Below are 72,089 nucleotides of genomic sequence, written 5' to 3' on the forward strand. Positions count from 1 at the left end.
GACTCTTCAATCATTATCTTCACAAACTAGCCTTCTAGTTCACACATAGATGCAATGTACCCAGAATCCAGATTGGCACAACCTTGGGAATCGCATTTAGTCACCAAATTATAAGGACTGCCTGTAATGTCGCTTCAGGCACTGGATCCTGGCACAGACGCTCACCTTGGCACTTGATGCAACACACTGTAGTCAGCTGCTGTGTATGATTCAGGTCCAGGGCTGTAATCCACCACTATAAAAATCCAGATACTGAAGAGCACTTTAATGGCAAGACCACCATGATGGGCAAAGCCTGGAATTTATAAATAGTCCAGCATCATAAACAGGTAAGACATGATCAGTCTATACCTTGGTGTGGAATGTTTTCCCTCGACGATGAGGAACTCATTGAAACTGTGTCCTAAACCAGTGGTTCTCACCCTTGTCCTCAAGGACCCCCCAAAAAGGCAATGTTTTGGGAATTTCCCGTCAATAAAAAAAGATGTTCAAAATATCAAGCCATTGACTCTGATTTAAAGCTCCTGGGCAAGATAAAGGAAAACCTGCAAACATGGCCTGTTGGGGGGTACTTGGAAGACAGGGTTGAGAACCACTGTCCTAGACTATTCTCAGAGTTTCTCAGGAGGGGTCACAAGCAGTATTTAACCTTAAGGGCCAGTTCACACCACATGCAGTTCAGTGCAGTTTTTTTTCTGCATCAAAAACACATGGAAAGTAGGTTATATGGTTTTCAATGGCATAGTTCACACCAGTGCTTGCAGTTCCAGGAAAAAAAAAGTAGCCCATGCTGCATTTTGACTGTACTGGAACGCTTTAAAATGCATCAAAAATGCACTGGAATGCACCAAAAATGCACTGGAACATACTTGTCCTGATCCAAGGTTAATAATAATAAAAAAAAAAAACACACAAGGCCGAGAGGGGGGGGGGGGGGTTGGGGGAAGAGAAGAGAGGGGGGGGGGGGGAAGCGTTTCTATGGTATGAACTGGCCCTAAAAGAAACAAACCACCCTTTTCTGAGTCTACATTTTTAAAAGTCATGTGCAATAATAGTCCCCTAAGATTAATTCTTAGTAGGGCAAACCTAGATCTATTCAACATGCATGCCCAACAAGGAGTAGAAAAACAAACTCTTTGAATCCCCCCCCGAAATGTAAACATACCCATATATTGCCGGTTTTAAATTAGAGCATTGGATCTCTTTGTTGACTGTGAAAGTGAACCCATTGGGCTTGAAGTCTCAGATTTTCACCCCTTCATATATTGTTATGGAGACCATTAAAAGCTAGCAAAGATCTTGTTTAACCGCTTTAGTCCCAGCGCACTGGGAACACATTATTTTACCAAAACTCCAACTGTTTCACCAGAATAAAAAGAAAAAAATAGTTCCAAGCAGTCAACGTTGGTCACATAGGGCCATAAAGTCCTTGTATGGAGACCAGTCATTCATGGTGTTCACAAAGATGAGATACTGAATTAAGAAGCTTTCAAACCACATAGACAGCCTCTTACCATATAGATTTGACCAGCCTCTTACCATATAGATTTAACCAAACTATCAAAAAGCAAAATTGTATGTCAGCTCCAGGAATGGACTAACGTCTCCTGCCGTTTGTATCGTACTTCTCAGACTCCATGGTTAGTCTGACACTGTGGGTAACAGTACTTCCCAATAAACAATAAATCAGAGCGAACAAAACCATCCCCTTGGAAACCAACAAAATGGCTGCTGTGCCCCAGTGTGCAATGACGTCACATGCCATAACTCCACCCTAGGCGTTTTATCAATGACACTAGGTGCTTGGGCCCACATCAAACTTTTCCTACTTTAATTGTGCTACAGGGACCGTAAACAATGATCCAGAATAAGGAAGTGATGTGGAGCAGGAGGACGACTTAACCACTGTGTTGGCTGTGCTCCAAACACCTATATCAGGTGCAGCAAATAGAAAAAAGGAACAAGGGGCCGTTTGGTCAAATCTATATGGTAAAAGACTGTCTTATGTGGTTTGAAGGTGAAGGTTTCTCCATTCAGTAATGGTGCTCACAAAGATGTGATACTGGTCTCCATACAAGGACTTTATGGACCTATCTGACCAACTGCTTAGCACCATTTTTCTTTTTATTCTTTATTGTGGTTTGCACCTTTTTGAATAAGTTTATCTATGTATATTTACAATTATTAGTGCTCCACCGTTTACATTTTTGCTCATTGTTCTAGATGCTTTAGGATTGCTTGAGTTGAGCCTTAGTGCCTTATCCGTGTTTTCAACATTTGGAAAGTTGACCGTCAGCTTTCATGTAGGCCTGATATGCGAAATCTACGGCCCCATGTCCAAATCTTGCCGCCTCAACCTCTCTAAAATACGCCCACTTCTAACCAATGACCCCACAAAGCCGATTCACTCCCTGGTCATCTTCCGTCTCAATTACTGCAACTCCCTCCTCACAGGATTACCTTTACATAGGCCATCACCATTCAGGCCATCATGAATGCTGTTGCCAGGCTCATCCACCTTACCAAGCTTTTAGTGGCCGCCACCCCTCTCTGCCAATTCCTTCATTAGCTTCCACTCACCAAATGCATCAAATACAAAATTCGAACAACTTGCAAAGCCTTCCACAACTCAACCCCCAGCTACATCACTAACCTAGTCTCAAAAGACCAACCTACTCATTCCCTTTGTTCCTCTCAAGACCACCTGCTCTCTAGCTTCCTCGCATGCTTTCCTCTAGGACAGGGATGGTGAACCTTGGCACCCCAGATGTTTTGGAACTACATTTCCCATGATGCTACACTGCAGAGTGCATCAGCATCATGGGAAATGTAGTTCCAAAACATCTAGGGCAGTGTTTCTCAACTCCAGTCCTCGGGGCGCACCAACAGGTCATGTTTTCAGGATTTCCCTCAGATCAAACTGCTGTGGTAATTACTAAGGCAGTGAAACTGATAAAATCACCTGTGCACAATAATGGAAAGCCTGAAAACATGACCTGTTGGTGCGCCCCGAGGACTGGAGTTGAGAAACACTGATCTGGGGTGCCAAGGTTCGCCATCACTGCTCTAGGACTTTTCCCCAAGCCTCTCCTATTCTATGGCACTCCCTACCCCAATCTGTGAGACTCTCTCTTACTCTGCTTGCGTTTAGACGTTTCTCTTGAAAAGCCTATCTGGCCCCCACCTAACAACCATTTTCTTTATCAGCTCCTCCCCCACAGTTATTACCTTTTGTATCACTTGACTCTCCCTTCTAGACTAAGCGCCAACGAGAAGGGCCCTCCAATTCCTCCTGTAAGGAATTGTATGGTAACTGTACCGTCTGCCCTCGTGTTGTAAAGCGCTGCGCAAACTGTTGGCGCTATATAAATCCTGTGTAATACCTGCGGCTCTGAAGCTGACAGCTTCCACAACCATCAGCTGCAGTGGAGTACAGCGACGACAGACCGCAGATGTCTCAAAGAGAACCTACCACTTATATGCTATCACATAAGGCCCTACTGGTCCCCTAGGTCAGTGGTTCTCAACCCTGTCCTCAAGTACCCCCAACAGGCCAGGTTTTCCTTCATCTTGCACAGGTGCTATAAATCTGAGTCAATGGATTGGCATTTTGGACAGCTTTTTTTATCCAAGAGAAATTCCCAAAACATGGCCTGTTGTGGGTACTTCAGGACAGGGTTGAGAACCACTGTCTTGTGATGGCAATAAATGTTATGTAAAAAAAAAAAAAAAACGACTCTGGGACTAAACTGGTTAAAGTGGTTGTAAACCCTTACAAACACACTTTTCTCTTATCGTCCATGGACGGACACAGCTCCTTAAATCTTGACAAGTGGGTTATGTTCCCTGTTTACAGGAGAGGACTAGGCAGAAACATGTTAAATAGTTAAATACATGTTACATTAACAGAGTTGAACAGCCCCGCCCAGGGGGCGGTCCCTCCAGACATAACCCTCCTCACTGCAGCTTGCAGCCTCAGTTTCGTTCTGCCTAGCAAAGAAGGACGTATGGCTCCCTTTGGGCCCAGCGCCCTGAGGAGAAGTTTTATTTTATTTTACTTTACTTTTTCTTTTTTGTATTGGGCTTTCCTGTGAGGTAAAAAGCCCTGTGATGAGCACAGATGTTTATGATTATACTTCAGCAGACGCTGACTGATTGGTGACACCTGTAACGGTTTTGCTTTTTATGCTGTATCTGTGTCTTATCCTTAAATAAAACAGCCCTATGAGGCTTTTTCTGTTTAAACACAGGTCCCTGCAAAAGTTACCTCACGGTTCTTTTCCTTCCTTCCCCACATGCTGGTGGTGGCAGCAGGTGTTAGCACCTGGGATTCCCACAGAGTTTTTATTGTTAGTCCTGGACACAGTTTGTGCCAGGGTGGGGGTGGACTGCGGGCTGGCGGTAAAAGAGTGCCCCCTTCCCCCGTTATCCCCTGGGGAATGCTCTGTTATGGAGCCATGGACTAGGTACCTAGTAAAAAAAAAAAAAAAGGCAGAATAAGGCATTTATGGGTGCGCTTTTTACTGCTGCAAGGGACTCTCCTAAGCTGCATAGTGCAGCTGGGTTTCCGCTGAGGGCTCGGTCTTTTTTGGATCACACAAATCAGACCGCTGTGTAGGTTTTTTCCTTCTGTGCCCTTCTTTGATAATTTCTGAGATGCGGAATGAGAAAAGCCACTGAGGGCTTTTGTAGTCCCTCACCGCCTGGCGGGAACCCCCGCTTGTATGGATCTGACTGATAGAAGATCCGAAGTACTGACCCGTTCCATGTTTACCATGCTGGGGTCTGGCTTGCGGCCTATTGTGGCCACTACACTGGGGTCTCAGTGGTCGCTGGCGCTATTTTTTGGGAGATTTTTCAATTACATTGAAAACTCCCATTGGCGCCCATTTTGTCGTAGCCACGCTATGGCGCAGCTTACATTGTGCTGGCCTTTTTCCTGTGGCCGCGTTCTGAACGCTCGGCGGCCATCTTGGAGTAGTCCTGACCCCTAGTGCTGTATACAACTCACAGAGTGAGCATTTTGCACCAGACAGTGGAGGAGCACCGACTCTCTCCTGAGGTTATTAGCCTAGCGGACCAGCTGGTCCAGGGCCTCATATAGGTCTGTGATGCTTCATTGAATGCTGCGCCCTTGTTATCCAGGGCGTCTGTTTCAGAATGGTTTTATGCACACGGTGGTGTAGTGCTTAACTCCATTACTTGGCAGCAAAAGAGTCATTGGTTCGAATCTGCACACTGACGCCAATCTGCCTGGAGCTTGCATTGTCGCTCCCTGTGTCTGTTTCCTCCGGGTACTCCGGTTTCCTCCAAAGACATGTGTGCATACACCTACATAATATACATACACACTATGTGTGTGTATTATTTAGGGGCAACCCTCCCAGGCCGTCAAAGGCCCAGCTGGGGGACTAATCTGTCCCTGGGTGCATAAGCCGATCACGCCGGCACCCAAATCCTGCCAATGTATATAGCCTTCCCTCCCTGTCTCTAGGTGGGAGGGGCGGCTTGCAGGTTCACAATTCAGTGAAACCTCCCTGCTCTCCGACTAGTGGGTCTGCGAGGTGGTCTCTTCGGAGTACTAGATAGGGTTTCCTCCTATCCACAGAACAAAGTTCTGTCCTTGTGTCTTCCCCTCCCGGCACGTCGGTCTGCCTTGGGCAGTGTGGGATTTGCTAAGCTGCAAGGTAATTTTACCTTTCCTGCAGGACGAGAGTTTTGGGGTTTTCTATGGGCCTCAGGCCCTAAATACCTTTGTGAACGTCGGGTAGTTCCGCATGGAATCCATTTGTTCGGTGGTAGCTGCGCTTCATCCGGGGGATGTCCTGACGTCCTCGGACATCAGGGACGCATACATGCATGTCCCGTTTTGCACATGTCACAGTGTTTTTTTCTGTGCTTCGTGATGAGAGAAGGGTCTCTGTCAGCCTGTGGCCCTCCCTTTTGATCTGGCGTCAGCACCATGGGTTTTCAGCTAGGAGCTCGCACTTATTTGAATTTTGTTGGGACAGCGAGGCTTTGCCTCATTGGCTACTTTGACGACTTTCTTCTGAGAGCAGCTTCTGTCTCCGACCTAGTGGATGGGTTATTCCCATTCAGACCCTCCGAAGATTCGGGTGGATGTTAAACGTTTAGGCCAGAAAGTGTAGCTCAGTGGCAGCAAGCCTGCCCTACATGTGTGCGACCCAGGGTTCAAATTATGGGCATGCTAGGTTCCGACTCAGCGTTGGAGTATCTAGTGTTGATCCAGACTCCTCAGTGGCAAGGTCCTTCTTCCCCTGGAGAAATTGCAGACTCTTCAGTCTGCGGAGAAGGTATTGGCATCACGCAATCGGTCTTCTCTCCGGGCGCCTGCTGGTTCAGGGTCTGTGGGTAGCCTCCTTCAAGGTGGTACTGTATGCCCAGTTCCACACCCTGGTTTTCCAGTGGAACTACTGTCCAGGTGGTAAAAATCTCTTGTCTCTGAAATCATTAGATTCCTGTGCGCCACCTAGTCAGAGTCTCTCTGAGTTGGTGACAGAGATTCCCGACTCTTCGGTCCGGGAAGTTGTTCCTTCCTTCCAGTGGTCGGTGTTTACGACGAATGCCAGCTCACGGGTTGTGAACCTGGAGGTTCACAAAACTGGGGGGTCCAGTCGGCCCTGAGTCGCTGGACTTGCGTGGACCTATGACCACACCTCCTTGAATGTGTCTGGTCTCGGTAGCTACCCAGGGTCGGGCCTGGCTAGTGCCTGGTGGAAGACCGCCTGGGAATACCAGGTGCTGTCTACTGTTCATTGTCCTACTATTTTAGGCGATCAGGCTATGCTTCTCCTTGTGGTCGACCAATCTGGTTTCAGCCGGACAACGCCACGGCCGTGGCTTCAGTCTACCATCAGGTATGCCGGCAGGCAGACTACTGGAGTCGCCAGATGCTGGACCAGGGCGACTGGTCTTTGTGCTTGGGGTGTTTCGGCTCCCTTGCAGGAGGTGAGCCTCACATGGCATGGATCTCCTGGCAGCTTGTCTCCGCCGCAAGGGTGTCAGTTAGTGGCCAGGTCTAGTGATCTTGTACAGACGCGTCAGTCGCGCTGGTGGCCCTGTGTTGTCTGTATCGGTGATTTTTTGCCATTCCTCCATGGTAGTTGCTTCCTCGGCCGCTCCACAGAGTGGATGCTGAGGAGATCCCGATGATTCTAATCGCTCCAGATTAATCTCGGCGTCCTTGGTACGCTGATATCGGGTGCCTGGTAGCGGAGGCACCCTGGCGATTGCCAGGGCAGGAGGTTCCTGTCTCAAGGTCCCATACTTCCTCCTGTTGTACAGTCACTGACTTGCTTAACATGGTTATTGGAAGCCAGACTTTAGGTGACCAGGGTCTGTCTGACTCGGTCATCTCAACAGGGCACCGTAGTCTTCTTCCGGAGGATCTACCGTCGCACCTCTCTTGGTGCGAAGGGATGGAGTGACGTCCACGGGCGTACTTTCAATGTCCAGGGTCCTGCTGTTTTTAAAGCTTGGATTGGATCTAAAAATTGCTTAAAGCACCGTTTGGGGGCAGATTTCAGCCTTGGCTGTGTTCTTTTAGTGGCCTTTTTGCGGCCTGTTCCCTGGTGGGTCCCCTTTTTTTGTGTGCAAGGGGTTTGTCATATACTTTCCCCTCTTGGCCCATCTCTTCCCCCATGAGTTTTGACTCTGGTGCTCTCGGTTCTTCAGGAACCTTCCTTTTGGAAACATCAGAGAGATTTTCTCTTGACACTATCTCAGAAGGTGGCCCCTTTAGTGGCCTTTACCTCTGTTAGAGGGGTTTCTGAGTTGGCGGTCTTGTCTTGCAAGCCGCCATGCTTGATCCCCCATAAGGATTAGGTGATGGTGCGCCCGCGACCTTCCCTTCTTCCGAAGGAGGTTTCGGCCTTTCATACTTTAGGCGTGGTACGCGCTTTGCGGGTATACCAGCCTACTACGGCTCCATTTCGGAGCTTCTGACTCTCTTTTGTGTCGGTGTCTGGTCCACAAAAGGGCCTGGCGGTCTCGTCGACCACCATTTCTCGGTGGATCGGGCAGGCCGTCATACAGGCCTATGCTCCTAAGGGCGGGCCCCCCTTTCCGGTCACGGCACTTTCGACCAGGGCAATTGGTGCTTCCTGGGTTTTTTTTTTCCCGACATCATGCGTCGGTCTCACAGGTGTGCGAGGCGGCGATTTGCTCGTCCGTTCACGCTTTTTCCAGAATTTACATGGTTGCTGTGAGTGCATCTTATGATGTTTTTTTCAGCCGCTAGTTTTTGCCGGCGGCTGTTTAAAGTTGCACCTCCTCCGTTGAGGAGCTCTGCTTGTTTTGGGGTGAAGTTAAAATTGTTTTTACTGATATATTTCCCACCCCTCGTTTTTTGACACTGCTTGGGGACGTCCCACTTGTCAAGATTTAAGGAGCTGTGTCCGTCCATGGACGATAAGAGAAAATAGGATTTTTTGTACTCACCGTAAAATCCTTTTCTCTGAAGTCCATGGACGGACACAGCTCCCACCCCTCCTTTTTAGGTTTGTACTGCTTGTTACGAACTGAGGCTGCAAGCTGCAGTGAGGAGGGTTATGTCTGGAGGGACCGCCCCCTGGGCGGGGCTGTTCAACTCTGTTAATGTAACATGTATTTAACTATTTAACATGTTTCTGCCTAGTCCTCTCCTGTAAACAGGGAACATAACCCACTTGTCAAGATTTAAGGAGCTGTGTCCGTCCATGGACTTCAGAGAAAAGGATTTTACGGTGAGTACAAAAAATCCTATTTTTGCTACAGGTAAGCCTATAATAAGACTTACTTGTAGCTACCCAGGACCTGCACGGTTTAAGAGATATCCCCTGTATTTGCATCCTTCCAATTGGCGCATGCGCAGTGAAGCAATGGCACGCACGTGCCATTGTTTTCAGTGACTGCGCTGTTACCGGCGGCTCCCGCGCGCATGTGCAGGAGTGACATCATGGCTCCAGCCAATAACAGAGAGAGAGAGAGAGAGACTTGTAAAGCGCAACACATGCGAACTGAATCACCTCTGGGCGCTGTATCCATTTCATGGGTAAGGAACCCCTTGACCTCAGAAGAGATGGGTTTTAATCTTTCTCCTGAAGGCCAAGTGGTCCGACTCCAGCACTGGAGCCACAATACCCAGAAGTAACTCCAGGACGACAGGTCACTTGGCCAGTGCGGTGTCGGGCACCACAGCGGGGGCTTCAAACCCAGGTGAGTATTACATAATGAGCTAGTATGCTATGCATACTAGCTCATTATACCTTAGTCTCCCCCCCAAAAGTGGGTTGACAACCACTTTAATACTACAACCAACATTTCCATTAAGATTTATATTCAACATCCAAACAATGGAGGTGAAAGCCATTTCAACAAAGCAACTTGAAGCTTATTATTTAGTAAATGCCGAGTAAAACCAAGCTGGTATCCCAAGGTGCCCCAGAGTACGACGAGAGGAAAGAAACATTACACATGAACCCAATAAAGGTGCTGAGCCATAAGACAGAATCTAACCTTGATAAATAAAACCATGTTTATTTACACCAAATAGTTCCAACATTAGATCTGTCACATGTGAAGGAAAAAAGCATCATCTGTCACTGGGACCGCTCTTTGCTGGACAACAGGGAGAAAAAAATGGGTGTAGGGAGAATTTTGTCGACTGGAACAAAAAAAAAAAAAATCTTTCTGGGGGTACAAGAGAAATAAAAACGGTTGTGGTGGATGTGGGGTGTCTTTAAACGGGACAGGAAAAAAAAAAAAAAACCCATGCTAAATGGGAAGGTGGAACATGGGCATCATTCTTACAGCTCCATGTAGGTAAAAGTTTGGGGGAGGAGGCATGGCAAGTGACGGAACAAGGTGCCACTCAGACAAAAAAAAAAAGTGGCGGGTGGGGGCAGTTTGGCTTAATGGGGCAAAACACTTAAGGTGGTTTCTAGGAAGCCTGTGATAGGCCCATTGGGGACTTGATATCGGGGGAAAAAAAAAAAAGATTAAGGAAAGAAATTTAATTATGAAATAAAATAGAGATATCTATCTCCAGAAATGTATTCTAAGCCTCCCCAGGCAGCATTCTTTTTCCAATCGGACAACTTTCTCTTTGGAAAGAGCACAGGAAGAGCCAACAAGCGTCTCGCGGCACGCCGCCAGCTATTAATATAATCTTAAAACAGGAAATCGCCTTATTTTGCCCGTTACTTTATTCCGCTGGCTGGTGGATTATTATGCCACCCAAAAATAAAAACAAACACACAAGACGTGGCTCCTGTTGCTCTATTGTACAGCTGTCTACAGAAAAGAAATAGAATCTAGAGCCTCTTTTTTTATTAAAGAAATTGTACCCGTCACGCCACATATCGTGGAGACTGCCATGCCGTGGCTTTGCCCGTTCTGCCTATGAATTCATTATGGACAGGTAGTCCAGTGGATGGCAGTCTCAACCATTTACACATGGTGGTGGTATACTAATATTTGTGGGTATATATATCAAAAACAAAAAGGCGCAATACCAAAACAGGAGGACATTGCAGCCCTGTATGGGGGAGGGGGGGGGGGGGGGTTGAATGGAAACCATGCAGATGCCAAATGACTGCCGAGTCACAGCAAAGTCCAGCCAGGAGGATTAAGGTACATGGCAAAACTGTCCCTCATCCCTCCCTCTGCAGCAGAAGACAGAGACAAGGTAATGAGGAGGAAAAGAATAGAAATTAAACAATGAAGTAAAAAGATAAACCATGAAACATCCAGGGAGATATTGGAGAGGGCCAAGTCCAGGATCCACGGCCCAGAGACATGAGTACCACCTGTGAACAGGTGCCATAACAAAAGTAAAAAACAAAACAAAAAAAAATAAAAAATTATTCAGCCTATAATAATTTTTTTTGTTTTTATATATAAATGACAGAACTACTATAGATCCACAAGCAACTGCTCAGACATGGCGCGTCCAGGGGGCATGGTTGTTCTTTGGGCAGCCCCCTCCCTCCACGGAAAGGTGGGAGATGTAGTCAGGTAGAGGGGCTGAGGTGTGTGGGGGGGTAGGGGGATTTTTTTATTTTTAATTTTCTTCTTCCCGGATCTGCTTGCCCTCTTCCTGACAGCGCCAGGACAGAAAAAACCCTACTGGGGGGCTCCAGCAGTGGCTGCGACGGGCGTCCCGAGGGTGTTGGTTGCAGAGATGACTGGTGATCCAGCTAGAGAACCTAGAGCTGAGGGAGTTGGCACCGTGGAAATCCCTGGTAAGAAGAAAAAAAAAAAAAAAAAAAGTCAGAAATGGCATGGGTGATTACACAAATACAAGTTTTTGTAGAGAAGAGCAGCAGCGGGTTCTGCAATGGCACCGAGCGACGCAAGGAGGCCCTGGATTTCTTTTGCAAAGAGGCCAAATCTAAAACTTTACCATTATGCAGAAGTGTACATTCTTTAAATGTGCAGTTAATGTGTATTTGATTATCCACTTCCCACCGACTTGGCACATATATGTGGCGGGTGGGCATAAAAGCCAAGTGGCACATATATGCAGCCTTAAGTAAACACTTAACTGTGCTGAGAGCGCACTCCCATCACAGTAAAGGGTACTGGAAAGCTCCTGATGCAAAACTTGCGATTGGGAGATTTCTTATCATGTGACTGCCACTCACAGGGGGGGTCACATGATCAGAAAATCCGCCACCCACATTTACACCTACTTAAAGCGGGAGTTCACCCGAAAAACAATTTTTAACATTAGATTGAGGCTCATTTCGTCAAGGGGAATCGGGTGTTTTTTTTTTTTAAATCGAAGTACTTACCGTTTTAGAGAGCGATCTTCTCCGCCGCTTCCGGGTATGGTCTTCGGGACTGGGCGTTCCTATTTGATTGACAGGCTTCCGACGGTCGCATACATCGCATCACGAGTAGCCGAAAGAAGCCGAACGTCGGTGCGGCTCTATACGGCGCCTGCGCACCGACGTTCGGCTACTCTTGGAAAATCGTGACGCAATGTATGCGACCGTCGGAAGCCCGTCAAATAGGAACGCCCAGTCCCGCAGCCCATACCCGGAAGCGGCGGCGAAGATCGCTCTCTAAAACGGTAAGTACGGCTTCGCTTTTAAAAAAAACCACCCGATTCCCCTAGACAAAATGAGCATCAATCTAATGTTAAAAATTTAGTTTTTGGGTGAACCTCCACTTTAAAGCAAGGGTAGGCAACGTCGCACCTCCAGCTGTGGTGAAACTACAAATCCCATCATGCCTGTGATTGTCAGGGTCTTGCAGTTGCAAAACAGCAGGAGGGCTGAGGTTGCCTACCTTTGACTTTAAGCAGGGGTCTCAAACTGGCGTCCCTCCAGCTGCTGCGAAACTACAAGTCCCATCATGCCTCCGCCTGGGGGAGAGTCATGCTTGTAACCGTCATCCTTGCAACGCCTTATGGGACCCGTAGCAACCCATAAGAATGAAAGTATTAAAATCCAGATACATTAAAATTGTACTTCGACTTCTCATGAATGTTTCTGTGCAGCCTTCTTTTTCAGGCATAAACTATATAGAATACAACCCTCCCCCACTTCCTTTTCTACAGTGATGCCTTGCAGGGTCTGCTTGCATACACAGCGTTGTCACCCTAAGCTGCATGCTCATGTCTGACAAGGCTGCCAACACATACAGCCAGCGCTGCTATACAGAGCACCAAAAACCCATGTGCCTGATGCATCGTGGGACTTGTAGACCTGCACCAGTAGCAATATGTGCACAGCCATAGGAACTTCAAACTGTATGTAAACAATACATTTCTCATATTTACTCCCCAGTGGTCTGCTAAAACCTTCTAGCACCCCCCCCCCCCCCAATCTCCATAACCTTTTCTTGTGCACAGAAAGCCATTGGCAAACAAGAAAATGTTATGTAGGGGGAGGTGTAATCAGAAGTAAGCTATGTATAAACCCCTCTGCTTTGCAATTCAGTGTAAAAATGCCAGGACGGTAGGAGCGCACCATTTCCAGCATATCTATTTATAAAAAATCTGATTGGTGTTTATCAAAAAAAAAAAAAAAAGTGTATCAAGTAGAGTGGAGAGGGATTAGAAACCCTGTTAGGTAGATAGCCTCTCTATTTGTCCCGTTTACCATTATTATTGAAAGTAAAAAAGAAAATCCCACATTTTGGGTTGTCCCCAGAAATGTAATAGAGGGGAAAATCTTCCAATGGAGACACGAGATCTGGAAGGTCCCCAAGGAATTCCCTTACTTAGCAGGGATTTCCTTTCACTTCCTGTTTGGCCATGGGACAGGAAGTGAAGGAAAATCTCCCCAAAGTAGGGAAATTTGTTGCGGATCCCCGGGTCAAGAGAACCATAGGAAGATATTTCCCTTGGATTACTTATCTGGGGGCAACCCAAAATATTGCATTCTTTTTTTTTTTACTTTCAACAATGGTGAACAGATTGGGGGGGGGGGGAGAAAAAAAAATTGGGGGCGGCAATAACCCTTCTTTGTGCTATCCAAAATACTTCAACCTATACTTCCTTCCATATAAGAGGTACATGGATTCAGATTTTTCTGGTTATTGCACTTTAGAGATTCTCTATAGATATGTTCAACTTGTTTCTTTAGAGAATTTCTAAGGCAAGCCACACATTAAAGGGGTGGTTCACCCTAAAAACTACATTTTTTTTATTACACTGGCCCCCCACATTACAATACGATTAAGGCTCTTACCTTTGTACAGCATATTCACCCGTGCATCCGGGTTGCGAGTCCCGCGGGAGTGGGCGTTCCTAACATGTCTGTGATTGACGTTTTGACCAAAAACTAGCTCCCCCCCATCGCGTAAGCCGCATCACGATTGGCGAAAGGAGCCGAACGGCGATGCGCAGTATAGCGCCGACTCGCCTCCTTTCGCCAACCGAGACGCGGCTTACGCGACGGGGGGAGGGGGGGGGGGGAGCTTGTTTTTGGTCAAAACGTCAATCACAGACATGTTAGGAACGCCCACTCCCGCGGGACTCGCAACCCCGAAGCCACGGGTGAATATGCTGTATACAAAGGTATGTACAGCATCAAAAAAATAATAATAGCCTTAATCGTATTGTAATGTGGGGGGCCAGTGTAATAAAAAAATAAATAAAAAAAATAGTAGTTTTTAGGGTGAACCACCCCTTTAACCAATTTTCTTGGCTTGTAGGAAAGAAGATTGCTAGATTCACCCCCCCCCATCAACACTGAATCCCTCCGGCAAAGCTATTGTATCCTGAGAGCGGGAGGTTTCCCAGCCGTCAGAATACAACAATCAATGGCCGCTGAAAGTGATCACGTATTAATAAAAACCAGCCCATCCATACATGGATGGAAATTCCTTCTAAACCTGACAAATTCCAATCAGTCTGCGGCCCATAAGTTCACATTCATATTCAGGGTGTAACATGTTACAGATGTACTGGCTCCCACTCTCCTGTTCTGACAGCTAGCGAGGGATCTTCTAAGACCCCTTTCACACTGAGGAGTTTTTCAGGCGGTACAGCGCTAAAAATAGCGCCGCTATACCGCCTGAAAAACTCCTGCCCAGCAACCTCAATGTGAAAGCAAGAGGGCTTTCACATTGAGGCGATGCGCTTCCAGGAGAGAAAAAAATCTCCTGTCAGCAGCATCTTGGAAGCGGTGAGAGGAGCGGTACGTATACTGCTCCTTCCCATTTAAAACAATGGGAAACCGCGGCAATACCAACCCGCAACCCTCTGCAGAGGCGCATTGCGGGCGGTATTAACCATTTATTGGCCACTAGCCAGGGTTAATACTGCACCGCTAGCGGCTGAATCCCGCGGCAAATCCGACGGTATAGCGCCGCTATTTTTAGCGAAGCTATATCGCCACCGCGCCTCCCGCCCCAGTGTGAAAGGGGCCTAACAGTTTCTAGTGGTAGTTTTAGACTAAATACAGCAGTCACATCCACACCTTAGGATAAATCACCTATACCTTGGTCAAGATGCATTTAAGGCTGTAAATACAAGAAATGTGCTTACTGGACATCTTATACTGAGGGAAGAGCTTCACGGAAGTGGACCTGTTACATAAAGATTTGTCAAACATTGATTGCAATACAGACTTGATGATCAAGAAGTTATCAGACCCGTTTTTGTGGTAAGTGCGAAATAAAAATACAATGTGGATCACAAGAAACTTTGAGGAATACACCCAACTGTGCAGTTTTTCTGCCACAAGATGGAAGACCAAACAGATGATTTCTAGGAAGGAGCCCAATTACAGGTGCATAATTAAAGTGCACATTGACAGTGTGATCATCCGTATACAAGGAACCACCACCAGAGGGAGCCATGCTACACCTGCCAAGGACTGACCTGACTTGTCACGGACACTGGACTTGGGCTGGGACTGACCTGACATCATACTGGCGCTACTGACTGGGGTGCTGCCGCTGGGCATGTTAGAGGTGCCCATCCGAGACTGGTCCTTCACAATGGGGTCTGCAAGGAAAGGCACAGCATGAGAAGTGACTCTTATCCTGTTCAGTAATGGGGGGCTTGGGGCGAGGTGGGATCGATACTCACAGAAGTATGGGTGGTCCATGGCTTCACGAGCGGTCAGTCGTGTCTGGTGATCGTATCGCAGCAGTTTGTCCAGGAAATCCAGAGCCTCTGGACTGACCAGGTGCTGATTCTCACTGTGCACAAAGCGCTCCCACCGCTTACGGGAATGTCTGGAGGACGAAAGAGAATAGAGCAAAGTTTAAGGGAGAGGCAATTAAATCCATGTCTGAGAAAAGGAAACTGTCCATAGAAAAACTGGCAAACATTAACATGGCTGCCAGCATGCAAATACACTTCCCCTTTAATACCAACATGCAACAGCATTTTCTTCCCAGAAGGCATGGAGGTGCCAGCACTACACTGGCCTTCCAGATTAAATCCACAGGAATAAAAATGCACCAAAAGTTCCCAGCCCCCTCTTCCTCATCTGAAAGGCTGGGTGTTGATGCAATGAACCAGATCTCTCAGCTTTCTTGACCAGTAACCAAAGTATACAAGTAGAAACCTCAACCCTACACAAGCTTTAAGACAGGTAAGACTTGGGTTCACTTTGGGAGAGCAAAACCAACCCTGCGACTTAAAGTGATTGTAAAGTCTTGTTTAAAAAAAAAAAAAAAAGCACAATATGTTATACTTACCTCCTCTGTGCAGTTGGTTTTGCAGAGCAGCCCGGATCCCCCCCTTCTCAAATCCCGGCCCCTCCCTCTTAAGTGCCCCTCAGCCAGCAGCTTGCTACAGGGGTTACCCAAGCCGAGTCAGAGCTTTGTATATACATTCAGACACAGAGCCCTGACCTGGCCCGCCCCCTCTCCCCCAATTGGCTGACTGACAGCTGTGGGAGCCAATGGCGCCTTTACGCTGTCTCAGCCAATCAGGTGGTGTCTCCTGGATGGCTGAGGGGGGACCGTGGACATCGCTGGAGAAAGGAGCTCAGGTAAGTAATTAGGTGGTCCTGGGGAGGCTGCTACACAAGCATTTTTCATCTTAATGCATCAAGATTAAAAACCTTCTGCCTTTACAACTCTTAAAGTTAAATGGCTCCATGTTTTGTTTTCTTTGTAATATTTTTGCACAGAGCAGCCCCTTACCTCCTCTTCTGGAGTCCCCCTGTCAGAAGGTATTGAAAGGTTTTTACCTCAATACAGAGAATGCATTGAGGTAAAACACCTTTTGACTTTTAAAGTCACCTTAACCTTGAGTACAGCAAAAAACGAATGGAATGTTTACCATTTCTAAAGCGCTTTATAAAACTTTTTTTTGCATTCTGTATTCATTGAAAAAATTATGTTTTCACACTTTACAGGAGGAGGAAAAGACAAAATGTAGTCTTGAAATCAAATAAGAAAAAACAAATTTCAAGGCTGCCTGTTTAGGCAAGACATTGTAAATTGGGTTTATGTTGATCACCTAAGACAGGGGTGTCAAACTCCATTTCATCTCGGGCTGCACCGGCAGTATGGTTGCCCTCAAAGGGCCAGTTGTGCACTCGGCGTGAGCTATGTACAAAGCGCAGGGTTTAGGGATGTGCTACCTACAAAGTGCAGAGTTCAGGGGTGTACAGTTTACAGAGTGCAGGGTTGAGGAAGTACCTGGAGAGACCTTTTAGAGCCGCAAGCCACCCAAGGCAAAGCTGTCCTTGTTCGCAGGAGGCTTCAGTGTTTACAGGTGACAGTGGGGAGCAGGGGTTACATAGTTAGTCAGGTTGAAAAAAGACACAAGTCCATCCAGTTCAACCACAAAAAAAAAAAAAAGGGGGGTGAGAGCTGGAGGCGCCATGTTCCAACTGAAAAACTGGGAGTGAGGGCCAAATGACAGCCGGATTTGGCCTTGCTTTTGACATATGGGACCCAAGACATTTTTAGAACAATGTTCAAATTTTAATACCACCAAGGTCCTGGTATACCACCCTAGCCTAGCCACATCATATTAAGTATAGATTTCCACCGGTAGGGTTACACGCTATGCACCACATTCCTACACCTGGGTACACCCATCACAGAGCTTAATCATATCATGTGGCTATATCAGTTATAGCTGGCTATTGGAAAAGGGTACTTGCATTATCATCCCATATTTATCTGTTCCGGTGCCATGTGTTGGGTATTCTAAATGAGGAAGAGTGGCCAAAATTCACTAGAATTCTGTTGAGAGAAACACTTCTTAGCTCGCAAGGCCATAGCAATTAAATGGAATCAATTAGATGGTGACCCAGATCCTCCTATTTAAAAAAATATATATATCTTTGAACATAGGGGCTGCCCCACTAAATACAATAAGGTGTGGGACCCCTTGGTGTTCATGCACTCTCACAGCTACCTGACAGCTTAGAGCCTATACTTGGTTTATAGATCTGGACGTGCTCATACCTCCATGCCCGACTCCCCATTACTTAGTTAATAAGTGACTGGATGTCATCAGTTTATGTGAAAAATGTATCATTGATCTCTGTAAATATGATACGCAATTGTTTACTGAACTGTATTTTCATTGTGCTCATGCCGAGCACCTTGGTCATTGTACCAACATGTCTTTTTTTGTACATCTGGTCAAAGTATAGGTTCCCTTTAACCAGCATCTCTGCCAAATAAGGTGGAAGCAGCAGAAGACTGGACAACTGCAGAGTAAAATATACACAATGTCACACACACACACAAAAAAAAAAAAAAAAAAAAAAAAAAAACACACGCTTACCTGCCCAAAATGTCATTGAAGCGAGGATCCAGTTCAATATTGTACTTATCAATGTAATCATACAGGTCTTCTGTTCCCAGAACTTTGGCTATTCTCACCAGCTGAGAAAGAAAATAAAAATGGTTGGTCAGGTAGTAAAGACCAACGAGCTGCTGCAAATGTAAGGGCCCTTTTATACTAGATTTTCTATTAAAGCGGGGATATGCAATTAGCGGACCTCCAGCTGTTGCAGAACTACAATTCCCATGAGGCATAGCAAGACTCCGGCAGCCACAAGCATGACACCCAGAGTCAGAGGCATGATGGGACTTGTAGTTTTGCAACAGCTGGAGGTCCGCTAATTGCATATCCCTGTATTAAAGCATAAAGTTCCCGCAATACTTTGTGAGACTTGCATTAAAGTTGCATGCCAAAGTCACACAGGGGCCTGACTTTGAAGTCCGGGCAAGTGTGAACCCGGGCTAACGCACAGGATTGACTGCAGAGACTCACCTGATCATAATTATCGTGTCCATGGAAAAATGGCTCCTTTCTGAAGATCATGCTGGCTAACATACAGCCCAAGCTCCACATATCTAGACTGTAATCATACATCTGCAACACAAGTTATTACAAGGAGAGAAGATTAAATCAAAATGAAGGTCTGGCAAACAATCGCCACGCCACCCTCACAAACATACACCAACCAGCAGACAGCCCGCCACATGCTTACCTGATAATCGACAAGCAGCTCTGGCCCTTTGAAGTATCTGGAGGCGACTCTCACATTGTATTCCTGGCCCGGGTGATAGAACTCTGCGAGACCCCAATCTATTAGTCGGAGCTGGAGGGAGAGAGAGGAAAAAAAAGAAAGTTGCAATTTGTTTTCCTTTGATGGGAAGTTCCTGGAACATTGTGCGGACGTTGCATACCTTTCTGTGCTCGTGATCAATCATAACGTTGTGAGGTTTCACGTCCCTGTGCATGATACCCATACTGTGACAATAATCCAAAGCCTGAGGGGGACAAAACATTGAAGAAATGTACAAAAAACGTTACTACTTTCCTTCACAGCATAAATATTACATGAGGCCCAACAGGTATAAATGGTTAATAGATCAAAGCATTCTACACGGTCATGAAAAGGCTACTTAGTTTACAATGCTCTTTGAAAACAGAAATACCCAATTAGTTCAGCATTAAACACACAGAAAAAAAATGTATCCTTTAATAGCAGGATCTATATCAAATACAACAGCATATAGCCATACACACCGACAGATAATGTTGCATGATATTCATTATACTAGGCATGAATACAGTGTCTCTTTCCCCAGCACAACACTAGAGACACACAACTCCCAGAGATAGAAAGTAAAGTGCTTGACATACCTTTAATATTTCATACATATAGAACCTAATGTCGTAATCTGTTAGAGTTTGATATAACTGCTGTGGAGAGGAAAGAACAAAAGGCTGGTTAGTACATAATCTTGGAGGAAATTGCAGCATCCTTACAATACATGTATAAATGGTGATCTTGGCTTTAAAAGGCATGTCCTGCCAACATATTTTTCTTTGTTTTTGATGGGGGTTAGAAGAAGCAGTCGGGTTTTTACTGCCATCTAATTTATGGACTTCACAGGACAACAGTCTTTTGCCCCTGGGTTCTACTACCACCTTGTTCCCAGTATGCCTCAGATTTGAAATAAAGAAGTACCAAGACCATCATCGTAAACAGAGGGATGGACATTAAAAAATAGAAATTGTTACGACTATTAAGGGACAAAGATTTTCATCTGAGGGACGTCCAGAAGTAGTCCAACTGAAGGGTGAGCAAAACAGAAAACATTGCCAGTAAGTGAAGTGAAGGTGGGAGGAGAAAAGAAGAATGTGAGAAGAAAGAGAAAGAAGGGGCAAGGAAAAAAAGAGAGAAAGAAGGGGCAAGGAAAAAAAGAGAGAAAGAAGGGGCAAGGAAAAAAAGAGAGAAAGAAGGGGCAAGGAAAAAAAGAGAGAAAGAAGGGGCAAGGAAAAAAAGAGAGAAAGAAGGGGCAAGGAAAAAAAGAGAGAAAGAAGGGGCAAGGAAAAAAAGAGAGAAAGAAGGGGCAAGGAAAAAAAGAGAGAAAGAAGGGGCAAGGAAAAAAAGAGAGAAAGAAGGGGCAAGGAAAAAAAGAGAGAAAGAAGGGGCAAGGAAAAAAAGAGAGAAAGAAGGGGCAAGGAAAAAAAGAGAGAAAGAAGGGGCAAGGAAAAAAAGAGAGAAAGAAGGGGCAAGGAAAAAAAGAGAGAAAGAAGGGGCAAGGAAAAAAAGAGAGAAAGAAGGGGCAAGGAAAAAAAGAGAGAAAGAAGGGGCAAGGAAAAAAAGAGAGAAAGAAGGGGCAAGGAAAAAAAGAGAGAAAGAAGGGGCAAGGAAAAAAAGAGAGAAAGAAGGGGCAAGGAAAAAAAGAGAGAAAGAAGGGGCAAGGAAAAAAAGAGAGAAAGAAGGGGCAAGGAGAAGAAGAGAGAGAAAGAAGGGAGAAGGAGAGAAAGAAGGGAGAAGAAGAGAAAGAAGGGAGAAGAAGAGAAAGAAGGGAGAAGAAGAGAAAGAAGGGAGAAGAGTGTTTATATGGAGGTTCATTGATGATAGTGGGAAATGTCCCATTTGTGAGTGCCATGATGCTGCACATGTGATCAGTTCAGACACCAGCCATTGGCTGGTTTGACAGTTTGGTTGAGAGCACAACCAATAGGAGTGTTTTACGTGCCAGAAATGGAACCATTTTATGGATGAGTTTACTTTCACTTTAAGCTGAAGTACCAGTTTTGGGTGGAGCTCCGCTTTAAAAGGCCTTGTTTCTGTGCATAGCTGTGAATTACAATAATATAGATTTGCTTAAAGGCCGGTTTTGTAGGGCTTGTATTTTTCGGCTCCTCTTATAAGGTAGGTTCAAGTCTGCCTAAAGTAAGGCCGGCCATACATGGTTCAAATCTCAACCGGTTCAGCAGGATGGGCAGGCTGAATGTACCAAGTTGATCGTTGGATCAACCTGTGTACAACCAGCCTGCTGGATTCGCTTGCAATTATCACAAGTGTCTGCTATAGTTGAGCTTTAAATTTCAGGTAAATTGTGCAGTACCTCAAGATGTGGACTCTGAAAACAGACTACAGCACTAAGCTCAGGTCTCACCTTAAAATCTGTGTTGTTGACATGTTCAAATACCAGCGCCGGCGTTCTGGACTGTAGGGAATACAACAGAGAGAGTTACAAACATGAGCAGGCCTAGGCGGGATCAGTAGTCAGGATCATACATGTTGGGAGAAGGAGGAGATATAAAGTCAGCTCACCACAGGATCTTTCACTATGTCAGCCAGTGTGATGATGTTGGGCCCGCCTCGCAAATTCTCCAGAATCTTGATTTCACGCTTAATTTTCTTCTTCTTCACAGGCTATAAATAAAAAAGGTGGAGAGGAAAGGTGTTAGGTGTGGTAATGAATGAACGTGGGCTGAGGAGACGCGGCCGATTCAGTACACATGCTGTCTGTTAGGAAGTTGGGCACTTTTTTTTTTTTTTTTACTTAAAGTGGGATTCCACCTGCAATTTTTTATTTTTTTTAAAGTCAGCAGCTACTAACCGTGTAGCTGCTGACTTTTAATAAGGACACTTACCTCTCCTTCCTGCCTGCGCTGATGGGCCCCCCCGATGCCTGGATCGGTGCAGGTCCTGCGCCGCCATTCACACCAAGCCTTACGGCTTCACTGCCCATTTCCTACTGCGCTTGCGCCGAATTGTGAATGGGCGGCTGCTCTCTGGGAACACACACACAGTTCCCAGAAAGCAGCACACCCCATTCACTAGGAGAAGATGAAGAAAATGACAGACCGCGGTTATGGAAGAGGCAGATTACGGACTTCCGCATAGCAACATGTATTTTGGGTGAGTATAACACTTTTTTTTTTGATTTTTGGGCTAAAAATTTTTTCCTGGGTGGAACTCCACTTTAAGATATGGACTTGAAACGGAACTTCGCTCTCAATCCACTGTTATTTTAACCCTCATACTGCTAGCATTAGTAAATAGATATGATCTACATTCACATTTGTATTTAAGCGGCCAGGAAAATATATTTGTGTGGAATCCCCTATAGCAGTCCCAGTTCTTTTAAGCCAAAAAAGCCTTGCCTACTGGTAGGTACATGGCTTCCCCAGAAAGTACAAAAAGGATGAAGAAACGAAGAACATAAAAAAAAAAAAAAAGTTTTACTGTGGTCCTTTTAGTGCAGTTGTCTGCAGGGAATGGCTGGGACTGGTGTCTCACAGAAAAATATTTAGACGTGCAGATGGGTCAGTCCAGGCAACAGGCCAGGGTTTGTACAGGCGGCAGGAAAAAAAGACACTACCACTGGTGTGGCGGTGGACAGGGGGGACACTACCACTGGTGTGGCGGTGGACAGGGGGGACACTACCACTGGTTTGGCGGTGGACAGGGGGGACACTACCACTGGTTTGGCGGTGGACAGGGGGGACACTACCACTGGTTTGGCGGTGGACAGGGGGGACACTACCACTGGTTTGGCGGGGGTCTTTTTTCAATTTATTTTACATACGGTCACCAGAGCAGTGCTGTGTTACCGTAGGGACACACTACTGCTCTGGGGGAGAGATTGTTTTGTTTTTTCTTTTATCGATTGCTTATACAGTGATTATCACTGTAATAGGCAATCATTTCTCTGTGTGTTTGGCATCTATTCATGATATCATTGTTTACCATTAGGCTAGCTGTTATTGGCAACATCCATCACATGGTACAGTCACTGTGGCAAATCAGACATAACCGTAGTAAGCAATATTATGAATGACAGCCACTGTTTATTACTGGACATGTGATCACTGCGATTGGTCACAGCGTACCAGGGCACAGCAGACCAGTACCGATCACGTCGCTTCTGGGACGACGTACTGGTTAAGTCCTCCCAGAACGACACTTGTTCCATCCGGCTGTATATGTACAGTGGCCAGGCTGGAAGCAGTTAAGTAATAAAAAAACAATCCGATGTTCCTGCACCAGCACGAATCAAAGAAAAAACATTTGAGCTACACTTTAATCTACCCAAGATTGATCAAGAAGGAACGTTTTGCCGACACCTAAAATGCCTTCTGGAGATAAACAAAGCTACTGACCTTGAGAATTTTAACCACAACTTTCTCGTTATTGGTGATGTTGATGGCTTCAAAGACTTCGCTGTACTTGCCCCGACCAAGTTTTCTCACCAGCTGGTAGTCATCCTGGTTCCTGTAGTGAAATGAGATAGTTGTTCATATCTTCACTGCTAAACATTGGACAAGTGCTTTATCTACACAATACAATCATGAATCTGATCAGGGAAGGACTTTGGCCTTTGTAGTCAGATCTCAATCCCGTTCCTAGTAATAGAAAGCACCAGAGTGCTATCAGATCAGGGACTCTGCACTCCATTGTGCTTAATGACTCTCGTCACCTACCAGGAAGAGTCTGAATGCTGCTTAAAGCTGAATTCTGGCATAACAGCTAAACAGAGGGATCAGTAACTGGCTAAAAGGATTATAGATTCTTATTAGACACCCTTGTGATTCACAAAGTACTAAAAAGGTCAAGCATAACATGTTTTCTGATAAGGAAACCCATACGGCTCATATCCTCCTCCTCAATGCACCGCCTGTTCCTTCCTGTACTCTACCATCCTGTAAGTACGCCCCCTTCTGACAGCACTGTGCAGCCCATCAAGGATAACCATTTCCCCCAGTCTGGGGCCTGGTGAAGGAGGATACAAGGAACTGCCATTTAATAGCCAAGGATCATGCATCTTCATCAGTGGTAGCAATGGCCAACAGAAATCATGAGCCAGACTGATGGTAACGTGGTAGCAAGACTAACCACTGGGGCGGTGTAAGCAGTAAAGCGTCGCCAAAACTAGCGGCCAAGGATTAAAAGTGCCAGTGTTGCGGTGCTTTCGAATCGCTTTGTCAGCGGTGACCATTCATTTCAATGAGCAGGGCGTTTTGAGAGCGCCGTATACAGCCGCATCGCCCCAAAGATGCTGCTTGCAAGACTTTTTACCATTCTGCAAGTTCACCGCCCCAGTATGAAAGCACTAGGGCTTTCACACCGGGGTGGCTTAAGAGGCACTTTACAGGCACCATGTTTAGTGCTAAAATGCCTGTAAAGCACCCCAGTGTGAAAGGGGTCATAGTAACACTTTAAATTTGTTAGTATATCCCAATCTGCTAGTGCAGGGATCCTCAAACTACAGCCCTCCAGCTGTTGTAGAACTACACATCCCATGAGGCATTGTAACACACTGACATGACTAGGCATGATGGGAATTGTAGTTCCTGAACAACTGGAGGGCCGTAGTTTGAGGACCCATGTGCTAGTGCATCCAAAACTCCACTTCACCCAAACTGACCATGGTGGTGTCCCAATGTGCCCCTTAAAAACGGTGGCACTCTAATACAGGTGGTGTGTTACTGGCCAGGTCAGCAGGTGAAAACAAACATTACTAGCCACTACATCCCTAATGATTGGTACGCTACAATAAATTACATTTTTGATTTTGGGTTTAACACCACTATAAGCCCGAGAGGGCCCGATGAATACCCATCTAGTTGTTGAAGCACCCCACCAAACCGTGCATCTCAGCAAAGCTCAACTCAGACAGGAAAGACTTGAATATGATCCCTATTCTTCTCCCTTACATTACGTGCTTCCAGAACTCACCCCCATTCTACAACATGTGACTCGTAGTCCCAATACTCCCGAGGTCTGTGTGTGTTCACATCCGTGTAGACACGGGCCCGGCTTGGCACAGGTCCCGACATGGCGGTCAGGTTGGCGGCCAAAGATGGACAGCAACGTTACAAGTCCGGTACAAGCAGATGGATAAGGGAGGAGAAGTTGCTGTAAAAGAAAAAAAAAAACATACATATTATTTACATGTCAAGAATCATCCTGTTTACTTATTCATCCCTTATACTTGGCCCCAACTAGCACTACCTACATATTAAAAACGTCTCCTTCACCAACCCACCCCACCACCCTCATTCACAGTGCTCACTTCTGTACACACACGATTGGTTCGTCTGATGAAAACGGGCCGATGGACTGTATTCATCGGACGAACCGATCGTGTGTGGGCCCCATCGGTGAAAAAAAATAGAACCTGTTTAAAAATTATCTGATGGTTAAAAAAAACGATCGTCTGTGGGGAAATCCATCGGTCAAAAATCCACGCATGCTCAGAATTAAGTCGACGGAAGCATTGAACATCATTTTTCTCTGTTTTACGTCACCGCTTTGGACACGATCGGATTTTTAACTGATGGTGTGTAGGCAAGACTGATGAAAGTCAGCTTTATCATATATCTGATGAAAAAATCCATCGGACCGTTTTCATCGGATGAACCGATCGTGTGTACGTGGCATTAGTGTTTGTAAATGGACAAGGTAATGCGTTGTTACAAGGCACCACACTATATTTTTTTTTTTAGTTAAAAAATAATCGAAATATTTACGCATCACTGTGTAGATAAAGCGTACACACCACTGCACGTGTATGGTGTGAACTGGTCAACACCGCTCAATGGACGAGCCCATAGAGCAGTGATGGCGAACCTCGGCACCCCAGATGTTTTGGAACTACATTTCCCATGATGCTCTTGCAATCTGCAGTGTAGTGGAGCATCATGGGAAGTGTAGTTCTAAAACATCTGGGGTGCCAAGGTTCGCCATCACTGCCATAGAGGGCCAGCTGCAGCTTGGATCATCAAAACTATTATAGAGGCTTTATATACCAACAGTTTGCAGAACAATTTATAAAAATAAAGGTAAACAGTACTGTTAGAGCCGGATCACACCGAGGCGACTCAGTCGCCTGACAAGTCGCTTCCCATTCTATTCAATAGAACCGTTCTAATAGGAGCGACGCAAGACGCTCTGACTTAGAAAAAGGTTCTTGTACGACTTCGGGGGCGACTTGCATTGACTTCAATACAGAAGTCATTTTGTAAGTCGCCTCTGAAGTCTTCTTCAGGACCGCTTGCCGAGTCGCCCCCGAAGTCGTGCCGCCCCAGTGTAAACCGGCTCTTACAATACACAAGTTTAGGAAATTCCTGCTTCTAAGAGCTTACAATCTAAAAAGCATTAGAGTTTACAATCTAATTTAGTCGTAAAGTAAGAACGAGGAATGCAAGATTATAATTTAAGTACTTTTATGTCCGAAGGTGACCTACGAAGCAATTCTGAGTAGGGCTGCAACGGATCACAGGTGATCCGTACGGGTCACCCGCTTCGGATCGGAACACACTGTGATCCGCGGATTGCCGCGGCCCCCGGAGCTAGGCCGAAGCCTTTCCCAACGTTATGGCCGCGGCTTCGGTCTACCTCCGGAGCCGCGGACATAACATTAGGAAAGGCCGCGGCTTCAGCCTAGCTCCGGAGCCGCGGCCATCTTGGTACACCCGGCAGCGGCCCTCCTCCTCTGTTTACACCCACAGAGGAGGAGGAGAGTATTGTCTTTGGTAATATGGCACTTCTGTCTCTAAAACAAAGCTTTACCCGCCTTTGATAAAAAGCCCACAGTAAAATCATACAACACATACTTTAGTTGCATGACATTACCCTAGGGCTTGCAGCATGGTACCTCTCTGCACATAGTAACATGATGTTCTAGCTAATATTACATACATGGATATTACAGTTGGGGGGGGGGTGAGAGATGTGGATATTACAGTGGGGGAGAATTTATTTTTATTTCTTTTTTGCCGATCCGAAAAATGATCCGATCCGTGACTCCTGATCCGAGGAACGATCCGAACCGTGAGTTTTTTGATCCGTTGCACCCCTAATTCTGAGGGAGCAGGAAACAGTGGTAAGGGTCTGAATCTGTCACAGTTACTCTCAGAGATCTCAAGAGATCCAAGGGCAGTGATCGGACATGGAGAAAGGGGAATACCTGACCATTGGAGACCCAGACAGTTTTGGCAAAACCAAGCCAAACAGATAGAACAAGAAATATATATATATTTTTATTATCTCTCTCTGGCACGTATATCAATATCCATCTCTGTCTTCCCTTTGCACAACTGCCGTTTTGCTACTTGTAATGTAACCTGTAATGCCAACGGCCACCACAAGATGACGCCAGATCACAGAAGGAAGCTGAGGCCTGCAGAAGGCCGCAAAGCCGCTTCCTTCTGTGAAGGCCGCAAAGCCGCGGCCTCAATTTCCAGCGGGCGCGAATCCGCCACGATTGTGCCCTGCGCCGGCCAGTAACTGAGGCAGTGGCCTTCTGCAGCTTTAAGCTTCCCCAGGCGCCAGGTAACAATTTCTTGTCACAATTGCAACCGAGCGCCCAGATTTTGTCGAGGCCTGGTCTAATCCCTTGCACACAGATTGCTTCAGATTATTTGGATCTTTTGAGGATATTATGTACTGTAGATATATTTAGTCTTTACATTGAGTAACATTCTGAAATCTCTACCAGTCTTTACGTCTGAACCTCTGACTCTCTAAGATGCTCTTTTTATACCCAGTTAGGTTACTGGCCTGTTGCCAATTAGTTGCAAAAAATTCTGCCAGTTATTGTTTGTAGCAGCTTTTGAAATATATTTCTGCCATGAATTTTAAAATACTGTATATACTTGGAGTATAAGCCGAGGACCTAATTTTACCACAAAAAAAAAAAAAAAAAATGGGAAAAACGTATTGACTTGAGTATAAGCCTAGGGTGAGAAAAGGAAAAGAGGGTCAACAATGCCCATCGCAGTCTCACTGCCACATACCTCACTGTGCCCATTGCAGTCTCACTGCCCCATACCTCACTGCGCCCATTGCAGTCTCACTGCGCCATTCCTCACTGTGCCCATTGCAGTCTCACTGTGCCATACCTCACTGCGCCATACCTCACTGTGCCCATTGCAGTCTCACTGCGCCATACCTCACTGTGCCCATCGCAGTCTCACTGCGCCATACCTCACTGTGCCCATTGCAGTCTCACTGCGCCATACCTCACTGTGCCCATTGCAGTCTCACTGCGCCATACCTCACTGCGCCCATTGCAGTCTCACTGTGCCATACCTCACTGCGCCATACCTCACTGCGCCATACCTCACTGTGCCCATTGCAGTCTCACTGCGCCATACCTCACTGTGCCCATCGCAGTCTCACTGCGCCATACCTCACTGTGCCCATCGCAGTCTCACTGCGCCATACCTCACTGTGCCCATTGCAGTCTCACTGCGCCATACCTCACTGTGCCCATTGCAGTCTCACTGTGCCATACCTCACTGCGCCCATTGCAGTCTCACTGCGCCATACCTCACTGCGCCCATTGCAGTCTCACTGTGCCATACCTCACTGTGCCCATAGCAGTCTTACTGCGCCCGAGTACCTGCAATCTTGACAGGCGTCCATTTTTTAAAAGTCGCAGCTTCCTCCTAGCATTGCGTTCCACGATAGGCATTTGACACTGCGTTCTGCCAATCACGGACATTCTTTCATCCTCAAAGAGGACGCCCGCGATTGGCTCAACACTGAACACAGTGTCAAATGCCTATCACGGAACGCCAGGAGGAAGCCGCAACTTTGGACGCCTGTCAAGAATTCAGGTACTGACTCGAGTATAAGCCGAGGGGGGTATTTTCATCCCTAAAAAAAGGCCTGAAAAACTCGGCTTATACTCGAGTATATACGGTAAGGACCAATAAACACATCACCACAAAAAAAAAAAAAAAAACACCCTACATGCACTAAAATACTACGCAGTCCATCGCCTCTCCCTGCAGTGCCGGCTTCTAATTAAACAGAAATTCACATGGCTACAGGGTCTGCAGTGCCAAAAATCAATCAATACATTGATAAGCCTTCCAACATGCTGGTACACACGTAGAGGCAGCGAGTCCGAACACAGCGCAAATGTGACTCCCCATTAGGAGGAGAGGAGAGCGCACTCATCTCTCAGTAATAGGAGACTCTAATTTATGGAAATCTGGTTGCTATGGGAGAATGCATCCAGCACTGCCTTAGTCAAGCCTTGTAGCTTCATCCTTATCCTAAATACACCCGTAATAAAAAGAACTGTATCTAATCAAGTAAATTGGACGGAAAAAGGTTATTGAACATAATGTGTATTACAGGGCTCAACAAATCCCGGGCGCCAGGTCGCCATGGCGACTAGAAATAGGGTCCTGGCGACTTGGCTTGGAAGGGGGGCAAAAAAAAAAAAAAAAAATTTTTTTTTTGTGAGCTGGGGCCATCTGGTGGTGGCCGTTGGTATTACAAGTTAAAGCGGGGGTTCACCCTATCAACGAAAAAAAAGAGATTTTTAATACAGCTTACCTGTAAAATCTTTTTCTTGGAGTACATCACGGGACACAGAGCGGCATTCATTACTATATGGGTTATATGGAGTACCTTCAGGTGTAGACACTGGCAATCTTCAAACAGGAAATGCCCCTCCCTATATAACCCCCTCCCATAGGAGGAGTACCTCAGTTTTGTAGCAAGCAGTATGCCTCCCAAAATGGTCCTCAAAAGAGGGGTGGGAGCTCTGTGTCCCGTGATGTACTCCAAGAAAAAGATTTTACAGGTAAGCTGTATTAAAAATCTCTTTTTCTTTATCGTTACATCACGGGACACAGAGCGGCATTCATTACTATATGGGATGTCCCAAAGCAATGCTTACAATGAGGGGAGGGAGAACATCTCCAAGACAAAAGGATTTAATTTAGAGATATACTCAAATCATAATAAATCCAACTTATTTGAGAAAAATAATCTTAAATTTTAAATTTAACTCAAAAAAAGAGGAGCCCCCGGGATCCGAGGGTCTCAAACTGCAGCCTGCAGCACTGCCTGCCCGAAGGCAGTATCAGTATTCCTTCTTACGTCCAACTTGTAGAATTTTGTAAATGTGTGGACAGAAGACCAGGTTGCCGCCCTGCAAACTTGAGCCATAGAGATCTGGTGGTGTGCTGCCCAGGAGGCGCCCATGGCTCTAGTAGAATGAGCCCTTAATGATACTGGAGGAGGCAACCCTTTCAAGCCGTAGGCCTGAGTGATCAATTGCTTAATCCACCTAGAGATGGTGGACTTTGCAGCTGCCTGCCCCTTCTTGGGCCCATCCGGTAGAATAAACAGCACATCTGTTTTCCGGATCTTCTCTGTAGCTTTAAGATAGGCCTTCATGGCCCTGACAATATCCAAGGTATGCAGCAACCCTTCCTTTCTGGAAGTAGGTTTAGGGAAGAAGGATGGTAATACCAAATCCTGGTTCAAATGAAAACTGGATATGACCTTCGGTAAGAAGGAAGGATGAGGGCGGAGAACGACCTTGTCCTTATGAAATATAAGATATGGTTCCTTACAGGATAAGGCTGCCAGTTCCGAAACTCTTCTTGCGGAAACTATGGCAACCAAAAACACCAACTTCCTTGTCAGTAGAACCAAAGGAACTTCAGCCAACGGCTCAAACGGTTGTTTCTGTAAACTCGACAGAACAAGATTTAAATCCCACGGACAAAGCGGGGATTTAACTGGAGGTTTAATACGCAAGACCCCTTGAAGGAAGGTCTTAACCAGCGAGTGGGTGGCCAGCGGCCGCTGAAACCACACTGACAGGGCAGAAATCTGTCCTTTGATTGTGCTTAATGCCAATCCTTTATCCACTCCTAGCTGGAGAAAACTTAAAACTCTATCTATGGTGAACTTGCGAGGAAGCCATAGCTTGGACTCGCACCAGCCTATATAGGCCTTCCAGACCCTGTGATAAATCACCCTAGAGACCGGTTTCCTGGCTCTGATTAGGGTAGAGATTACTTTCTGAGACAGACCTCTACCCCTGAGAATCAAGGATTCAGCTTCCAGGCCGTCAAATTTAGATGCCGTAAGGCAGGGTGGAGGATCGGACCTTGCAATAGCAGGTCTGGCCTTAGAGGCAGAGTCCAAGGGTTTCCCACTACCATCCTTAGGATTAGTGAGTACCAAGCCCTTCTGGGCCATGCTGGAGCTACCAGGATAACTGGTATGTGCTCCACCCGGATCCTGCGCAGCAGGCGGGGTAGTAACTGGAGCGGGGGAAACGCATAAAGAAGCTTGAACTGATGCCAAGGGCAAACCAGAGCATCGGTTCCGCAGGCCATCGGATCCCTTGAGCGGGACATGAACCTGTCTAGCTTCTTGTTGAGTCTCGATGCCATGATATCCACGTCCGGCACTCCCCATCTTTGGCAGAGTGCTTGAAAGACTTGTGGATGCAGAGACCATTCCCCCGGCCATAGAGTCTGGCGGCTTAAGAAGTCCGCCTGAAAGTTGTCCACTCCGGGAATGAATATTGCCGATATGCAGGGCACATGAGCCTCTGCCCATAGGAGAATCAAGCTCACTTCTCTCTGAGCGGCCTGACTCCTGGTCCCCCCTTGGTGATTTATGTATGCCACTGCCGTGGCATTGTCTGATTGAATTCTCACCGGGAGCCCCTGCAATTTCGACGTCCAAGCCCTGAGGGCTAGTCGAACAGCTCTGAGCTCCAAGATGTTGATGGGTAAAAGCTTCTCTGGCTTTGCCCAAATACCTTGGCGAGTGGAACCATCCACAATCGCTCCCCAGCCCGTCAGGCTGGCGTCTGTGGTCACTATCTTCCAAGCCACTGGGCTGAAAGATTTTCCCTTCAGTAGATTCTGAGGGTCTAACCACCAACACAGACTTTGCCGGACTCTTGATGAGAGAGGCAACGGGATATCCAAGGCCTGTGGCCTTCTGCTCCATGCTGACAGGATGGCTGCCTGCAGGATGCGAGTGTGGCTCTGGGCGTATGGCACCGCCTCGAAAGTAGCCACCATCTTGCCTAGTAATCTCATACATAGGCGAATAGTCGGTTCTTTCTTGCTTAGAACCAGTAGGATTAATTCCTTGATGGCTTTGACCTTCCTCAGAGGTAGGAACACCCCTTGTTGTTCCGTGTCTAATCTCATGCCGAGATATTCCAACTGCCTTGTGGGCTGGAATGCTGACTTTTCTCGATTTAGGACCCAGCCGAACCTCTCGAGGTATTGGACCGTGAGGGCCACTGCTCGTTCCAAGCCGGGAGACGAGTGGTCTATGACTAGGAGGTCGTCCAGGTATGCTAGGATCGTGACCCCTTGGATCCTTAGCTTGGCTAGGATTGGAGCTAGAACCTTCGTGAACACCCGGGGGGCCGTAGCCAACCCGAAGGGAAGCGCCACGAATTGGAAATGACGCGAAGCCACCATAAAGCGTAGATATCTTTGATGTGGCTGATAAATTGGAACATGAAGGTAGGCATCCTTTATGTCTATGGACGCCATGAAGTCGTCTTTTTGGAGTGTGGCAGCTGCTGACCGCACGGATTCCATCCGAAATGAGCGGACTTTTAAGTATGCATTTACCATCTTTTAGGTCCAAAATTGGCCTGACATCTCCATTGGGCTTTAGGATGATGAATAGGTTGGAGTAGAAACCCAGCCCCTGTTCCAGGACTGGTACCTCTACTATTACTTCCTGGGAAAGTAGACGATCTAGAGCCGACCTTAATGCGGCTCCTTTCTCCAGATCGTTTGGAATCCTCGACTCCTGGAAATGAGGAGGAGGAAACCTTAGGAATTCTAGCTTGTAGCCTGTGGCCACGGAAGACCGTACCCACTCGTCGGGAATGCTGGCTTCCCAAATCTCCGAAAAGAGTCGCAGCCTTCCCCCCACCTTCGTGGGTGGGGGCGCCCCTTCATGAGGTAGACTTGGGGGCTGGTTTTGCTGGCTTGCGAAACCACTGCCTCTTGCCCCTAACAGCCTGTCCTTGTGATCTGCTGTTGAAGCCGAAGTTTGTTCTTGCAGGAGGCCGTCGATACTGCTTGGCATTAGAGGGCCCCTGCCCAGGGGAGGACTGTCGTTTAAACGCAGGTCCCTGAACCCTCTTCTTAGTTGGCAAGAGAGTACTCTTGCCGCTTGAAATGGTCTGGATGTATTTATCTAAGTCCTCTCCGAAGAGCCGTCCTCCATGGAAGGGAAACCCTGCCAGGAGCTTCTTGCATGGGGGCTCAGCCTCCCAGCTTTTTAACCATAAGAGTCTTCTCATATGGATAAGGGATAATGATAAACGTGACGCTTGTTGGATAGAATCCTTGATTGCGTCTACCGTAAAACATATGGCCTTAGGGACATCCGAAAATTCTTCTGCCTGCTCGGCAGGAATAAGTTCAAGCATTTGCTTAAATTGATCCGATAAAGCTTGAGCGACTCCAATCGCAGCCACGGCTGGCTGTACTACTGCCCCTGCAGAAGTGAAGGAGTTCTTAAGTAGGGCTTCCAAGCGTCTATCAACTGGATCTTTGAAAACCTGTACGTTTTCTACAGGACATGTTAACGATTTGTTAACACATGAGATGGCTGCGTCTACTGCAGGAGAAGCCCATCTCTTGGAAAACTTTTCTTCCATAGGATATAAGACAGAAAATTTCTTAGGTGGAAAGAAAACCTTGTCTGGTTTGTTCCACTCTTGGAATAAGACTTCCTCCAATAGAGGATGGATCGGAAACATAGCACTGCTTTGAGGCGCCCTCAGTGAGCCCAAAGCTGAAACCGTCGATACCTGGAGATCTGGTACAGGCAGGTTGAATGCCTTATGGACCAAGTCCGTCAAGCCCTGAATCCACCAGCTCTCCCTCAGGGAGACTGCCCCAGACTCCTCTGTATCCGGATCTTCGATCCCTGAACCTACTTGGTCTCTGTCCAAGAGGTCCAATTCCCCAGAGGAAAGGACCTCCTCTTCCGAGGGTCCGCGCACGGGTGACGGAGATCTATTCCGCTTACTACCCCGCATGGCTGCGGCTATCATTTCTCCCATGCTTCTCCGCATCTCATTTAAAGAGGCGAGTAACACCTCCTCCGTGACCACCTTAGGGTTGGGTTGACTCGCGTCAGCTCTAGCCCCAGACCCCGATGGCCCAAAGGCTCCCTGTGGGGAAAGCAGCGGCATAGCTCTATCCGAGACCTCAGATTCTGCGGGGGAATCCCCACCTTTTGTACCCTCTGATCTTGATGCCATGGTACAATACCGAGGTACACCTGCTACTTATTGGTACCTGGGACTTATAATAGTTAAATGCCCAAACACCTGTTTGGGGAATAAAAAATGTCTCCTCTACCCTAGATGACACTTTTTTTTTTTTTTTTTTTTTCAAAGAAAAACTTTTCTTCTTTTTTTTTTTTTTTTTTTTTTTTTTTCAATCTAGGCAAGAAAAAACATTCTATCCCCCTGAGTAGTATTGCCAAAGAAAAGACTATGAGATGGAAAAGAAAACCAGCCTATTCCTAGGCTAAACCACAATCTTCTGAAGACTGTAGTATTCTTTCTGGCCACTGTGTGTCCTCAGCGCCCCGTGCTTCACTCCAGTCCTTCCTCCCTTAAGCCAGAGAAATGAATGAGCTGTGGCATCTAAGGAAGGGCCGCCCCTTCCTTTAAACCACTGACCCGCCCTTCCCCCCCAGCTAAAACGGCGCCAAATGCGTCTATAACACGTGCACGCGCACCGCGCGCGCGCCCGCCGACGGGGGGGGGGGGTTGGGAGGAAGGGCCTCTCTGTTCCTGCAGCCGCAGGCCTGGAACACACGAGGAGGTCAGCGTTTTGCCTGCCTTGCAGGCATGAGGGAGAGGACTGGATAGAGCATCGCCTGGAGGCTTGCAGGTAAGCATAGCTCTCTGACACACACATACACTTGTACATAAAAGGCCCCACTCACAGCTTTTCCAACACTACCAGGGAGGTCACTTTTTATGGGGAAATATAACATATAGAGCCATCCTATCTTCATGATATGTGACTGGTTTGCCAGATGCAATGCATAACCTTAGGCATGTCCCCTGTGACCTCCCAGAAAAAACTTGCTAAGAGCCAAGCTCCGCAGGTTTTTCCCCTTACTTACCTGCTCCATGCCGCAGGACTTTGCCAAGCAAGAGGTCCAATCTTCCCCCATCTCCGTGGGGATGTCTAGACCTTCAGGCCCTGGGAACCTTCTTCTTCCATGAAGGATCCACTGTCCTGGGCCCATACAGCACCCTGGCAAACAGAAAACATTAGGCGCCCCAAAGGTTTTCTAAGTTCTGGGCCCAGGGTCCAGCTCTCTTAAAAAGAAAGCATTATGGGCTATACCCCAAGGGTTTGGGGTCCGGTTACTGACCACTTTAGCGCGCAGGCTTTTTTGGACAGAACCGGTAGCTCACCTAATCCCAAGGATGCGGAGGCAAGCTAAACCATGACTAACACCTAAGACACTGGCGTAAAAACTGAGGTACTCCTCCTATGGGAGGGGGTTATATAGGGAGGGGCATTTCCTGTTTGAAGATTGCCAGTGTCTACACCTGAAGGTACTCCATATAACCCATATAGTAATGAATGCCGCTCTGTGTCCCGTGATGTAACGATAAAGAAAAATAATTTTTTTTTTCTTTTACCATAAAATCAGGCATTGTAGCGCGAGCTACAGTATGCCTGTCCCGATTTTTTTACCCCCGTACTCACCTTGTACTCGTTCATCGAAGATACCGGGGAATGGGCGTGCCTATGGAGACGGAGGATGATTGACGGCCGGCTCTGGCGCGTCACGCTTCTCCGGAAATAGCCGAAATAGGCTTGGCTCTTCACGACGCGTGCGCATAGCCTGTGCGCAGGCGCCGTGAAGAGCCGAGACCTACTCCGGCTGTCTTCGGGGAGAGTGACGTGCCAGGGCCGGCCGTCAATCATCCTCCCTCTCCATAGGCACGCCCATTCCCCGCGGGAGCCGAAATCTACGATGGACGACTACAAGGTGAGTACGGGGTTAAAAAAATCGGGACAGGCATACTGTAGCTCGCGCTACAATGCCTGTCTCGATGGTAAAATGTGTCGGGGGGGGTGAACTACCGCTTTAAGCATTACAAGTTAAACAGCAATTCTAATGTTGTTTTTCACTATTTTCACTGCCATCTTCTTCCCTCTAATTAGAACCCCCAAACATTATATATATTTTTTATCCTAACACCCTAGAGAATAAAATGGCAAACGTTGCAATACTTTCTGTCACGCCGTATTTGCGCAGCGGTCTTACAATCGCACTTTTTTGGTGAAAAAAATTACACTTTTTTTAATTAAAAAATAAAACAGTAAAGTTATCCCCATTTTTTTTTTATATTATGAAAGATAATGTTACGCCGAGTAAATTCATACCCAACATGTCACGCTTCAAAATTGCGTCCGCTCGTGGAATGCCGACAAACTTTTACCCTTTAAAATCTCCATAGGCGACGTTTAAAAAAAATCTACAGGTTGCATGTTTTGAGTTACAGAGGAGGTCTAGGGCTAGAATTATTGCTCTCGCTCTACCAATCGCGGCGATAACTCACATGTGTGGTTTGAACACCGTTTACATATGCGGGCGCTGCTCACGTATGTGTTCGCCTTCTGCGCGCAAGCTCGTCGGGACGGGGCGCGTTTTCTGGCTCCTAGATTCCAAGCAAATTTGTCAACCCTGGTGTATTATACAGAACCTACACGAGGAGGGCAGAGTGACCACCTTATCAGAGCGCTGCTTAACTGTCCAATCAACAAGCAGATTGGTGACCAAAGTGATCATCTTATTTGCCATTTAGAAAGGTGAGCTCACCGAACAGCCTGGATCACAAGACTAGGTGAATGTACAAAGCCTTCCTACATCACCCGCCGCCGCCCCCCCAGCTACATCACCTGCCGCCCCGCCCCCAGCTACATCACCCGCCGCCACCCCGAGCTACATCACCCGCCGCCGCCCCGCCCCCAGCTACATCACCCGCCGCAGCTACATCACCCCCCGCCCCCCCCCCCCCAGCTACATCACCCGCCGCCGCCCCCCCAGCTACATCACCCGCCGCCCCCCCCCCCTTCATCAATACGGTCGAACGGAACGAGCGCCCGCCTCCCCAGACTGTGTCGCGCCGTGTCCCCGGCTGTGGGATTTGTCGGACGGTCCCGTCCTCTCCACCCGGCGGCGACACCTCGGGTATGCGGATTGCCTGATGTCAGGCTCCCATTGAAGGCTGGGCGACCATCTCGGTACCATCATCCGTCCCCAAGGTATTGTCGGCACATTTTTTCCATCTGATGGCATGTCTTTTGAATCTGGGAGTTCTGACCCTATGAACTTCGCTGGTGGTTGCCTGTGGAAAATTACTTTGGAATGTACATAGCCTACACAGCTTTGCATAGTACTCTTAATGGATTTGTTATCATACAGTTGGAGTTGATCTCTAAATGAATGAACTTTATGAATACCATATTTGAAATTCTCATTATCTCCCTACAATACGGGGTCTATTATGAACTGTAGATTCACATGAGCGTGGACTTTTTTGTGTATTTTAAAACGGATCATAACACTTGATTTTCTTCTGATATAAAGAATGGTTGATGCGCTTTACTTCAACAAGCAGCTAAAGGCTAAATATAGTGCGAAAACAAGAAAGTATCAACCAAACATTTCTATCCAGGCCAAGGTCTATAGCAATGGAGGAGCACAAAGCTGTCCTCAGTCTGACAATCCAGTACAACTGGATCCTAAAGTTATTAAAAGCACAAATACAACAATAGGTAGCAGACATCAGTGTATATAAACTCATAGAAATTAGCACGGTCACACCTCTGTAGAGAGGGAACTTCTAATTGCATGTAATGATTTTTCCTGCGTCATATATAATAATTCCCCTAGAATCCAATCAAACTGTAAATGCACGTACACAAGTCCAACTCTGCTTTAAAGTGATTGTAAAGTCAGAAGTTTTTTATTTATTTTTATCTTAATACAGGCCTCGACAAAATCCGGGCGCCTGGTCGCAATTGTGACCTGGCGCCTGGGGAAGCTTAAGCCTGCAGAAGGCCGCAAAACAGTGGCCTCAATTACCGGCCGGGGCGCGATCGTGGTGGGCCCGCGCCTGGCGGTAATTGAGGCCTTCACAGAAGGAAGCTGAGGACTGCAGAAGGCCGCAAAGCCGCGGCCAAAATTACCGGCCGGTAATTGAGACGGCGGCTTTGCTGCCCTTCTGCAGGCCTCAGCTTCCTTCTGTGATCTGGCACCATCTTAAGGCGGTTCGTTGGCATTACAGGTTACATTACAAGTAGCAAAACAGCAGTTTTAATGTGTTTTTTCACTGCCATCTCCTTCCCTCTAATTAGAACCCCCAAACATCATATATATATTTTATTCTAACACCCTAGAGAATAAAATGGCGGTCACTGCAATACTTTGTCACACCGTATTTGCGCAGCGGTCTTGCAAGCACACTTTTTTTGGGGAAAAAAAAATACACTTCCCGCGGGGGAAGGGAAGCCGAGACAGCCACAGAGAGACCCTAGAAGACGTGGATCGGGGTCATTGTGTGCAAAACGAGCTGCACAGTGGAGGCAAGTATACCCTACCGAGTATGCTCGGGGCCCCAGTCCTCTCTCCTACTGGCCCAGCTGCCGGGTGAGGAGCCCGAGTGGTGACGTCAATACCCGTGGCTGAGGCTTCCGGAAGTGGGAACGGGATATCTGTGAAAGACAGGTATCCTGTCCCCCCTCCACCCTGAATGGTGCCAAATGTGGGGGGGGGGAGGAGTACAACGAGCAGAAAGGTCCACTTCTGGGTGGAAATCCGCTTTAAGGTGGAAAACCTTGAGGGTTTACAACCCCTTTAAGGATTGCCCCCAGCTGCATACCACAAAACACCTTTCCACATTTTATAGAGAAGGGGGGTGGTATGTAGTCCCAACGCACCCTACCTGGGGTGACAATCCTGCTCCTCCTAGGACAGGAAGCGTGTTACTAGCAGGATTACCAGATGAAAAAAAAAGAAACAAATGCAGCCACCACATGATGGGTCACAGGACAAGAAAGTCCACTCCTGTGATCCACAGGAGAACAAAAAAACCTGCTACTCTTCCAAATTCAATGACAACCAGAACCATTCTACTCCCCCACCTCCGAGCGCAAGTCATGCATTCACTCCCTGAGGGTGCGTCACCCAGCTGTCCTGGGTTCAAAGGTCATTACATGGGCCAGCCTAAGAGCCTTCAGGATCCATCCCACAGCAGAGGTAAACCAGTCACTAGGTAAGAGATTCAAGGGAAACAGGTATGTTTACAGAAACTCTTAGCGCAGCGACTCGGTGGTTAGCTCCGCCCCCTTGGAGTGCTGGGAATCCCAACCAACTCTCTGCGTGTCCTCCCTGTTCATGCGCAGGCTTCCTTTCACACTCAGGCTGTTCAATTCATTGGCTCCTGTATAAAATGGCCCTTGTATGTGTTTGAGTAATCGTGAGAGACAGGGGGGCTTATGCTGGCCATACACTTATACATAAAAAAATCCCCTTCAAAGAAATCCAAGATCCTGCCATCCACACCGACCATTTTATTCCGACAGCCAGCTAAAGCAGCAGATCAGTATACTTGGCGAGTGGCTGCACATGACTGGACGCACCCGGCACCATCAACACAAGTAAATTGATCAACTTAAAGGGGTGGTTCCCCTAAAAATAAAATTTTAACATTGCTTTTCCCAAATAAATTACGATTAGAATCGGCCGGTTTTATTTAAAAAAAAAAAAGCTCCGTACATACCGTTTGTTATTTTCGTTCCCACCGCCACTTCCGGGTACGATGCTGGCGGTGGGCGTTCCTAATTGATGGACAGGCATCCGACCGACGCATACATCGCGTCACGAGATGCCGAAAGAAGCCGAACGTCGGTGCGGCTCTATACGGCGCATGCGCACCGACGTTCGGCTTCTTTCGGCATCTCTTGACGCGATGTATGCGTCGGTCGGATGCCTGTCCATCAATTAGGAACGCCCACCGCCAGCATCGTACCCGGAAGTGGCGGTGGGAACGAAAATAACAAACGGTATGTACGGACCTTTTTTTTTTAAATAAAACCGGCCGATTCTAATCGTAATTTATTTGGGAAAAGCAATGTTAAAATTTTATTTTTAGGGGAACCACCCCTTTAAGTTGATCAATTTACTTGTGTTGATGGTGCCGGGTGCGTCCAGTCATGTGCAGCCACTCGCCAAGTATACTGATCTGCTGCTTTAGCTGGCTGTCGGAATAAAATGGTCGGTGTGGATGGCAGGATCTTGGATTTCTTTGAAGGGGATTTTTTCTTTTTATGTATAAGGGGAACCACCGCTTTAACCAAAAAATGTATTGAAAATGCAAACCTGCTTCTGTTGCAAATTGCGCCTTAAGTGGCGTCACCTGCTGGCATGAACAGCGTATTAAACCACTTAAGGACCAGGCCTCCGACACTTACAAGTTTAAATCAGTTTTGTGCTAGAAAATGACCTAGAACCCCCAAACACTATAAATATATATAATGGCGGACATTGCAATACTTTATGCCACACTGTATTAGCGCAGCAGTCTTACAAGCGCAATTTTTGGGGGGAAAAAAAACACACTGACTTACAAAATAAAAAACAGTTAGAGCCCATTCACACTGGGGCGGCACGACAAGGCGACCTGAAGACGACTTCAGCGGCGACTTGCAAAATGACTTCTGTAGAGATATCACCGTCTTCAGCCGCCAATTCTGTGCACGATAAGAATGATCAAAGTGGCAGTTCCGCCGCTTGATCGCTCTTATAGGCAGCGGGAGGGGACTTCACCCCCCCCTCCATCCGGTGCTTCTCCGGGCTCTCCCGTGCCATCAGGGGCCAGGAGAGCGTATTGGCCGGCGCCTGCTGGGAAAGCATAGAGATGACTGGTGACCAGATGGTCACCAGTCATCTCTATGACCGTCGGAGGTCCGGGCGTGACGCTATGACGTCACACCCGGTAGTAAACAAAGCCTCAATCGCGGCTGGCGGCATGTGATCTGTGAATTTTTTTCACCGATCTAATGCTTGTAAGCCTGAAGGACATCTCTCCATAAAGAGGACCTGTCACAGAGACTCCTATTACAAGGGATGTTTACATTCCTTGTAATAGGAAATAAAAGTGATCAAAAAAAAAAAAATATGTAAAATAAAGTGTTAAAATAAAAAAATTAAGTACAATAAAATTACATTTTTTTTTTTTTTTTTAAACGCCCCTGTCCCCGGTAGCTCGCGCTTAGAAGTGAACTTGCATGCAAGTCCCGCCCACATATGTAAACGTCCTTCAAACCCCACATGTGAGGTATCGCCGCGTGCGTTAGAGCGTGTGCAACAATTCTAGCACTAGACCTCCTCTGTATCTCGGAAATAGTAACCTGTAGAAAATTTTAAAGCATCGCCCATGGAGATTTTTTAAGTACCGAAGTTTGGCGCCATTCCATGAGTGCGTGCAATATTAAAGTGTGACATGTTAGGTATCAATTTACTCGGCGTAACTTCATCTTTCACATTAGACAAAAAAATTGGGCTAACTTTACCGTTTTGTTATTTTTTAATCCATGTTTGGGGGTTCTGATTAATTTTCAAAATTGTGATTTTTACATGAAGGAGAAAAGTGCCAAAATAGGCCCGGTGGGCAAGGGGTTAAACTTCTGAGCAAACCACACCCACCATGCGTAGCATTATATCAGCTATACGTTTACATAAGGCTTGTAAAGAGACAAGTCCTCACCGATCGGTAGTCTAAAGGCCGATCACACCCTCCCCTTCTACATCCACACAAGAACAATCATCTCATTAAATATTGATACATTAGGTCTAATAGCACACGCAGATCTGCTGCAACGTAAAGAATACGCAATGAAAATCTGTAGCACCCATCCACTAGACGCAGCCAATGGGACTTTGTTATGCAATATTTTTTCTGTTGCTTGTGTGTTTATAAAAAATGCAAATGTTGCTGTTCAGCTCATATTTGCATTTTTAAACACAAAGAGAGGCAACAGAAAAAAATAAAAAGACAAATTCATATACAACATGTTCAGGCTGCAAATGTCTAAAAAAGCGATAAAGTAACCAGAGGGGCTACTGTCCATAGAAACGAGCGTCCCCGTGACGCGGAGGACCAAACAGTCGCAACGAGGCGGCCGATTTATGAAAACTGGAAGAAAAGAGGAAATGCGACACAAAGTCATTTATCAAACATTGGATTGAGCGATCTGCTCCCCAGCAACGCTTTGCTCCCCAGCAACGGGGCTTCGGAGAATTACAAGTCTGGTGGGTGTACTTACTTTACAAACGCCAAAAGTTTAAAGGAGAAGTTCACCTTTATTTCCTAAATTCCAGCTCCCTTATGTACCAATATACCAGGAATGTATCAAAAAAAGAAAGCTTTCTTATTTTCAGAACAAGGCCTTATCTTGGCCCTGGCCCGTTTCTTAGAAAGCTTCAGAGACTTCCTGGTATGGATTTGGGACATGAGATTAAGGATCAGGAAGGAGTTTACCAGCCGACCTCATTGGCGCACACCCTGCACCCTTCAACTAGGTTCGCACCGCACCCCCGGCATCCCTCCACGTGTCCATTTGCCTTGCTTGTCGAGGGAAGCCACCACAGCTATGTTTGTACGGCAGGGCTCGACAAATCCCGGTCGCCAGGGCGACTAGAAATAGCGTCCTGGTGACTTGTCTCGGAAGGTGGGCTTTTTTTTTGTGAGCTGGCGCCATCTGGTGGTGGCCTTTGGTATTACAAGTTAAGCATTACAAGTTAAAGCGGTGTTTCACCCTGCAGAACAACTTTTTAGCATAAAATTAGGCATAGTAGCGCGAGCTACAGTATGCCTGTCTTAATTTTTTTATCCCCGTACTCACTGTTATATCGTACATAATAGATTCCGACTGCCCACGGGGAATGGGCGTTCCTTTCAAGAGGGAGGGTGATTGACGGCCGGCTCTGGCACGTCACGCTCCCCGAAGACAGCCGGAGTAGGTCTCGGCTCTTCACGGCGCCTGCGCACAGACTATGCGCAGGTGCCGTGAAGAGCAAAGCCTATTTTGGCTATTTCCGGAGAAGCGCGACGCGCCAGAGCCGGCCGTCAATCACCTTCCGTCTGGATTGGAACGCCCATTCCCCGTGGGCAGTCGGAATCTTCTATGTACGATTACACTGAGTACAGGGATAAAAAAATTAAGACAGGCATACTGTAGCTCGCGCTTTTTTTTTTTTATATAGGGTGAACCCCCGCTTTAAACAGCAATTCTAATGTCATTTTTCACTATTTTCACTGCCATCTTCTTCCCTCTAATTAGAACCCCCAAACATTATATATATTTTTTTATCCTAACACCCTAGAGAATAAAATGGCGATCGTTGCAATATTTTTGCGCAGCGGTCTTACAAGGGCACTTTTTTGGGAAAAAATACACTTTTTTAAATTAAAAAATAAAACAGTAAAGTTATCCCCATTTTTTTTTAATATTATGAAAGATAATACTACGCCGAGTAAATTGATACCCAACATGTCACGCTTCAAAATTGCATCCGCTCGTGGAATGCCGACAAACTTTTACCCTTTAAAATCTTCATAGGCGACGTTTAAAAAAAAAATGCATGTTTTGAGTTACAGAGGAGGTCTAGGGCCAGAATTATTGCTCTCACTCTACCAATCGCGGCGATACCTCGCATGTGTGGTTTGAACACCGTTTAAATATGCGGGCGCTGCTCACGTATGTGTTCGCTTCTGCGCGCAAGCTCGTCGGGACTGGGGTGCGTTTTCTGGCTCCTAACTTTTTTAGCTGGCTCTTAGATTCCAAGAAAATTTGTCAAACCCTGTTGTACGGCATCCCTCCAAATGGGAGGGGGCTACGAGTTGGACACCCCCGATATAGTGCAAGGGCCTGCCTGATTGGATAGATAGGTGGGTCTTATTCCATAGCATTGGTAATATCTAAAGGAGTTCATACAATCAAATTTTAGGAGCATGAAGGTGGTCATACACTATACCAGGGGTCTCCAAACATGTGGCCCGAGGGCCAGATGTGGCCCTTTACTAGCCCTTATCCAGCCCTTGGGGCACTATTCCTCCAACTGACAACAACAAGGGGGCACTATTTCTTCTAGGGTTGTCCCGATACCACTTTTTTAGGACCGAGTACAAGTACCGATACTTTTTTTCCAAGTAGTCGCCGATACCGAATACCGATACTTTTTTTAAATGTGTCCCCAAATGCAGCCATGTCCCCCCCATATGCAGCCATGTCCCCCCCATATGCAGCCATGTCCCTCTAGCCATGTCCCTCACATATGCAGCCATGTTCCTCTAGCCATGTCCCTCACATATGCAGCCATGTCCCTCTAGCCATGTCCCTCACATATGCAGCCATGTCCCTCACATATGCAGCAATGTCCCTCTAGCCATGTCCCTCACATATGCAGCAATGTCCCTCACATATGCAGCAATGTCCCTCTAGCCATGTCCCTCACATATGCAGCCATGTCCCTCACATATGCAGCAATGTCCCTCTAGCCATGTCCCTCACATATGCAGCCATGTCCCTCTAGCCATGTCCCTCACATATGCAGCCATGTTCCTCTAGCCATGTCCCTCACATATGCAGCCATGTCCCTCTAGCCATGTCCCTCACATATGCAGCCATGTCCCTCACATATGCAGCAATGTCCCTCTAGCCATGTCCCTCACATATGCAGCAATGTCCCTCACATATGCAGCAATGTCCCTCTAGCCATGTCCCTCACATATGCAGCCATGTCCCTCACATATGCAGCAATGTCCCTCTAGCCATGTCCCTCACATATGCAGCAATGTCCCTCTAGCCATGTCCCTCACATATGCAGCAATGTCCCTCTAGCCATGTCCCTCGATGCGGCGGCGCGGGGGGGGGGGGGGGAGTATTCTATTTAGGTATCGGGGGTATTTGCACGAGTACTCCCGCAAATACTCGGTATCGGTCCCGATACCGATACTGGTATCGGTATCTGGACAACCCTAATTTCTTCTACCGATATCAATGATGGGATACTATCCCTCCTACTGATAGGGGCCCCACTCCTCCTTTTCACTGGTGCTGGGCCCGTGACATTTTCTGTCCCGGCTGGCAACACTCCGGCCCTCCTAAAGTCTGAAGGACAATAAACTGGCCCTTTGTTTGAAAAGTTTGGAGACCCCTGCACTATACAAAGAAAAAGGACGTCAATTTTGTTTGGGAGCCACGTCGCACGACCACGCAATTGTCAGTTAAAGCGGCGCAGTGCCGAATCGCAAAAAAGTGCTCTGGTCAGGAAGGGGAGGGGGGGGATTTCTTCTGGGGCTGAAGTGGTTAAAGAAAGCTTAGAGAAACATGGAGGCTGCCACTGCCGACAAGTCAAGCTGAACACACATGCAGATCTTCAACACCGGGGCCCATTCTGACACTTCTCCCACACATGTAAGGTCCCTTTCACACTGCCGCCACTTGAAAGTCACATGACTGCCATGATTTCTGGGTACGCCTGTGTAAACCTGAAGTCTATGGCCCTCAACTCGCAAAGTCGTACCAAAGTAGAGCAGGGAGGATTGGAAATCATGTCACATGGTATTCGCACAGTGGTTTTTCAAACGCAAATTTGTAATAAAAAAAAATGATACTTTAATGAATTTCATTGCACACAAATCACCAAGTTTTGGTAAAATATAAAAGATGCTACGCCAAGTGGATACTAAACATGTCGCGCTTTAAAATTGCGCATGCTCGTGGAAGGGCAACATTAAATTATCCATAGGCAACTCCTTTACAGGATACCAGTTTAGAGATACACAGGGGGTCTGAAAAGTAGAATTATTGCCCTCACGTGTGCTGTGATCACCGTTTACATACGTGTACAGCAGGGCTCGACAAATCCCGGTCGCCAGGGGCGACTAGAAATAGGGTCCTGGCGACTTGGCTTGGAAAGGGGGCAAAAAAAAAAAAAAAAAAGCTGGCGCCATCTGGTGATGAGCCGTTGGTATTACAAGTTATTACCACCAGATGTGTAAGCTGGTGCCATCTGGTGGTGGCCGTTGGTATTACAAGTTAAGCATTACAAGTTTAACAGCAATTCTAATGTCATTTTTCACTATTTTCACTGCCATCTTCTTCCCTCTAATTAGAACCCCCAAACATTATATATATTTTTCATCCTAACACCCTAGAGAATAAAATGGCGATCATTGCAATACTTTCTGTCACGCCATATTTGCGCAGCGGTCTTACAAGCGCACTTTTTTGGGAAAAAATTACTTTTTTTAATTAACTTAACTGTTGTCCTATTTTTTATCCCCATTTTTTTTATAAAGATAATGTTACGCCGAGTAAATTCATACCCAACATGTCACGCTTCAAACCGACAAACTTTTACCCTTTAAAATCTTCATAGGTGACGTTTAAAAAAATCTACAGGTTGCATGTTTTGAGTTACAGAGGAGGTCTAGGGCTAGAATTATTGCTCTCGCTCTACCAATCGCAGCGATACCTCACATGTGTGGTTTGAACACCGTTTACATATGCGGGCGCTGCTCACGTATGTGTTCGCTTCTGCGCACAAGCTCGTCGGGACGGGGTGCGTTTTCTGGCTCCTAACTTTAGCTGGCTCCTAGATTCCAAGCAAATTTGTCAAACCCTGGTGTACAGGACTTATGTATGGGTTTGCATTTGTGCTTAAGCACGGACGGGCGCTTTTAGTTCATTTTTTTAGCATTTCATCCAAAACTGTTTTTTTTTTATATTAACTTTATTACTATCACATGGGATGAACAACATCCCATGTAACAGCATGGGCCGTGACTGGTTCCCTTTATGGAGAAATCTGGGATCTATCACACCCCAAATCTCTCCTCTACTTGTACCCGAGGCATAAACAAGCATGTAAAGAATAAGGTCATCTTTTGGAGCACATTACACCAATATTCAGGGTGTCCACCTTGGGCATGCTCCAGCATATTAAAGCCGAAGTCCAGTCGTTTGCGTTTATTAACCTCTTCCCGACCATCCGCCGTCATACTGCGGCAGGTTGGCTTGTTCCTGCAAATGACCGTAGCTGTACATTGGCTCCGAAACTCGCTTTTGTGGGTGCACCTGCTCCCATTGGCCAGCAGGGGAGCCAATCAGCGGGTCTGGCAGACTCTATGTACGCCGGCCACCCATGACTGTTCCCGCAAGAGATAGAACGGGGGTCTGCCTGTGTAAACAAGGCAGATCTCTATCTCCGTTCTGACAGGGGAGATCACACAGATCCTGTCTTTTTGCTAAGCATGATCTGTGTGTTTCCCCAGTCACACAGCCCCCCCCCCCCGATCCAGTTGGAAAACACAAACAGGGAACACATTTAACCCCTTGATTGCCCCTGATGTTAACCCCTTCCCTGCCAGTGTCATTATTACAACAGTGCATATTTTTAGCACCGATTACTGTAATGTTACTCGTTTCCCCAAAAAAAGTCACACGTCAGTTAGGCGTCTGCCGCAATGTTGCAGTCCCACTAAAAATCCCCAATCACCGCCATTACTAGTAAATAAAAAAATAATAAAAATGCCACAAATCTATCCCCGATGTTGTAGACGCTGTAAGTTTTGCACAAACCAATCAATATACACTTATTGAATTTCTTTTTTTATCAAAAATATGTAGCAGAATACATATCGGCCCAAACTGATAAATAAATGTGTTTGCATATTTATTTTTTTTGGAAATGTTTTACAGCAGAAAGCAAAAAAAAAAATGATATTTTTTTTTCAAAATTGTCACTTGTTTATAGCAGAAAAAAACAAAAAAAAAAAAACAGATACCACCAAAAGAAAGCTCCATTTATGGGGGGGGAGGGACAATTAAATTTGGGTACAGCGTCGCACGACCGTGCAATTGTCAGTTAAAGTGAAGCCGTGCCGTATCGCCAAAAATTACCCGGTCGCAGAGGGTGTAAATCCTTGACGTGTCCCAGAAAATTTAAAGGAGGGGAGAACTACCACTCGAGTCGCCTAGGCCAGTGGTCATCAACCCTGTCCTCGGGGGCCCACTAACAGGCCAGGTTTTATGCATTACCTTGGGGAGATGCAGACTAGAATACTGCAATCACTGAGCAACAAATTATATCACCTGTCATGTATTTCAGTTATCCTGCAAACCTGGCCTGTTAGTGGGTCCTGAGGAACAGGGTTGATGACCACTGGCCTAGGCAACCCGTGCAGGAGTGGGTACCTGCCAAAGCTAGACATCCCCTCCTCCAAATAAAAGACATGCCAAATAGTCCTTAAAGCGGAACATCCACTTTTGGGTGGAACTCAGCTTTAAAGGGGTTATAAAGGTAAATGTTTTTTCACCTTAATGCATCCTATGCATTAAGGTGAAAAAACATCTGATGGTACCGCCCCCCCGTTTTACTTACCTGACCCCTCGAAAGTCCTGCGCGCGTCCACGTGATCCTCTTCGGTTCCCAGCCTGGCCGTTTATTGGCTAGGCTGGACAGGTTGATAGCAGCCATTGGCTGGCGCTGCTGTCAATCACAGCGGATGACACGGCGCGGGCCCGAGTGATACAGTCAGCGGCTATGCCCGCCGCTGTATCACGGGAGCGCGCTCGCAAAAGCTTTCCACCATGCGAGCTCGCATGAAGGTGGAAAGCTTTTGCGAGGAGGAGCCGAGACAGCCGCCGAGGGACCCCAGAAGACAGGATTCGGGGACACCCTGTGCAAAACGAGCTGCACAGTGGAGGTAAGTATAACATGTTTGTTATTTAAAAAAAAATTCTGCCTTTAGTGTTCCTTTAATTACCTGTGAACTGCGACATTGAAAATCCAATCAGTTCAGCGGCTTCCAATACAAGGAGGACAAATCTCCCAGAGCTAGATTACACATAGAGGCAGAACTTCCTCCGATTATAGTGTGACCTGATACAAAGTAACAATTTCTTATACAAAACAAACCAAAATATTGAACAACTTCAAAACAGATACTATTGTATGAATTGTATCGGTTTTGTCATTATATAATATTTTGTATTGGATCACAAAATAATCAGAGGAAGTTCTGTCCTATTCCTTCTACAGTAAAACCTTGGATTGTGAGCATAATTCCTTCCAGAAACACGCTTGTAATCCAAAGCACTTGTGTATCAAAGCATTTTTTTTTACAGAGTATAAAAGAGAAGAGAGGCGCCTCTAAGTGTAGCAATAAGTTGTACCTTAATTAAATGTAACCATATTGCTACACTTAGAGGCTTCTCTCTCTTTTATACTCAGTTGTGACATCACGCTACTCTTATATCAAGACATCGCTTGTATATCAAGGCAAAATTTATTAAAACATTTTGCTTGTCTTGCAAAACGCTCTCAAACCAAGTTACTCTCAAACCAAGGTTTTACTGTATACTTCACTGTATTGTAATTGTACTGTCCCTCTTTTTATTGCAAAGAGCTGCGTAAACTGTTGGCGCTATATAAATCCTGTATAATAATAAATAAGAGGAAGTGGTGCCTCTATTTGTAATCTATACTCTAGCACATGTCCTCCCCACCCCCCTTCCCCCCCACTCCAGTGACAGTGGGTGGGGAATCCTCTCCCAGCACCCACTGCCATTATAAAAGCAGCACATCATTCATTCACAGCAATCAGTGAATGAGAGAACTACAAGTCCCATCCCCTACTGTGGCAGATGGTTTGTAGTCCTCAATGAACGGAGAGGGTGGAGAGGAGCACAAGCCCTGCAGCTTTCAGACGGACAGAGGAACGGTCTGCAGGAGCCTGACATTGCACCCTGGATCCACAATCCATCAACAAGGACCAACACAACACTCAATGCTTGTAGCCCCCCCGACTGCTACAGATGCGTCTAAACCAGTGGTCCTCAAGGCCTGTCCTCAGGACCCACTAACAGGCCAGATTTTAGGTATTACTTGGGGGAGATGCAGACTAGAATACTGCAATCACTGAGCAGCAAATATCACCCGGGATCTTTATCAGTTATCTTGCAAACCTGGCCTGTTAGTGGGCTCTGGAGACAGGAGTTGAGGACCACAGATCTAAACCAAGGGAGAGAAGAGGCGTTCCAAAAATGCCGGTTGCCTGGTCCTCCTGCCTCACAACAGTCACTAACCAAAATATACAGAAATTAGGAAAATCAACACATTTGGGGATCCTTATTTGTTTGCAGCAAACTAGAAAGATATCGGTCAGCAGGGCTGCCAGACAAACAGCATTTTCTGAAAGAGATCAGCAATTGCAACCCCGTACCACCCAGATTTTCCTCAGGACATTCAATAATGATAATGCATGCTGTGGAAAAAGACCAGAGTAAAGTGATAGCACACTGTATGGCAGGGATCCTCAAACTGCGGCCCTCCAGCTGTTGCGGAACTACACATCCCATGAGGCATTGTAACACACTGACATGACTAGGCATGATGGGAATTGTAGTTCCTGAACAACTGGAGGACCGAAGTTTGAAGACCCCTGCTGTATAGTATGGTGGCCATAAAAGCCACGGTACAACCAGATTGCTCAGGACGCACCTCACAACGTTACAATCCAAGCATACAAGCCCATGCAAAATCTAAAATCCCTGCAACTATAGACCCCAGGGATCCAAGACAAACTTCTCTATCCCTGTAAAGCGGGGATATGCAATTAGCGGACCTCCAGCTGTTGCAGAACTACAATTCCCATGAGGCATAGCAAGACTCTGACAGCCACAAGCATGACACCCAGAGGCATGATGGGACTTGTAGTTTTGCAACAGCTGGAGGTCCGCTAATTGCATATCCCTGCTGTAAAGAAAAAAAAATAATCACTATACATAACTTTTTGAACCTGCGGCGAAAGCTCTGCAGGGGACACTGCCGACAACGGCTGTGAAATCAATGGGAAGTGACGTCACCCATAGAGTTACTATGGGGCTTCCATTGCCCGTCTATGTCCTCCTCCACAGAGAAGCCGCGTCTGACGGCTCAGCGTGGGATCGGATCGGCTTCCAAAAAGGTATGTATACTTGTTTTTAGGTTAGTGTTAGATACCCGGTGTCTATAGATGCAGGCATTTTGGTTTTTGCATGGACTTCCCCTTTAAGGATCTGTAAGTGGCATAAGCATTTTCAAGCTGCAAAAAATAAAAAAAATATATATAGATCTATATCTACCTATCTACACACACCCAAGTGCATTCTGGGAGCAGCAGCTATACGCTGTATACCACGTGTGTCACACTGACAGCCCTCCAGCTGTTGCAGGACTACAAGTCCCATGAGGCCATGCAAGGCTGACAGTTCCAAGCGCGACTCCCACAGGAGGCAGAAGCACGATGGGAATTGTAGTTCCACAACAGCTGGCCGCCAGTTTGAAACTCCTGCACGTCAAGCGCTTTTTTTTTTGTGGAAAACATAAGGATAGAGAAATTCTGCTAAGAACGCACATTAAATGCCAAAAGCTTCTAAAGCCCGGGTTCACACTATACTATAGTGATCTCTGATATCGCATGCGATTCGCACTGCCGTGCAGATCATGTGTGATGTCTGCGCAATGCGCGTTCAGCCAGTTTGTATGGTTCAACTTGCATAAATAAAAAAAAATGAAAGAAGGTGGTGCAGGGACATTCCCCCCCCCCCTCCCTGCACTAGAATTCTATCGCATGGGTGTTCACATCCATGCGATCCGAATCGACAGTCGTCCGCACTGCAATCTATGAACGGATCTAGGCGGTGTCATTAACATCCGCAGCGGTTCACAGAGGGCAGTGTCAACTTCCTGCGGGAGAGAACCGTCACTGGAATCTACCGATAATCGGTGTGGCCGATATTTACCGGCGTATACCGCACACTTTTTTGCCCTCAGGGCAAAATCGTGGGTGCGCGATATACGCTGATACTCGCGCTGAGTTTGAACCACTGCGCCGGCATATACCGAGCGCAGTACACTCGGGCAGGCTCGGCTCCTCTCGCGGTCACGTCCTGTACGCGAGAGGAGCCGAGCCTGTCCGACTATACCCGAGTGTACTGCGCTCAGTATATGCCGGCGCAGTTGTTCAAACTCAGCGCGGGAAGGACACCACGATGGCCGCCGGACCGGACAAGACACTGACGAGGGGCATCCAAACTAAGAATTTTTTTTCCAGGAATTTTTTTTCAAGTTCGGTGGTGCGCACTATACGCCGGAGAGCGCTATACGCCGATAAATACGGTACATTTTTTTTTACAAGTATAGGTCAAACCACTGAGCGATATTACTTCAAGGGGTTGCACTGGTGTGACGCACGCAGCTGCAGGCATCACCCAGGTACCTTCGTCTCCAGCGGACATTCTGCTTTTTTTTTTTACCAGCAGTGCAAGGGGGACATTCCCACCACCGCCTTCTGACGCTCGCCCATCCCACCCCGGGAGGCCCGAGCAACCAGCTGGCACATCCACAGGCTAGCCGGAGACCCGAACAACCCCCGGTGCTTATTTCGGGTCACAGTAACCTGGAAGGGTTGTCATGACACCCCCTTCCTGGATGACTGGCAATCCTAAAGCAGTTGTATAGTCAGATTTTTTTACTTTTACCTACAGCTACGCCTATATCAGTGATATGCAATTAGCGGATCTCCAGCTGTTGCAGAACTACAAGTCCCATGAGGCATAGCAAGACTGACAACCACAAGCATGACACCCAGAGGCATGATGGTACTTGTAGTTTTGCAACAGCTGGAGGTCCGCTAATTGCATATCCCTGATCTATAATGAGGGGGAAAAAGAATTCCCCTCGCAATGAGCCGCTGACTGCGCACAGGGGATTTTTGGCTGAAAGCCCGGCAGACGCCGGACCTTGCCCGAAAGAAGCCTCCCGTGCGACATCTTGGCTCCAGCCACTCACATCGCCGGAGCCGCGATACCCGGAAGATGTCAGCTACCTCGGCGTGGACCAGGTAAGTTACCGACGCCTCGTTCTAAGGTAAGCATTTCATAATAAGGTAGTATGCGGTGCAAACTAGCTCATTATGCCTTTCAGGGGTAAAAAATAAATAAAAAATTCTTGAGGGTATACAACTGCTTTAAAAGGCGCCCGTTTTAAAAAAAAAATTAAGTGTTCAAAAACGCCCACCTCGACGTTTCGAATACTTTGAAGTGCAAAGGAGAAATTTGGAGTCCTCTCCATAAAGAGTACCTGTCACAGGGGATGTTTACATTGTGACGGCAATAAAAGGGATTAAAAATAATTAAAATGGCAGCATCATTTATTTTTACAGCCGCTTTATCCTGTACTGGCAGGGCAGCTTTTTATTTTATTTAAAGCCCCATGTGCATGAGGCCAAGAGAGATCTATATATATATATATATATATATATATATATATATATATATATATATATATATATATATATATATATATATATATATATATGACTCTCCCTTCCCCCGCCTGTAAAAGTAATCCAGCGGCTACAGGGGTCTCCAATCTACGACCCTCCAACTTGTTCAGAAACTACAACTCCCATCATACCTGGTCATGTCAGTGTGTTACAATGCCTCATGGGACGTGTAGTCCCGCCAACAGCTAGAGGGCCGTCGTTTGGAGATCCCTGAATAACCTCTTGGAATACTTTTACTAGAAAGAATCGGCTGCTGATTCCAGGACGACGACGGCGGCAGCCAAGATCACGGGTATAACCGCTCCGACCTTAACGCGTTTATAAACAACGTAAAGGACGGGAAGCGGTTAAACACCTTTCCCCCGTTCACCGTGACCTGAGGACGCTGACCGAGCTGTCACAGCTTTTCGATCACGTGACCGCTGCGAGGGCCAATAACGGCCGGGGGACGCTGACCCATTTGTTACAGCTTTTTGATCACGTGACCGCTGCGAGAGCCAATCACGGCCTATGGACGCTGACCGATTTGTTTCAGCTTTTCGATCATGTGACCGCTGCGAGAGCCAATCACAGCCTGAGGACGCTGACCGATTTGTTACGGCTTTTTGATCACGCGACCGCTGCGAGAGCCAATCACAGCTTGAGGACGCTGACCGATTTGTTGCGGCTTTTCGAATCACGTGACCGCTGCGAGAGCCAATCACGGCCCGAGGACGCTGACCGATTTGTCACGGATTTTCGAATCACGTGACCGCTGCGAGAGCCAATTACGGCCGGGGGACGCTGACCGATTTGTTACAGCTTTCCCATCACGTGACCATTGCAAGAGCCAATCACGGAAGAGTTGTCACGGCTTTTTGATCACATGACCGCTGCGAGAGCCAATCACGGCCTGAGGACGCTGACCGATTTGTCACGGCTTTTTGATCACGTGACCGCTGCAAGAGCAAACCACGGCCTGAGGACGCTGACCGATTTGTTACAGCTTTTCGATCACGTGACCGCTACGGGAGCCAATCACGGCAAATTTGTCACAGCTTTTCGAATCACGTGACCGCTGCGAGAGCCAATCACGGCCGGGGGACGCTGACCGATTTGTTACAGATTTCCCATCACGTGACAGTTGCAAGAGCCAATCACGGCTTTTCGAATCACGTGACCGCTGCGAGAGCCAATCACGGCCTGAGGACGCTGACCGATTTGTTTCAGCTTTCTGATCATGTGACCGCTGCGAGAGCCAATCACGGCCGGGGGACACTGACCGATTTGTTACAGCTTTTCGATCACGTGACCGCTGCAAGAGCCAATCACCGCCGATTTGTCACGGCTTTTCGAATCACGTGACCGCTGCGAGAGCCAATCACGGGCTGAGGACGCTTACCGGTTTCTCACAGCTTTTCGAATCACGTGACCGCTGCAAGAGCCAATCGCAACGCGCACATGACGGAGAGGCCACGCCAACTTGCCGGCGTTAAAGCCCACTTAAAGGGCCACCGACCAACAGGGTTAAAAGGTGAATGTATTTGGGGTGAGATGAATGGGATGTTTCCCCCCCAGCAGGCTCATCAGTGCAGGACACACATCTCGCCCTATAATAATAATCTACACCCCAATCATAGAGGAGGGTCTATACCGATCCTTACCACACCGACCGGCAACATCACACCTTACCACACCCGGATCACCCCCAAACAATCCCGGTCTTACACCCGTCCCGGTTCCCTCCTCCCCCCATACACCCGGAGATGGCGGGTCTCCGGTTGCGCCCAGGCCCCGCCCTTTATCGGGCGCCCCCTTATCCCTCCCCTACAAACCCCCCCCCGGAGCTGTCACCCGAGCCCGTCTCAGCTAGTCGCACCTGCTCTTCCCGCTCCCCGCGGCCGCCGCTCCCGCCGGGATCACACAGACAATATGGCGGAGACACACGGCCGCCAGCCGCAGGGACCACAGCGAGGCTGACCGGAAGCGGAAGTGCACTGCGCTCGCTGCGGTGGGCGATTCCGGGCGCCATCTTGTGGTTGGCGGAGGGAGAGCCGCTCACCGGCAATCTCTCCCTCTCTCCGGTGACTCCGTACTGATGGCTTGGCTAATGACTAAGCCCCGGAGGAGATTACAATCCCGGGGACACGGGTGGGGGGGGAGATCCGCTGACTGACTAAGCAAATAAAAAAAAAAGGCCAACCACAACATGGCTCCGGAGGGCGATTCACGCATGCGCGGAGACTTTGCGGGGAGCCGCGGGGCATTCTGGGATATGTAGTTGATGGAGGCAATAAAATATATTTATTTCTGGCAAACGTGTCGAGATTGTGGAGCTTTAATGATAAATAAAGAGCAAGGTCTGAGAGGAAGGTGTCCTGTGTATTTATGGGGGGGGGGGGGCAGGGCTGTCAATGGGCCCCATTATTTAGCCCCCCCCCCTGCGTACCAGCGCTTATGTGCGTTCTGGTTGTGCGTTTGTTGCACAGCGGCACGTGGCGCTGTAAGAAGCAGCGAGCAGACAGCCAATGTCTCTTCTGCAATAAAACGCTCCAATCTGCCCGCCCGGTGTCCTCTCAGGGGCATACAGCTCACAAAGGGCACCGTTCCCCCAAATACCAGGGCCCATGATCGCAAGGCAAGAGGCGAGCATTCAGTCCCCTCCAAAAGCCTCTGTCCCGGGTGAGTCTGTCACAGCGTTCCATAGGATTTAATGGTCAAGCATATTTCTTCTGCGTTTGGTAAGGCTTTACGTAGCGTGGCGCATTGTTGCGTCCGGCGTAGCGTATCTCTGACGCACTACGCCGCCGTAACTTACAGCGTATTTTCCTTATCCTGAAAGAATTTGCGCCGTAAGTTACGGCGGCGTAGTGTAACTTTGGCGGCGTAAGGGCGCGCAATTCAAATGGATGTGATGGGGGGCGCGTTTTATGTTAATACGTCTTGACCCGACGTAAATGACGTTTTTTTTAAACGGCGCATGCACGGTGCCGTGGGGGTATCCCAGTGCGCATGCTCGAAATGAACCCGCAACAAGCCAATGTTTACGACGTGAACGTCATTCTATGCAAAGCCCTATTCGCGAACGACGTAAAATTTTCAAAATTCGACGCGGGACTGACGTCCATACTTAACATAGGATACGCCTCATATAGCAGGGGTAACTATACGCCGAAAAAAGCCTTACGGAAACGACGTAAAAAAATGCGCCGGACGGAACGTACGTTCGTGGATTGCCGTATCTAGCTAATTTGCATACTGGACGCGGAAATCGACGGAAGCGCCACCTAGCGGCCAGCGTAAATATGCACCTTAGATCCAACGGCGTACTAAGACGTACGCCAGTCGGATCTAGCCCAGCTTCAGGCGTATCTTGTTTTGTGGATACAAAACAAAGATACGCCGGAGCAAACTAGAAGTTACGCGGCGTATCAATAGATACGCCAGCGTAACTTCTTTGAGGATCTGGCCCAGTGTTTTGTATTGCGTATTGCGTCAAACTCTACATTCCACTGAACACGCAGATAGCTAGATTCAAGTACATGGCCGCAACTTTGCGGCGGCGTAACTTAAGGCATTTAAGCTACGCCGCCGTAAGTTAGCGAGGCAAGTACATGATTCACAATGTACTTGCCTGCTAAGTTACGGCGGCGTAGCTTAAAGCGGGCGGGCGTAAGGGCGCCTAATTCAAATGTGTTTGAGGGGGGCGTGTTTTATGTTAATAGTGCTTGACCTTATGTTTTTTACGTTTTTTTCTAACTGCGCACGCGCCGGGCGCCTACATTTCCCAGTGTGCATTGCGGCTAAGTACGCCGCACGGGCCTATTGATTTTGACGTGGACGTAAACGACGTAAATCCCAAATTCACGGACGACTTACGCAAACGACGCAAAAATTTCGACGCGGGAACGGCGGCCATACTTAACATTACTATTCCAACTAGTGCCTAGCTCTAACTTTAGGCGGCCTATCTCTAAGGTAAACGGCGTAAAAGTACTGCGTCGGCCGGGCGTACGTTCGTGAATCGGCGTATCTACTCATTTACATATTCTACGCCGACCGCAATGGAAGCGCCACCTAGCGGCCATCCGAAATGTTGCAATCTAAGATAGGACGGCGCAAGCCGTCGTATCTTAGATATGTTTAAGCGTATCTCTGTTTGCGCATACACTTAAACATAAGTCGGCGTAGATTCTGAGTTAGGTCGGCGTATCTACTGATAAGCCGGCCTAACTCTTACTGAATCTACCTAAGAGACAGGTGACATACTGTAAACTTTTCATACATTAACTTGGTTAGCTTGGAATCTGTAACAGCTGTGCTTGGCAACCAATCAACTTCCATCTTTCATTTTTTTCAAAGTTTAAATCGGAACTAAGCCCATCAATTTAGCGGTCTGACAAAACAGTTACTTTCAAGGCATGGCATGGATGAGAACTGTCACAGATGCTCGTGTTCTCAGCCAAACTGTCAAGCCATCAAATGGCTGAGGTCATAACAGATCACATGTGCAGCACCGTGGCCAGGGCTGCCAATATCAATCACGGGGACCTGTACAGTCTATCTCACAGGGAGCCCTTGGACACCCCATAGGGTGACACCTCATGCCGAGGGTGTAGGGGGTGACAACGTGGTGACATGTGAGAGTGGAAAAATTGTTCTAACTTAACCACTTAAGACCCGGACCAAAATGCAGGTAAAGGACCAGGCCAGTTTTTGCGATTCGGCACTGCGTCGCTTTAACCGACAATTGCGCGGTCGTGCGACGTGGCTCCCAAACAAAATTGGCGTCCTTTTTTTTCCCCACAAATAGAGCTTTCTTTTGGTGGTATTTGATCACCTCTGCGGTTTTTATTTTTTGCGCTATAAACAAAAATAGAGCGACAATTTTGAAAAAAAATGCAATATTTCTTACTTGTTGCTATAATAAATATCCCCCAAAAATATATATATATATATTTTTTTTTTCTCAGTTTAGGCCGATACGTATTCTTCTACCTATTTTTGGTAAAAAAAATCGCAATAAGTGTTTATCGATTGGTTTGCGCAAAATTTATACCGTTTACAAACTAGTGGATAGTTTTATTGCATTTTTATTTAGTTCTTTTTTTTACTACTAATGGCGGCGATCAGCGATTTTTTTAGTGACCGCGACATTATGGCGGACACATCGGACAATTTTGACACATTTTTGGGACCATTGTCATTTTCACAGCAAAAAATGCATTGTTTACTGTGAAAATGACAATTGCAGTTTGGGAGTTAACCACATCTGTGTTTCTAACTGTAGGGGGCGGGGCGGGATCGTGTTTCCCTATATCAGGGAACACACGATCAATGACAGCGCCACAATGAAGAACGGGGAAGCTGTGTTTACACACAGCTCTCCCCCTTCTTCAGCTCCGGGGACCGATCGCGGGACTCCAGCGGCGATTTTGAAGCCTATTAGAGCCCCTGGCTCTAATCAGGTGCTTAAAAAAAAAAAAACCTGCCCGCTGTAATTCATGCACCTGGTGCCCTGGAAGGGGCCGGACACATGGATAGGGGGTGGCCGTGGCATATAGGGGAGTGGAGTGGAGAGAGGGGGCGGTGCCGGGCACCCCTAATGGACGGGCCGACACTGGTAGAGATGGATTAGTACCCCTGTCAGTTTTTATTGCTGTCTGTGTCATCCTCTCTCTATTTGTCCTGTTTACTATTATCATTAACAGTGAAAGTAAAAGAAAATCCCAAATTTTGGGTTGTCCCGCGAAAAATAATAAAGGAGAAATCTTTCAATCTGGGCCCCAAAGAATTCCCTTAACTTACAGAAATTTCCTCTTACTCCCTGTTTGGCTATGGGACAGGAAGTGAAAGAAAACGCTCTGAATCGGGACACAGATGGCGAAAAAGTCACTTCTTGAGTTGCATGCTTTATTTTAAAACAGCTGAGCATTTCATGTTGTAAAAAAATAAAACTGATGTTTTTCTTTAAAGTGATTGTAAAGTGTAGTTTTTTTTTAAAATAACAAACATGTTATACTCACCTCCTTTGTGCGTTGGTTTTGCACAGGGCAGCCCCAATCCTCCTCTTCTCGGGTCCCTCTTTGCTGCTCCGGGCCCCTCCTTCCTATCGAGTGCCCCCACAGCAAGCAGCTTGCTATGGGGGCACCCAAAACTGAGTTTATGTTTATGAAAAGTCAGCAGCTACAAAAACTGTAGCTGCTGACTTTTAATAAACAGACACTTACCTGCTCCACGGTCAAGCGATGCGGCCGCACAGAGCGTCGCTCCTCTTCGCCCCCCCCCCCGTCGGCGCATTCACATTGTGGGCACCCAGCCGTGACAGCTTTTGGCTTCGCGGCCGAGCATGCACGAGTCGCGCTGCGCTCTAGGAGTGGACAGGCGATCTCCTGGGACCTGTCACGTGTCCCAGGAGATCGCCTAGAGGGAATGGCCGCCTAAAGCGAAAGGAGGAGTCGCCTAGGCAGCCCATAGGTGGAAGTAGGAAGTGGGACAGGAAGTCTGACTCCTACCGAAGCCCCCACCCCCCCCCCCCCCCATAAAAATTACATGCCAAATGTGGAATGTATGGGGGTGAGGAGTGCTTAAAGCAGAAGTTCCACTTTTAAATTTCCAGTTGTTCACACCTCCATGCCTGTTTTTTTTTTTAAAGCGGGAGTTTAACCATTTCTTTTTTTTTTTTTCCCCTTACCTTCCTGCTCGTTCGGTCTAGGGGAATCGGCTATTTGTATTAAAATATGATCCGTACTTACCCGTTTTCGAGCTGCATCTTCTTCCGTCGCTTCCGGGTATGGGTCTTCGGGAGCGGGCGTTCCTTCTTGATTGACAGCCTTCCGAGAGGCTTCCGACGGTCGCATCCATCGCGTCACTAGTAGCCGAAAGAAGCCGAACGTCGGTGCGGCTCTATACTGCGCCTGCGCACCGACATTCGGGTTCTTTCGGAAAATCGTGACGCGATGGATGCGACCGTCGGAAGCCTCTCGGAAGACTGTCAATCAAGAAGGAACGCCCAGTCCCGCAGCCCATGCCCGGAAGCGGCGGAGAGGATGCATCTCGTAAACGGGTAAGTACTGCTCATATTTTAAAACAAATAGCCGATTCCCCTAGAGAAAACGAGCAGGAAGCTAAGCCTAAAAAATGCCCTCTAAGGGTGAACCCCCGCTTTAATATAAATTCCCTTCTTCATACAAACGTTTGTGGGGCAGACAATCCTGAAAAAAGGAGGCGTATACCAGCGTAGCGACGGAGTCCGCCTGTGTGAATGAGGCCTAAGGTCCGGTTCACACTGCTGCGAATTCAATTGCGAATTTGATCCCTTGCGATTGCTCAAATTCGCAAGTCATTTTACTAACATAGTTCACATCAATGCGTTGCGAATCTAAGCTGCGTTAAAAAAGGGTCCTGTGCGAGTTTGATCCGTGTGCGATGCAAATTCAGCTCTATAGACTGGCATTCCCTGAAATCACGGCCGCCAAATGGCGGTAAAATTTGCGCGATTTTGAAGACGCAGCAGTGTGAACCGGGCCTAGAATGACAAGGCGTATGTCTGTAAATGGTCAGAAGTGTATCATTTGCTCATTAATTCTTCATGGCTTGCAGGACCAGATTTGTGACAAGGGCGTTGCCACATTTGTCCTCAGATGAACTAAAGTTGTCGTAAAGGAACTCCAAAAGGTCGGGAAGATATGAAATATAAAATATAAAGACATAGGGCTAGATTCAGGTACGGCGGCGTATTAGTGAGTCGGCGTAACGTATGGAATTTACGCTACGCCGCCGTAAGTCAGAGAGGCAAGTGCTGTATTCACAAAGCACTTGCCTCCTAAGTTACGGCGGCATAGCGTAAATGGGCCGGCATAAGCGCGCCTAATTCAAATGTGGAACAGGGGGGTGTGTTTTATGTTAATGACTGGTGACCCGACGTGATTGACGTTTTTAACGAACGGCGCATGCCCAGTGTGCATTGCTCCAAAGTACGCCGCAAGGACATATTGGTTTCGACGTGAATGTAAATTACATCCAGCCCCATTCACGGACGACTTACGCAAACGACGTAAAATGTTCACATTTCGACGCGGGAACGACGGCCATACTTAACATTGGCTAGGCCAGCTATTTGTTCGACTAACTTTATGCCGGGAAAAGCCTTACGTAAACGGCGTAAAAAAAATGCGCCGGGCGCACGTACGTTCTGAATCGGCGAATCTAGTCATTTGCATATTCTACGCCAAACTCAACGGAAGCACCGCCTAGCGGCCAGCGTAAATATGCACCCTAAGATACGACGGCGTAAGAGACTTACGCCGCTCGTATCTTAGCCTAATTTAAGCGTATCAGGTTTCCAGAATACGCTTAAATTTACGACGGCGTAGATTCAGAGTTACGACGGCGTATCTACTGTCTCTGAATCTAGCTAATAAAAAAAAATGAAGGATGGGGTTCGGGTTTTGTGTGTCACTGATTCAACGCTTTAAACCACAAACTATACATGTTTTTTCAGTATTTGTCATATGTAGTACCTTTCACCCAACAAAAAAAAGGGTTTTTGCTGATGCATCTGTACCCATGGACAGGGCTGGCACTACCACTAGACGAACTAGGCAGCCACCTAGGTGGTGCAGCCATGGGCCCATGGAGGTGCAGGGCACTGCACGAGTTCCCAGTCGTGGAAGGGCCAGGTCCAGTGACAGCAGGTGTGAGTAGTGGGACAGCGAAGGCGGCAAGGTGTGGGCAGGATGACATCCCGGCTGACACTGGATTTAGACAAGTACACACTGTAGAGGGATATGCATTGTTCATATTTTATGTCTAAAGGTTTACAACCACTTAAAGTGATTGTAAAGCTTTTTTTTTTCTAAATAAGAAACATGTTATACTTACCTCCTCTGTGCAAGGGTTTTTTCCTCCTTTTCTGGGGTGTCCCGGCTGCACCCCTGGCTCCTTCTCTTCATCGGGTGACCCCACGGAGAGACACTTTCCATGGGGGTACCTGTGCAGGCGTGCTCCCGAGTTCATTGACACCGACAGCAGGACTCGGCCCGAGTCACTGGATTTGATTGACAGCAGCGGGAGTCAATGGCTTTTATCATGACTGCGACATTGCGGCGAACACATCTGACACTATTTTGGGACCATTGTCATTTATACAGCGATCAGTGCTATTAAAAAATGCACTGATTTCTGTGTAAATGACACTGGCAGGGAAGGGGGTTAAACACTAGGGGGCGATCAAGGGGTTAAATGTGTCCTAGGGAGTGATCTTAACTGTAGGGGGGGATGGGCTCATTACAACATGACAGAGATCACTGCTCCCGATGACAGGGAGCAGTAGATCCCTGTCATGTTGCTAGGCAGAACAGGGAAATGCCTTGTTTACATTTGAATGGAAGATCCCTCATGGTTTTTTTTAGCAGCAAGGTATTGTATAAAACAAGAAAGACAAGGATGCGCCAATGTAAGTGCAGTATGAAGGTTTTAATAAGATGGAATAAAAGTAGAGCACACAGCCAAATGGCTAATCACAATTGCTAAAAGATAACAGGCATATTACGGTGACTATGGTCCAGGGTCACTGGTGGCCGATATGTCCTGGTCAGCACAAGATGGACGGAGCTGTAGATGGAACGCTGTGGTAGTCGAAACAACCATGCAGAGAGACAGCAACCCGAGCGTTCCGTCATACGGAGCGGCGTGCGTCTCAGGGTGGATCGCAGCCAGAGATCGTCGCACCTGAAGTGACGTGGCGTGGCCTGCGGGAGAGGACCGATGGGATGACGCGTTTCACAGCTCCGCTGTTTCTTCAGATCTTGGATTAAAACCTTCATACTGCACTTAGATTGGCGCATCCTTGTCTTTCTTGTGTACCATTTCAGAGCTGGCTTCTGCTTTTTGGGATCGCTGCCGCTAGGAGTTTATGGACTTTTTCTTGAACTTTTATGTTTTATTATCTTTTTGATAAGGACTATTTTTACTCATCATCTTTAATACCTTTTTGTATGACCATGTATTTATTTAGATTCATGAACCACTGTTGCCCATAATCCATCTTATCTTGCACCATCTGATTATATATTTTTTTATACATTGTATAAAACAAGTAACAAGTTGTTTATATAATAAAAGTATGAGATCGTGGGCAGGCTGTCTAACAAACAGTCACATGGAAAATCCCTCCCTAAGCCCATCAGATAAACGAACCTGTGAAGGTATTTTTTGCTGTTGCACCTTGTTCACCATTGAACACGCTGAACTTTTTGACCTATTAAAAAAAAATCACGGGTGGTCTCCGGGTTGTACCCTTTCCCCAAAAGACACCCTTTATCTCCCCCCTCTAGGAATCCCCTCCTTTCCCTCCCCCTCCCAGTGCTGATGGGGAGTGACTCCTTGTCAGCTGGGTGGAGATGGGGCTTCTTCTCGTGGGGCACCTGGAGCGCATGGAGACACCTCGGAGTCATCTGGGCTTGGTTCATTTTTAGATGAGCAGCAATTTGGTCGGCCATGAAATACAACTTTCTCACCAAGGAACTGGTAAACACACTCAATCTCATGCTAACTAAACCTAATGAAACAATTATGGGGGCAGATCCACAAAAGGATTACGCGTAATTTTAAAATTCTTGCGTCGTATCTTTGTTTTGTATCTACAAAACAAGATACGACAGCATCTCGGAGGGATCCGACAGGCGTACGTCTTAGTACGCCGTCAGATCTTAAGGTGCAATATTTCGGCGACTGCTAGGTGGCGTTACCGTCGAATTCCGCGTCCAGTATGCAAATTAGCTATTTACGGCGATCCACGAACGTACGTCCGGCCGGCGCATTTTTTTTACGACGTTTTCGTTCAGCTTTTTCCGGCGTATAGTTAAAGCTGCTATATGGTGGCGTACTCAATGTTAGGTATGGCCGTCGTTCCCGCATACAATTTTGTATTCTTTACGTCGTTTGCGTAAGTCGTTCGCGAATAGGGATTTGCGTAGAATGACGTCACCGTCGTGAGCATTGGCTTGTTCCGGGTTAATTTCGAGCATGCGCACTGGGATACCCCCACAGACGGCGCATGCGCAGTTAAAAAAAAACATCATTTAGGTCGGGTCACGACGTATTAACATAAAACACGCCCCCATTACATCCATTTGAATCCCGTGCCCTTACGCCACCAAAGATACACTACACCGCCGTAACTTATGGCACAAATTCTTTGTGGATTCGAAATAAAAATATAAGTTGCGGCGGCGTAGTGTATCTTAGATACGCTGCGCCTGGCGGATTCTTACGCGCAGGTACGTGGATCTGCCCCTATGTATTTACTGTCAGTATAATTTTTTTTCTTTTCTCATATAGAACATATTCCCCTGAAGAAGAACGTTAAGCATAAACCTCTGGTCGAAACGCGTAGGGATTTATATATGTGTAATGTCATATTTATTGTTCTAATTTTGAGTCCATGTGTCAAATGTTCACTTATTTATGAGATGTTCTTTGAGTTCCTTTCTTGCACATGCGCATTTTTTTTCCCATTACAGTTCTCGCACGATTCTCCCATCATTTTTTCTAAAAAATTCCAACATGTTCGATTCCTCAAATTTGATCGCCGCACGAAAATCGTCTGTTGCTGCAGCCCCCTAACGGAGCGAAATTCGTACGTTTATTCTTTAATACGATTTTCGAAAGAAAATGATTTCGAAATTAGAATGGTGTATGGCCGGCTTTACCCTGTACTTCCAATGCCTGCCTTAGTTATAAAAGATTCTTGTCTCCAAGGCAATTAACAACAACAAAAAAATCACAAACCCTTGGTATTCAATATTTATGAATATGATCTTTTATTGCATGCATTCAGAATGGGAACGCCTTATTTATGTAATTGCTCTGCACACTGCATGGCTGTTTACTGTGGTTATGTTGGATCTCTTCATGCAATAACATTATATAAAGAATACATAATAGGCTGTTTTTCATGTACTGTAAGCCACTTTGAATTGATCTGTTTTGATTAGTTTTGTTTCACTTTGTTCCCTTTTCTTTTCTGTCAAACAAAAGTTTGATTAAAGCGGAGTTCCACCCAAACGCCCCCTTACATGCCACATTTGGCATGTCATTTTTTTGGGAGGGGGGGGGGGAGTGGGGGCTTCAGGAGGAGTGGGACTTCCTGTCCCACTTCCTCCTTCCGCCGAGGGGCTGCTAAGGCGAATAGTCAGATTGCCTTTTGGCAGCCCCTCCCTGTAGGCGATCGCCTGGGACACGTGACAGGTCCCAGGCGATCGCCTGTCCAATCGGACGGCGCAGCGCCGCTCGCACATGCTCAGTGACGCTCACGCATGCGCAGTGGGTGCCCACACTTGGAATGAAGATGCCGGAGAGGGGGTGGGGGGGAGGAGCGGATCCCCGGCCGGCACGTCACTGGAACGTGGAGCAGGTGAGTGTATGTTTATTAAAAGCCAGCAGATACACTTTTTGTAGCTGCTGACTTTTAATAAACATAAAAAAATGACTGGAACACCCCTTTAACTCGAAGAACTTATTTGTCTCCAATAAAAATGTCTTGATTAAAAAATAAAAATTAAAATATTTCCCCCACTCTATACAATAGTGATTAAAAAAAAAAAAAAAACTTGGCCAAGACAGAAGAGCCAACCACCCTGGGCACCAAGCTGCAGGAGGGGCACAGGAAGAGTGGGAGGCTCTCCTGCCTCTGTACCACCTGGATGTCTCACCCGTCTCTCTGTGTGACCAGCGACACTCTTCCCTGTGCTCATCGTGACAGACACCCATACTGTAGTCATAGGTGTGCCCAGCCTATTACATTAGGGTGTGCACCTTAAAACGCAAACACATGCATGATGGTGTCAGTAGGGCAGAGATTGGTGTCAGTAGGGCAGAGATTGGTGTCAGTAGGGCAGAGATTGGTGTCAGTAGGGCAGTGGATGGTGTCCTCAGTTTTTATTTTTATTATTTCATTTTTTATTACAATTTTTTATTTTATTTATTTTTTAAAAAATTTTTTATGGGCCCCAATTAGGGGGCTTTGATGAAACGTCAGGGGTTTAACCAATTAAGGATTTGCCCCCTTAATGACAGGCCATTTTTTTGCGATACGACACTGCGTCGCTTTAACTGACAATTGCGCGGTTATGTGACGTTGTAACCAAACAAAATTCATGTCCTTTTTTTTCCCCACAAATAGAGTTTCTTTTGGTGGTATTTGATCACCTCTGTGGTTTTTATTTTTTGGGCTATAAACAAAAACCAAAAATTTGAAAAAAAAACCACTAATATATTTTTTCCTTTTTTTTAACAGTAAAGTTTATTAATATTTTTTGCTTTCAAAAAAAATTCTTTATCAGTTTACGCCAATATGTATTCTTCTGCATATTTTCGGTAAAAAATAAAAATAAAAAATGGGGCAGATCCACAGAGCGAGTACGCCGGAGTATCTACTGATACGCCGGCTTACTTTAAAATTTCCCGCGTCGTATCTTTAGTTTGAATCCTCATCCAAGATACGACGGCATCTGGGTTAGATCCGACAGGCGTATGGCTTCGTACGCCTTCGGATCTTAGATGCAATACTTCGGCGTCCGCTGGGTGGAGTTCTCGTCGTTTTCCGCGTCGAGTATGCAAATTAGCTATTTCCGACGATCCACGAACGTATGCACGGCCGTCGCATTCTCTTAAGTTGTCTCTAGTCGGCTTTTTCCGGCGTATAGTTAAAGCTGGTGTTTTGCGGCGTATAGTTAGACTTGCCATGTTAAGTATGGCCGTCGTTCCCGCGTTTATTTTGAATTTTTTTTGGCGCAAGTCGTCCGTGAATCGAGATGGACGTAATTCACGTCTATGGTAAAAAAATTGACGTCCTTGCGACGTCATTTAGCGCAATGCACGGCGGGAAATGCGGTGCGGGGACGCGCTTCATTTAAATGAAACACGCCCCCTAATCGCCGATTTGAATTCCGCCGCCAGAGATACACTACGACGCCGTAACTTACGGCGCAAATTCTTCCAGGATTCGAACTAAAGCCAGGTAAGGTACGGCGGCGTAGCGTATCTCTGATACGCTGCGCAGGTGCAGATTTCTGTGGATCTGCCCCAGGGTCTGCAGGTGAGTCATCTGTACACATAAATAGGGCAGAGCTGGGCAGCATTAGTAGCAGCACTTCACACTGAAATATCAGGACTAGTGTTGAGCAGAATACGCCATATTCGATTTCGCGATATATCACGAATATATAGCCGAATATTCGAGAAATATTCGCTAAATTCGAATATTCGTGATATTTTATCGAAATGAAATGTTTGCGAAATTTCGCTATTGCGAATGCGAAAATAATTGCGAAATTTCGACAACTGCGGTAGGAGCACTCTGATTGGCTCAGAATATTCGTGATATTTTATCGAAATTTCGCAAAATGCGAATGCGATATTTACTGCGGAATTTCGACAACTGCTGTAGGAGCACTCTGATTGGCTCAGAATATTCGTGATATTTTATCGAAATTTCGCAAAATGCGAATGCGATATTTACTGCGGAATTTCGACAACTGCTGTAGGAGCACTCTGATTGGCTCAGAATATTCGTTATATTTTATCGAAATTTCGCAAAATGAGAATGCGATATTTATTGCGGAATTTCGACAAATGCTGTAGGAGCACTCTGATTGGCTCTGATGCAGAAGAAGGGCGAAGAAAATAATCGCGCGATATTCCTATTGCCGAATAATCGCATTGCGATTTTTCGGCAATATAAAATGATCGCTTCAGCTACTCGGCCCAAGGTCTCTAATCATACCAGCAATGCTTTTAGACGTCGATGGAGATCTCTAGGATGTGATCTGTTCTAAAAATAAAATTGAAAAAATCGGAATATTCGGAATAGCGAATATTGACCGCGAAATTCGAAATATTCGCGAATACTCGAATATGCCATATTCGAGCCGAATATTCGCAATACGAATATTCGTGAGCAACACTAATCAGGACACAGCACAGGATTAAAACTTCAAGGGACAAGGGAATTTAAACTGGGATAGTTGGCAAGTATGAGGCAGCTGCTTTGGGCCCCACAACAATGACAGGGCAGCTGCCCCTTTTGCCCTGCTGGGATGTCGGTAAATTTCTGTTTCTATTGTATTACTCAATAAAGAACATAAAATAGATAAATAAATAAATAACATGCTGCATAATAATTGAAGATGCAATAGTTTGGAAACAGAGTAAATAGGCAATGTGTTATGGAAACAGATGAAAAGTCAGTTCAGAAATGGCTTGCAGTAGTGCGCCACCAGCGAGTCGCATGACATACACCAGGCTGCTGTTTGTTTGCTTCCTCTCTTCCTCCAGGCTGTCATAAGACCGATCTCTACATCAACTGCGCTGTGGTTTTTGATGAAACTTCATCGCCTCTCCCTTAAAGGAGGCCAGCGACAAATTCAGCTTTAACGAGTATTATGTTTATTGAGCTTCAGGCTGATTTGATCAAATGTAGGATAGGAAACGGGATGTGAAATTTTACAAGATCCCGGGGAGGACCTGTCATCCGAGGCAACAGTTTGCCTATTTGTGAGACAAAAATACACTCAGCCTTATTGAGTCACTAATTACTAGTAACACAGAGGCCTCATGCAGCAGTTCCAGTTTACTAGATTCTAGCAATCCGATGAGCTGAATGTTGCTGGGTGAGCTAAGCAATTCAAGTTTTCATTAATAAATCCCAATGCCAACAGTAGATTTTAAGTGAACCCTACACTGTTTTTAAATGTTAAAAGTAATTATCTTGACTAGGCATAGAAAACACAACGGGCCAGATTCACGTAGCCCGGGCGCAGCGTAATGTAACCGATTTAGGTTACACCGCCGCAAATTTTCTGTCTAAGTGCCCGATCCACAAAGCACTTACCTGGAAATTTGGGGCGGTGTAACCTAAATCTGTCCGGCGCAAGGCGGGCCAATTCAAATGGGGCGGGTACCATTTAAATTAGGCGCGCTCCCGCGCTGGACGTACTGCGCATGCTCCCGACGCAAATTTCCTGACGTGCTTTGCGCGAAATTACGACGCGCCAACGTTTTGTGAATCGCGACGTGAAAAAAAGACTTGCGCCGGGAATTTTATTTTTTTTTAAAAAATTAAAAAGTGACGCGGGAAAGACGGGTATACTTTTACATGGTGTACTAATTTTACACTTTGTAAAAGGTGCCCTATCTTTGCGACGGCAAACTAACACTTGCGGCGACGTAACGACGGAAAAAAGTTTCGTGGATCGCCGTAACTGCTAATTTGCATACCCAACGCTGGTTTACGACGCAAACTCCCCCCAGCGGCGGCCGCGGTACTGCATCCTAAGATCCAACAGTGTAAAACTATTACACCTGACGGATCTTAGGGATATCTATGCGTAACTGATTCTATGAATCAGTCGCATAGTTAGAAACAGAGATACGACAGGGTGTCAGCAGATACGCCTGCGTATCCCTTTTGTGAATCTGGCCCAATATTCTTGCTATTCGTATTATTAGACAGACATGTCTGTTGCCTCTCTCCCTCATTTGGTTTCAATTTGTTTACTGGGCTTGACTTTCCTTCTGCTGGGCTCTGATGAAGAGGCTTTGAGCTTCGAAACGCGTCAGCCGTCGTTGACCTTTTTTCATTTCCTCCATGACCTGTTGGAGTGTGGTTCCAGCGTAATCCACTACAGCTTATGTCGATTAAGCCTATACTTTGATTCTTTCTACTACCATTGTGAGTAGGTTTTTTATATATTTTATTTTATTAATCACTTAACACCCGCCCGCCGTCATTTGAATGCTCTATTGTTCCGATAGGACGTCATATGACCCGTCGCGTCACTGGGAACACAGTGCGCGTGCCCGGCGGCCACGACGGCCGCCGGGCACCCGCGATTGCCCAGTAACTGAGCAGGGACGTGGAGCTCTGTGTGTAAACACAGAGCTCCACGTCCTGTCAGGGAGAGGGGAGACCGATCTGTGTCCCTTGTACATAGGGACACAGATCGGTCACCTCCCCCAGTCACCCCCCTCCCCCTACAGTTAGAACACACCCAGGATACACATTTAACCCCTTCCCCGCCCCCTAGTGGTTAACCCCTTCCCTGCAGTCACATTTATACAGTAATCAATGCATATTGATGTAAACATCCCTTGTAATAGGAATGGTGGGTGACAGGTCCTCTTTATGGAGAGATGCGGGGTCAATAAGACCCCACATCTCTCCTACAGACTGGAAAGCATGAGATCGTGAAAAAAAAATCACAGATCTTATGCTTACAGCCGCGATTGCGGCTTTGTTTACATTCCGGTACCCGGGGGCGTGACGTCATAACATCGCACCCGGGCCTCCGACGATCATAGAGATGACTGGTGACCATCTGGTCACCAGTCATCTCAATGCCTCCCATCCGGGTGCCGGCAGATCGTTTCTCCGGGTCTCCGATGGCACGGGAGAGCCCGGAGAAGCACCGGATGGCGGTGGGAGGGGGGCGGGCGTCCCCTCCCGTCGCCTATAAGAACGATCAAGCGGTGGAACTGCCGCTATGATCATTCTTATGGTGCACAGGATTTCCGGCTGAAGAGATGGATATCTGAATGATGCCTGTAGCTGCAGGCATCTTTCAGATATCCCCACTAAAAGTCCAAGGACGTCATACGACGTCCTTGGGCGGGAAGTGGTTAAAATCATTTTTAATGACCAATTTAAAAAATTGCATTTTTCTCGTCATGAAAAATGGTCGTGTGTAAGCGGCATAAGGCCCCTTTCACGCAAACATTTTCGATTTTCTCTGCCGGACCGCTTTGGATGTCACTCTGGTGTAAACGGACAGGCGGTCCGTTTACATCTTCGAGGGTCGTATCTCGGCGACCTGGGGTCAGGTAGCTGAAGTCCTACCCCAACACTGGTCAAAATTTGAGGCTCCTACGGCCTATGGTTTCCGGATATTCGGGGCTCCTTGTGCAGCCTGTCAGAAGCTACATACAGAGCGGCCAGTTTAAATACAAGCTGGCACACTCTGTTTGCAGCAGACTGAGAGGCTGAGCTCACAGTGCCTCTCCTCAATGGTCAGCTCGGAGTCTTGGACCAATGATAAAGTACCATTGGCCCAAGCTGTCCAATAAAAATGCTACAGCGGAGGCACGCCTCTCACTGCAGTGTCATAGACGGGGGCATGTGTCTAAAAGACAAATGCTTCCTTCCAGCCCAGCCCTCTTAACTAGGAGGAAAAAAACAGGTGTTTATGGGTATAAGATATCGAATCGAAGGCAAAGTATACCCTGTGTGAAAGGACACTAAGGCTGCTTTCACATTGGGCAGTGGAGCCGCGGTGAGGGTATAGCCGCGCTATTTGTAGCGCCGCTATACTATCGTATTTACCGCGATATTCGGGCGCTAGCGGTGCAGTATTAACCCCCGCTAGCGGGCGAAAAAGGGTTAATACCGCCCGCAATGCGCCACTGCAGAGGCGCATTGCGGGCGGTTCTACCGCAGTTTCCCATTGATTTCAATGGAAAGGCGCGGTAAACACCCCGCTCCTATACCACTCCAAAGATGCGGCTAGCAGGACATTTGGAGTGGTCCTGCTACCGCACCGCTTCAGTGTGAAAGCCTTCGGGCTTTCACATTGACGTCTGCAGGGCATGATTTTTTCATGCGGTATAGC

The 72,089-nt window shown here is 46.9% G+C and overlaps 1 protein-coding gene across 5 annotated transcripts; it reads right to left on the reverse strand.

Annotated features, from left to right (window-relative positions):
- Positions 1-10,877: 10,877 nt before the first annotated feature.
- On the reverse strand, positions 10,878-55,400 carry CSNK2A1 (casein kinase 2 alpha 1). Of its 5 annotated transcripts, none has more exons than XM_040331420.1 (13): positions 55,301-55,400; positions 24,930-25,109; positions 23,354-23,465; positions 21,519-21,620; positions 21,361-21,411; positions 19,589-19,648; positions 19,129-19,212; positions 18,930-19,040; positions 18,710-18,811; positions 18,218-18,318; positions 15,548-15,696; positions 15,338-15,463; positions 11,125-11,240 (listed from the first exon to the last, which is right to left on the reverse strand). In XM_040331420.1, the coding sequence occupies exons 2-13, from the start codon at positions 25,028-25,030 to the stop codon at positions 11,125-11,127; spliced, it is 1,215 nt and encodes a 404-aa protein (XP_040187354.1). In that variant the 5' UTR covers positions 25,031-25,109; positions 55,301-55,400. The 5 variants fall into 5 exon arrangements, with proteins under 5 accessions (XP_040187355.1, XP_040187354.1, XP_040187356.1 ...); XM_040331424.1 differs by lacking the exon at positions 55,301-55,400 and adding an exon at positions 15,002-15,042 and having other exon boundaries at positions 11,154-11,240; positions 15,377-15,463; positions 24,930-25,030; XM_040331423.1 differs by lacking the exon at positions 55,301-55,400 and adding an exon at positions 15,002-15,042 and having other exon boundaries at positions 11,154-11,240; positions 24,930-25,030.
- Between the last annotated feature and the right edge of the window lie 16,689 nt (positions 55,401-72,089).

The sequence above is a fragment of the Rana temporaria genome, chromosome 12 (genome assembly GCF_905171775.1).
Source record: "Rana temporaria chromosome 12, aRanTem1.1, whole genome shotgun sequence".
Lineage (NCBI taxonomy): Eukaryota > Metazoa > Chordata > Amphibia > Anura > Ranidae > Rana > Rana temporaria.

Coding starts and splice junctions, on each gene's coding strand:
- CSNK2A1 (XM_040331421.1), bottom strand. CDS start 25,030: ATGTCGGGACCTGTGCCAAGCCGGGCCCGTGTCTACACGGATGTGAAC. Junction 19,041..19,128: donor TTGATCACGAGCACAGAAAG/GTATGCAACGTC, acceptor CTCTCCCTCCAG/CTCCGACTAATAGATTGGGG. Junction 11,241..15,337: donor CAGTGTCCGTGACAAGTCAG/GTCAGTCCTTGG, acceptor TCTTCTTACCAG/GGATTTCCACGGTGCCAACT.